Source organism: Homalodisca vitripennis, chromosome X (assembly GCF_021130785.1).
Source record: "Homalodisca vitripennis isolate AUS2020 chromosome X, UT_GWSS_2.1, whole genome shotgun sequence".
Taxonomy (NCBI): Eukaryota; Metazoa; Arthropoda; class Insecta; order Hemiptera; family Cicadellidae; genus Homalodisca; species Homalodisca vitripennis.
This window is the reverse complement of record NC_060215.1, coordinates 37841949-37914037: the sequence shown is the minus strand read 5'-3', so window position 1 is coordinate 37914037 and position 72089 is coordinate 37841949. Positions and strand designations below refer to the sequence as shown.

The following is a 72089-nucleotide window of genomic DNA, read 5'->3' as shown; positions in this document are numbered from 1 at the left end:
TTAGCATGACTAGCTTTAAGAAGAACCATAAATAAAGCGGCGATTCCGTAATATTTTACAGAGAGTAATTTGCGTTTATGCGCTTTGCCAGTATGGTAGATACACGATAGAGCTTCCAACTTCCTAAAGAATACCCTATATACATAGTGGTCCTGGAGGAAAGGGAAACATTTTAACAAGTGATTTTAATCCTAAAAAAGACAAAAAGTACATATAAACATATATCTGGAAATGCTTCATTAGCTAGATAAGGCTAGCAAAAGATTTCGTCAAGGTTTCCACTTCAAGAATTGAATGCAACCGGACTGAAATCATTAGAACGGAATAAAAAAATTGATCGATCATATAGACTTTGACCTGAAAAATTGTACAAACTAGGTCCGAGAACCGCAAGATCCTTAGTTTGTAAAACATTTGCTTACGAAACAATAATTTTATGTCAAAACATGTTTTTTACGTATGAGGCGGTATAATTCCATTAAATGGCAAAAAATGCATAAAATACATGAAAACAAATTTTAGAGAATTTAATTCTGAGAAAATGTATGTGCGCTTATTCAGATTATAAAAAGAAGAATCCACTAAATTCTACACCTATTCAATATTTTGGATATTTCAGTTTTATAATTATTTGCATGTTCAGGCCCTAATAAGGCAACAATATCATTAAAACCTATCACTTTTATTCAAGTATTACATAAAGTATACAACACCAATTAACGAACAGTTACACATCAAAATTTCCAAGCAAAAAGAAGCACGTCCACGGTTGGAAAGGAAAAAAGTTGCAAGTTTTTCAAGGAGTTAATGGTACCAATTACTCTACTAAAATAAACATAAATCATTTAGCAGCAAACATATTTCGTATTTCCAGTTTCAACTGCATTATATTTATGACTAAATGTGCAATGCTTGCAAACATAAGCTTCTTAGAGATCCAGTTTTTCACTCTATTTCTTAACAGGCAGTTAATTGGTTTACCGCGATGTTTAAAAAAGAAAAGTTTATAGTCAGTACATTACATTTGATGATAAGTAAAGTGGTAACTACTTTGTGATCAGAGAAATAATACTTTTTGTTTGATTTGTAAAGAAAAAATATCCGTGTTTAAATGGAATAATATTTGTTGAGATTATGAAACAAAACATTGAAAAAGCAAACGTGCTAGAACTATGCAGTTTTTTCGAGCAGATAAGGTGTAATCACCTCAAAGTGAGATTTTTACTGAAAGTAAACATCAGAACGAGCAAATTTCTTAATATGTTACGCATCAGTTAATACTGTCAAGCCTTTTTTGACGGCGAGTTAGTAAAATCTTGCAAGAGATTTTAATGCCATAAATGCAAACATTTCATTCATTCCGTTTGTTTCCAAATATAGCTGCTCACAGAACAGTAGATATGGGCCCTGACTGAAAGTAGTCTCCAGTTTGAAGACGCGTACAGGTATTAAAGTGGTATTTCGTTGCTTTGGAATAATTAAAACATTTAGATGATGTTTATTCCAAGGAAGGGATCGTTACTTAAACAGAGATTATGTTGAAATAAATGAAACTATTTTAAAATTCAAACTTTATCTCAAATACGTAGGGAAATTGAGGTAATAGTACGAGGTGGTTCTAAAACAGGTTTAGTAGGATACTTTAGGAATACAGATCAACATTCTGGAGGTGGGAAACCCATCGAACTTCACTTTATGTTTCACCAACAAGCCTTTTTCGGTAAAAAATGTGGTTTTAGAGGTAATGCAGACTGTTGATGAAGACATTGAGTTATATTAGGTACTCTGTACGTAACTCTGGTACTGTTGGTACGCTCTGACGCACCACCAATTTAAGCCCTTTCTTTCGGAAAATCTATGGTTAAAAATCTGAACGTATCCATTTTGATTTACATTGGCTAAGCACAAAAAAACTGCTGCAAAAATTATTTTAACTTCGTCAAGCTATTAATCTATATATATAAAAATGAAACTGTTCGTGTGTAACAGCATCACTCACAAACGGCTGGACGGATTCGCCTAATTTTTTTTTTAATTTGTTCGTCTTGATCTGTAGAAGGTTATAGGATACTTTTTATCCCTTTCCCGATTCAGGATTCCGCCCCACTGGTTACAGAAAATACCCGTAAGAAATGCATTGCAGCAAACATATGTTATTAAGTAAAGAGTCTTTTCAAATTTTTAATCAGCTGTTCTTTGTAAACATATATAATGCGACAAAAAATTGTTGTTATTTTTGACAGTAACTAAGTAAACATAAATATTTTTGACGTTTCTATGTAAACAAACATTTTTTGACATTTACAACGTGTCACAAATGTCAAATTTTTGATAAACGTGATTTGATATCTTTTTTACAATTTCCAAGAACAGTGTTATTTTCCATCAGTAAAAGGTTTAAAAAAATAGGCAAGTATTTTTGTTTTCTCATGTAAATATTCTTTGAAGAATGTTTTTCTCAACATTTTTTTTACAGAATTCCTTTGAGCAGTTTTTTGACGAATTTTATTGGAAAATAACATAATGCCGCCAAGAAAAAAAAAGTGCTTTAAGCCGTCACAGCGCACGTGCGATAGCAACAAAACGAATTCGTAATAATCAAAGCAACGACCAGCGCGCAAAGGTAAACGAATTGAATCGAATACGAACATCAGCATCAAGAATGATGCTGTCGCAAGAAGAAAGAGAAACATCAAATTTGAATGATAGATTGAGAATGCAAAGTAATCGAGCGGTTGCAAACAGATCAGGCGATGCACGACTTCAACATGACATGTATAAACAAGCTTTTAATTACGATCCTTCAGCAGACTACAATCAACACCCAAATAATACAACTAATAACGTTGTTTACCAAAACGCATTAAAATAAACAAAAAACTTTTATAATAGATTTTATGATATGCTACGATGTATTAGTAGAGCAATAAATTAATTGGAAAAACGTATAATAAAATTAGTATTTCTTTTCGATGCTTGATTGATGTAGCCCTCTCTACTGCCACGCGAGCGGAGCCGCGGGTTTAGGCTAGTATGTTCATAATGCAACTAAAGTCTTAAAAGTTATGAAAAAATACTTATACATGCATATTAAAAATCCCAGTGCTAAACAGATGCAGATCCTTGTTGCAGGTACATTATCAAATTCACGTTACAGGCAAGGATTGTTCATTATTTTCATTTATTGATAATCTATAAGCAGTTAATCAGCAAATTGATACACATCCACGGTGAACGTTTTCGTTGCATGTGTTTAAGCGATAGTTGCATGAGATAAATGATAACTCTCGGGACCAGGGACTATATGGAAGGAGAATGCTCGTCGGTATAAGTCCATGAGTGTCTCACATAGGCCAAAAGACTGTTAATGAATGCTGTACGTCACGTGAAAACAGACAGACATTGCACTTTATTGTGTGTGAAGAACAGCCGAATATCCATAAGAAAAAAATCAAGAGGTCCGTTATGTCATAATGAACTGTAAGGCCAACCTGGAAAAAGTAATCTGACAATCCTAACCTACAAACACTATTTGTTACATGTTTGCAGTCGAGTTGTATATGATGAAATTATTTTTTTTATCAATACAAGCTAATTGCTACACGGTCTAGACGAATGTAAAAGATTTTGTGTGTACAATTATCATAGGATGTATCTTCTCATTGTGATGAAAGTGTCTAAGTGTTAATTATGGCAATAAATAATATTATAGTTCGTAGAAGTTGGAGCCCGTTAAGGAAACTGAAAGATAAATATTTTGAGTCCAAAAATCTGAAATCTATCATATGTAAATATTGAAAATTCAAGAGTACACAGAGAAGTCTTCCTTTGAATGCTTAGCGATGATATCTTCGACATAATAGTAGTAACAAATCTTTTTGGACCCAGCTTTACAATCTACTCTACATCATTGATGGTTATTGTATGATAAGGCAGAAAATGAGGGGGGGGGTTATAGCTGTGTAGTTTAGAAATAGTCCACATTGTAAATTAATAATATCATCCAATCCTAGATATATTAAGAGAATTGGACACATAATATACAAGAAACGCGTGTATGGAAACTGTTATTGTGTAGGCTATCGACCCCCTCGGTGGATGAGCTTGTAGAGTTGTTTGATGTTTTAGAAAATTTATTACCTATGAATGATAACTTTGTATTATTAGATGATCTCAATACGTAGTTATAATATAAATTTCGGTGATAAACTTACATTATTAAATTCTGTTAAAACTCTAAACGTAAACATTTTACCATGGGATACAACTTACCATTTACCAAATAGTGATACTTTGTTGGGCCTAATTATTGTGAATTATCTAAACTAAGTGAAGTGGCATGGACAATATCCAATCTCTGGTATTTCATACCACGATTTAATAAATTTCAAATTAAATTTTAGAATTAACTTAAATGTAAATAAAAATTGAACAGTGATTACGGATTGTTTTAAAGATAAAAAGTAATTAATTACAAAATGAATGCTTAAATATGGACTCGAATAATGTATTTAATAATAATTCAGCAAATGATATTATTGTTATGCTGGAGGAGAGATTGTTATTTTTATTTAATAAGTTTGTACCTGAAAGATACATGTAGACACTATGTAAGGACAAAAAATAACGTAGTCTAGGAGTATACACATTTGAGAAATACAAACAAATTTATGGAAAATGTTGAATAATCAAAGCGTTGGTAAAGAAAAAGGAATATATCAGATCACGCTTTAGATATAAATGTATTGAACAATTATTTTTGTTGTATTAGTTATGGCTTAGACAATAACTTTATTGAATATTACAAGAGTAAGAATGGACTAGGAGAGATTCAGAACTCCTTTGGTTTAACAAATGTTAATGCAGACCTAACTTGTAAGGAAATAAACTATATCTCCTTTAATACAGCAGCCAATGATGGAAATTCCATTAAAATTTTTTTAAATTAGCTTATAACGATAGTGCATGTTTTTGTTATATTTTTAATTTTTCACTAAACATTGGTATATATTCGAGTTGGGGGAAGAGAGCATTGATTTTATGTCAAAGATTCATAAATCCGTCAGAATTTAAATACTAAAGTGTGTTTTGGCAACAATATTTTATAATATAGTTTATAAGCAGGTTAGTGCATGTTGATGCAAATAATATTTTATATAAATTTCAATGTTGTTTAATTTTCGTTAGATACAGTATAACTTCTTTATTACAATTGTACCATAAAGATAATTGATCAATCGTATTGCTAATACCCTTACCAATACCAGTCAATGCGGGGCAAGCGGAACAAAAGACCTTTAACGTAATTGCGTCAGCCTCCTCCCCAGCCCAATCGGCTGGTGAGTCTCCTCGTAGGCTCTGTAAGTAAATTGTATACTTTTGACAATAAACGGATTTACATTAAAGTTCGAATAGTTTAGATTTTTCTGTTGAAATAATTTATTTCAGAAGAATAAATGCTTCAAAATATGACAAGCAATCTAAAATAATAGTACACTAATTACTCTATGTGTATTACTCTAATTATAAGCTATGATCTTTGAAAAGATGTTCCAAATAAAGTAGTACGTTTCAAGGATTAGAACCTACCCTCATTTTTATGTGTCGAAACGCATGCATAGGTTAAGTACACACTAAAATAAAATATAAACTCAATCAATATATGCAGGCGAACACTTTCAAGTCATTTTTAATAACATACCTAATTGTTAAAACTCATATATCTGGAGGTCTTGGGTGATTACCATAAATTCCAGCCATGTCATCCACCCCGGGAGGTTTCACTTCTCTATAGCTTATACCTTCCAGTTGAAACAGTGGGAACAGCAAAACATGAGTATCACAGCTGGGGAACCCCATGGATGTCCTGCACCGGGACTTCACCAACAGTAAATGTTGAGATATTTGGGTAAAATGGTGGATATAAACATGAGAGTACCTTCTCCTACCCTCTTTGACTGACTGGAAGAGGCTAGAACAGAACTAGCCTCCCCTTCTTCCAAGGTGACCTGATTGATTTATAGACGCTCTTCAGTCTTTGTTATTGAGGTTACTCAATCGGGCTCCTCATGAATCTCCTCGTCGATCTAGAGTGGAGACTGCCCTTACCACCAAATGTACCCATCCTTAAAATCGTATCAAGCAGAAGAAAGCTAGAAGGTTCTTTTAGAACTAAGTGTAATGAGACGTGTCTTCACATTCTTGTCCTAAGTGAACAAGAGAACTACATGCCAACGGTTTGAAGCTTCACAAATTGCACTGAAAAATCACACCCGAACCTAACACAGACAGTGAAATAATATAAGCACTTACTGTGGCAACGGAGCACGTCATCCTAATCATGATGGGAATAAGATGGTAATGGTTTGGAAGAAAGGATAAAAAGGCTTCGTTAATCCATCGTCAGTAATAAACTAAACAAAGGAATGAAATCATTGTAGTAACTAGACGTACAAATATATGTGGTTGATATATGTAACTTATAAGTACCGTAATGTAGTGTGTTGTAAGTAGTAGTGTAGTGCCCTTCAAGTACTTGTATCAGTCTGTAAGCAATTCCCTTTATCTTCTTCTTGTATCGCGGTTGCTTCAAGTGTTTTGTTGTGAACGTTTCGTATTGATTTGACCACTTTCGGAAAAATTCCATTTGGAGAACTGTTTTGACGACTTATAGTGTCGAGGCAAACTAAAATATGTAGAGTGTTTACTGAAGTAATTTTAAAGAATGGAATTGAATGTTTCAATAATATTATATAAAATAAATTATTCATAAATCATTCTGGACAAAATCCAATTTTTAATTATGGATTCCAAGGGTTTTATAGGAACAACTCTTTAAATATGTTTGCGATATTTCCATTTTCATACTCTTGTTATTGACCCGCCATCCCCATTTTGCGGCGTTGTGGCCATTCTGTCATTTCGGTAAATCTTTTTTGACAAAAATACTATTCAAGTATGAAGTTTCCAAATTTGAGTTAATTGGCGATTTTTTATTCGAGTCTGTTTATTTATAAATAATCATCCCTCAGAGTATAAACATATTTAATTTGAGAAGTTTGTTTGTTACATGCAATTTTAATGACGACGCGGATTCTGTTAACCGATTGAATATAATAGTCTAATTAGCAATAATTATTATTTTTATACTAATGTATTATTGTAATTAACTATCATATCATATTAGCCTGGTAAAATAATCAATCGTTGAGTGGAAAACCCTATTTAATCAAATTTAATTTCGGCTTTGGTCCTTACTTTTTTTGTGTTTAAACAATAAATAATAAAATGGCTCGAGTTTTTCTAAAATATTATTTCGCTGACAGAAGTATCTGAAAATACCATGTTTAAAAACTAACTAAAAACTGCAAAATTTACTACGTAAAACACGTCTTTTCCATATGCTTATGTCAAAAACCACTAAGAGGCCCAATCTTTGTAATATTTAATACGTAGTTTTTATTTATAAAATATGCATTTGACGTCCGTAAAGTTTATTGTACAGTAGCAAAATATCTGAAAAGCCAAATGCAACACATTTAAACGATATTCACACATTCCTAGATTCATACAACACAATCTCCGTTTTCCTCCGGTCTGAAACTTATTTTGCTTGAAAGCTTTTACTCGTATATTAAAACATACTTCTGCAAATTGCACTACCGGCGTGCACCAGATGTGATGGCGACTTTATTTCAAATATAACTGGACACAATTATTGTATACTTATCAGCGCACTAATGTAAACATGGCTGCTCTAAGTAGGTAATAGAGCGGTAGCTCTAAATATTGCTTATCGATACAAATAACTTTTCTCACCAGTTGAACATTAATTTAGTGGAGAAGAGAATCGTTAGAATATCGTACGCGGCTTTGAGTGGCATGTTTTGGAATATCTAAATATTGACGGTTCCCTACGGGACCCACACGGGAACACGTTGGGAGACAACGTAGAGACGTTGTCACTATTCCTAAATTTATCCAAAAATTTAAAGAGGTTTATCACAACAAGAATATATTTAAACGTAAACTTACAGATTTTTTTGAAAAAATGAACTTGTTTTTCAACTTTCTAGTGTTAATGTGGATAACAGTGCATTTGGTAGAGGCAACCATCGGGGGTATCCTCTGTTGTTTAAAGGTTTTGAAGCGTGTGGTCACAGAGCTCAAAAACCAAATTCAAAGAACTTGAACCTCCCAGTTTCAGACTTTCAATGATGCTGCTGCATTTAAATTACGTAGCCAAAGTAATTAGCTTTAATAACCCAGACAAATTTGTCTAGAGAACAGTTTGAAATGATAAAAAAGTGTATTCATGAACTTTGATACAAAATCGTTCCTTCTTATAAAAAAGTTCAGGAAGCAAAAAAGATGTAAAATCATAACTATGTAAAAATCACAACTCACAAAATGTAAATATTACTGAGACCTCAGCAGAGGAGCCACATCAAAGTGGGCTTGATCACATAACAAGCAGAATTTTTGAAACTGTGACATCAGATGAAAACATCTAAGTAATATTTGGAGACATCAATCTCCATACTTAGTTGGCCTGCGAAGGAGCGTCTGGTCAAGCTCAATATAAACATCGATTTTGTGAGAAAGTGGATAGCAATTCCGATGCAAACTTGTTCATTACATCAATGATTCCATTACAGATAACTTCAGGAGTAAACCTTGAAATTTGCATAGGAAAATATCCTCGTCCATTATCAACAAATTACTGCAGGTGCTCACAATTTCAGTTAAAACCGGAGACGCCAGAACAAAATAACAGCATAAAGGTAGCGGGTTGATGATGAAATAAAGCACATCAACACTACATATATAACTCTGGGGGAAAATCTCCCTAATCATAAATTGCACTCTACAATGATTGAAGGTAAGGTGGCCAAGATGGTAATTGACACGTCCTCCGCTAGTAACCATATATCATTTGTGGTGTAAAAACCTTCAGAGTTTATGATTTAACTAAATTTAGATAAAACCAGCCAACGACAAATTTCTAAGACTTGGTATATCCCCTTTATATGCACGCATACGGTATATGGAATTTGTATTTAAAAACAGCTACCATATTGAATTTAAAGCATGTAGATCTTCTATTTTAAGCAGTCAAGGGATGAAACTAAGAAGACAGTTCATGATGAATTTATGGAAAAACTTGGTTTAAGAGAAGATGAAGTAAAGCAAGGAACAGGAACCATGAACGATGGAAGCACCTCGCGTACATTTTTTAATGATCCTATTGTTACTGCTGTTACTGTAAATAATCAAAGTAGAAGAAGTTAATTTGATCACACGACTAGCAACAAAACTGCAAGTGATCAATTGCCAATTTCAAGTCAGTTCATCCGAATTCCGAAGTTAGACTGAAGATACCGCCAAACTAACTATTTCTTTGTACCACTAGTAAAAACTGCCTGCACCTGTCCTACAAGATTGGCATTTATCTTTTTTCTACAAGATACATGATAAAGTGAAGATTGGCACACTCACTCCCCAATCTCCTCGACCAAGAAATGTTCGCATGAGCAAAGGTTCAATACCATGCTATTTCACGGTGCGAAGATAATAGATAGTGCACCTTTTCTTGAACGGCAAATAATCAGGCATTTTCAACAAGATGATGGCGATTTCAGATCCAGTCATAGCACACCTTAAGCCCATGACAAAAAAGGCACATTTAGATCTGAGTGAAGAGGCACAAAAATTGCCATTATGTTTTTTATTAGGCTGGGTGAATCTGCGACTTTTGACTTTTGAGAAGTTGCAAAAAGTTTATGGGCAATATTCATTATCAAGTACACAAGTTTTTCGGTGGTATAAGGCATTTTTAGGGGGCCGAGAGTAATGAGTATAGAGTTCAGTATTGTTTCACTCTTCATCAGATTCTGACACAAAATTGGGCATGAGAAAGGTATGTGCTAATATGGAACCAAAAACCTGACTTTTGAACAAAAAGACAATCGCAACAAATTTGTGCCTTGATTTTGTGGACCGTATTGGAAATTACCCTCATATTTTCGGTTATGTGATTACTGGTGACGATTCATGGGTTTCGAGTACGATCCCGAGACAAAATTACAAAGTGAAGATTGGCACACTCACTCCCCAATCTCCTCGACCAAGAAATACTCGCATGAGCAAAGGTTCAAGACCATGCTTTTTTGTTTGTTTGTTTGATAGCAGGGGGATCGATCACAGATAATTTTTACCTCAAGGCCATCCTGTTAATCAAGACTTTTATAAAAAAAGTCCTTGAACGGCTCAGAAAAAAGGTATTACGCGTCAGAACGGACATTTCAGACCATTGGATGCTCCATTATAACAATGCCACCTGTCGTACGGCAGTTTCTATCAACCAGTTTTTGACCGATAAAAAGATATTCCTGTGACTCCCCAGCCCCCATATTCATCTGGTCTCAGTCACTGTGACTTTAAATGAAATGAAACTAAAAATGTCTTTATTCAATACAACGTTAAAACATACTCAATTGGCGAGGTTTGAACTATTAAGTCCTCTCTTAACCCTAACCATAAATTAATAAACGATACTATTACTGTAAAACAAGAGGCAGAATACAGTTTACATTACTATTTTACATTCAACAAATTTAATATATATTTATATAAAGTAATAAAATCAAATGAAGGTTCTCTATGAAACTAAAAATAAATAAATAGAATAAAACTTACAAGGAAATTAACAGAATTCACCCATCACCCATACCCTATGCCACGATATCGTCAACCCGACTTGTGTCTGTTTCTTAAGACAATAAACACTTGAAAGAGCGTCATCTTGGTAGTATTGAAACATCCAACAGAGTCGTAACCGAGGAACTTTAGTTATCGCCTTTAGGCTCTTAGGACCTTACGGTCGGCTTTTAGGGCTTTAGGAGTGTGATGCCTTCCAGCTCTGCTATGAAAGATGGAAAGTCCAGTGAAACTACTTTCAAAAGTGATCAAACCAATGTGTACAAATAAAGTTAAATAGTTCAAATAACAAATCAGTCTCATTACTTTTCTGCCACACCTCGTATATCCTGTGTTTCTTTTCTCGAAGAAATATTATGGTATATTTAAAACAAGTAATTAATGGAAATATTTTTCCTAAATTATATTGTAATGTGTTTTAATATTTATTGTAATGGAACGTATAAAATTATTAAAATTCTTTATTCTTGTAACTACCTTGTCTTCAGTAACCATTAGGCCTTTCATGTTTAGCAGTTAGTGTTATAGCCCAGAAATTATTGATTATGAACAATTTCATTGAATTTAGGAAGACATTTCAATGTAGAATAAACTTTTAAATGAAACACTATTGCACTTTTCCCCACTGAGGACCGTAGCATTGAGAAGTAACTGCATGAATAATGATGTTTTTGACTCATTTAAAACCGGCGTGGCAAGTCTAGGTTAATCTTTCAATAAATTTTATATTTTACGTTGCTGATTGCTTGTCATTCAACATTGTTATTTATTGCAAACTGGTTGAATAATGTGTTATTATTACATCTAGTACCATTTTCATTCATTCAAAACAGAGCCGACCACAAAAAACTGAAATATAATGAGCTAAATAGCGTCGAACTGTTAAAATAATATGACTTTCATCCTCTAGTTTCCAATGAGAAAATGCCACGTGTTTAAGAATTGCTGAAAGGCAGGCGGTACTCTGACCACTGTGTAGGGCATACTGCCAATTGCGTTTATACTTTACATAATCCGTCAAGGCAGTCCAGGTTCGTGGTCTCAATACAGTAATAAACAGGAAAATCGAATAGAAATTGTGTTTTACTCGTACTATTAGCCAATGGAGATTAGGGGACAAATTACACGTAAAATCGTTTCATTTAAACACCAACACGTGCAGTAGGAAAAAACTACACATTATTGTGACTGATTTGTTTCTTTTGAATAGTTATTCATTTCAATTGTAACTGAAACATCAAGGAAGTTGTATATTATTGGAATAATTCAAATTTTCATGTTCCATTGACATTTTAAATTCAATGTATACAGTATTACTGAATGGGAAAACTCATGTTAGTAGGCAATATGTTGATGTAATGTTAGAAGTACATTACAATCGGGGTATGATAAGCAAATTAGCAAAGAAACTGAACTAAAAGTGAATCAGGAGTTCGTGACGTTGCTCGTTGATACTGTCCATTCGTTTGATAAAGGAAGTAACCTCTTTTTAGAATACTCTTTAAACACATGCTTATTCAAGAGTTTTATTACCTTGATTTCATTAATATAATTATCTCGTAATATATTTCATAAAAATTTCTTTAATAACTTTTATGAAACCAACCGCTCTATGTGGTTTACACCACTAGCTTCTTTAATTTGTGACTTTGGCAAAGGGCATGCAGATTTATTCCTGAGGAGTTATGGGAGTTAAGGGACTGTATGCAGTTAAGGGAGATGTATAGAATAAACAGGCAATTAGCCAGAATTTACTCCTCAGATATTTTCCAGCATATGTGGTTATCAAGGTACTCTGATAACAGGCCAAATACGGAGGCACATTTTGTCCATTAAGGTGATTGTGTGTTTTGATGGAAGAGAGGTGGCTCCGATTTTAGAGGCAGATTACTAAGGAGTATGAAGGAATATTTCAATATAAAATATGTCTGGAGAACAATATCTAATGTTGTATTGATCTTCACCATCGTTATAAATAATTAATAACCATTATATTACAAATCTGGTTCGATTTGGTATGAAACGATAATATTTCTATGAATACGATTGATGTTATTTTAAATTCTGCACGCAAACATTCTCTATAAAGCTCTTTTTTATATAAATGAGTATATAATATTAGACAGCTCTCTCAGGCACTTTGTTCATGCCTTTTTGAATTTTATTCTCTACGTGGTTTAACCCTAAATCAACGGGTGTACTAATTCGTTGCTCTTACGTACTGCCTCGCACTGATGGCCAGAGGCATTAGTGTCAGACCTTCTGTAAACTATAAATACTGTCTAATCTCATCTAAATTAGAAAGATACGGCTATACACTGTAATAGTCATACAGATATCGCTTTCCTTGCGTTATATTACTATTTCACTACATAAATATTCAAAAGTTTTACAGTTAGCTAAATCTCACGTTCTAGCTGAATTAAACGTTTATGAGATTAATTATGTCGCTGACATCGATTACAACATTGAACACTCGTGAATTATTGTGTTTATTGCAATGTACTGTACAACATGTGTACCATCCACAATTACAAGATCAAATCGTATTCAATTTTAAAATATCAACGAATATACATTACTTTTGTGGTTATTGTGTTAAAGTGGACCATAACATTTATATCAAGTTTATGAAATAAATACACGTAAGAATATATATGAAATATCATTATATATTGGTGCATGAATAACACGTTTATATTACATATAATTTATATGAATACATCGAGTCATTCCTAAGTATTTTGGATTGCAAATTGTTTGTATGTTGTAATGTATACAGCCTTGAGCATGTATAAGATTAATTAGTAATATTTTATTTAGACAAAGATTGTTATTGAACTTTTCCACTGCCCTGATGGGTTAGGAACGTTTTATTTTTAGGATGTGGTGTTCAGTGGACCTGTTTTAAGAACTGCTATGGTTGGTGTTTAATATAGTCGCCTAAGAGCCACAATGTGTATTTTTTAAGTACAACTTTTTACTTGTTATCTCTGAGTGTATTATCTTATAAATAAGTTTCTCACTAAACTTATTTTTAAATTTTTATAATGCTTATTCTTATTCTTTAAAGTTTTTGACACCTAATGTAGCAAACTGATTGCAGCCCACAAAACGCGGTTTTCTGTTTCTGAGGAATATAATTACGGCGAAATGTCAGAAATCATATTATCCTCTCAATAAGTTTTAATACTACACCATTGCTCCGCTGTTAATATGTGTAATTGGTTTTCAGTTTCGCTTACTAATTAGTACCTGAATCATCGAGTTCTACGAGGCCAATGGATGAACAATTGGAGACCGGCTTTTGTACTGGAAACAAGGAGAGGAGTGGGAAGTCACCAGAATTACTGCTTAGGAAGATCAGGCAAAGTAAACAAATCCTGCAGAAGAACTTTCATTTTGGAGAAAAGTTGAAAAAGAAAAAGAGGAATAAAAAGAACTAGTAAGGACATTCTTAAATATGTCTACCATTGGTATTACTTGTACTATCACGTCAATTTATTATATTTAAATCTGAGGCATTATAATTATTTCCGTTTTAATATTAAGTGTTATATTCTGAAGTAATCTCATATTCAGTTGCAAGTGGTGCATCTCTGTGTTGCTTACCCTTATGTCAAAAACATCCCAATGATGTTTACCTTAGTCTGGAAGAAAATCCGTAAGTAATTTTGCTGTGGTAGTGCCATTTAGAGATTGTGGATTACTATATTGTAACATTTATTTTGCACATCATGGTTATCTTCATTGCATTTTTTAATATTATCGTTGCAAGTAGTCCGTTGAAGCAGAATCTTAAGATAAAAGTGGAGTCGCCAAGTTTCTTATACAGGTTCAATTTATAATCTAGGTTGCCATTTATTGAGTTTAGTAAACAATTGTTATTCTCATAATTTAAAGTAGCAACATCTTGTCCTAAATTTAGTTCTTCGACTTTCCTAATAATTCTACTATTAAAATCACAACTAAACCTTCAGGATTAAGATGGAAGCCTTACCTGGTGGCCCTCGTATTCCTCTACGCTTTATTACATTTTTTATGCCATCCGAACTTGTCAACACAATAGTTTTGACAAGTTTTATATCACTCTAAAATATTAAGAGTGATGTTTATACTGTTTATATTTTTACTGTATTTTACAAACTCTTTAATGTAGGCCAAGGTAATGTTTACGGATTAAAAATTGAATTATTATACAAGGCAATCAGTAGTTAGCGTAATTTCATGTTTAATAAATCAATATGTAATCGTTATTTATTCAAATTACACCACGGATACACTGAATACATTAAAAATACGGTCAGATGAGTTGTTTCCAGTACTGCAATGAGAGACGATGTAGTTTTCCAGGTGATCCTGCCTTCAAGTAAATTCCGCAGAGAATAATAAATCTTTTTGGTAGAGCTACTTTAGTCGAGACCTTAGTTGAGTTTGGTTCTCGATGAAGGTGTCTATCTCCTTAATAAAATGGATGATGTAATGCTTGCCTTCTTTAAATTAGCGACATTTTATTTTAATAATTGAATTACTTTTAGAATGTTTGCTGAACAAATATATTATCTCTTGAAGTTGTTGGCTATTCATTACGGATCTATGTATGTATATAGTGGCTAGAGATTGGTTCTAGGAGTATTCATGGTGAATAACTGGGTGTTACAACCGTACCTATAAATACTCTCTCTGCGCCATTACTTTTTGGAGTATTGGGACCAAGGTACTAGCGCGTAGCCAAACTGTATTAATGAATATTGCAATGTATTACGTTTGCAATTATGTATTTTGAAATACATTAATGATATTTTCATGTATTAAAGAATAAAATTTTATTTGGCGAAAAACATATAAAATATATTTCTAGTATCTATCATGTATCTACTAATATTTCCATTCATAATATACACAAACTCCTTAAACCTTTGAGTGCCGCAGCGTCTACATAGTAAACACAACTTGACTTCGTTATTATTTTTTTTTGTTCGGCAGTTAAATTTTTCAATGTAATGGTATTTCTAAATTTCCTTAAAGAACCACTGAAAATCCATATTTTAAGTAGTCTTGAAGAGCCCGTACTCAAAGTGTAAGCTTGCTTAAGTAATTTGCACCCTAAGAAACTTTGAGACATAACAGAGCTACCCACAACTCTCACGAAACCAGTTTTGTCTTCCCCGATAGTTTGAATACATCGGTATTACAGATATCTAGTACTTCATTAAGCAATATTCCGTTTCTTTGGAAACAATAAGTTAAATTACTGGTTTTTATAGAGGCGAGAAATCCAAGGTCGTTTCGTCTATAAGTCTATGGAGAGAGGAGTGTCATCCGCAAACTGAGAGACTTTGACATTGATACTGTACAATTAATGCAAGTTAGCAGTTCTTTAATAATTTGGAGAACATTTAGAGAACCCATAACTGACCCTTGAGGAACCCCGTACTAGGGTGAAGCGAGGACGTTCTCTAAATTCAATATTATTTTGAAGACTGAAGTCTATACTAGTATTAAAATTGTTGAACGCCTTCAAGATTATCTATGATAAAAGTCTTGGTTGCATATGTTTCCTTTGTGCAAGTACCTAAAACTAAATATACGTCATATATCTTGTAATATAATTTATTTCATTAAGTTTTAAAACAATGCACCGTATACAAAATTGTCATGATTTTTGGCAATCGATACGCCCCTTAAGAAGTAACCATTAATTGATTCTATTGTCTCTTGGGTGTTATAAAATGTTAGTTTTGTAAGTCTCATATTTTATTTCAAACCATTTTACACCTAAATGTACAGTATTGGCCGCTGATATATCACATTCGATATACGTTTTCATATATTTTCAACCGAAACGTCCTTTATGAAATTCTATCGTTACCTGATCGTCTGTGCGATAACTCTTAATCGAAAGGCCTTAGTCTAGAAACTTAGTTCATTCGTCCGAGGAAAGTCGTCTTGGTTCTATTGATTTTGGGGCCAAAAAGTCAAGGGACAGAAAATCAATTATCAGTTTGTATAGAATTTCATTGCATTCTGTGGGGTGCTTCGATGATCTGTTTGTGAGCTTTCAATTTACTTTAATTAGCTGTAGTTAATTTTCAAGTAATGCATATTTTATACGTACCTTTATATCAGTTTGCGGGACTAGTTGATTATATATTATATATTGCAGTTATTTTAATAACAATTTCTGTATTTGCATTGCCTTAAAATAATAATTTTTCTTTAATTTTTACTTAAAACTGTAGTTTAACTCTGCAGAACATTAAAACTAACCAGTATTAATATTTACTTATTTTTCGTATTCCATTTTTTCTACTAAATCAAATCAAATAAAATCAAATTACTCTTTATTTTCAAATATACAATAATTACAATTACATGATTATTATTATGAAAATACCGCCACATGGGCCGAGGCCTGTGCGTGACGGCGAGCTCTTATTTACAACAGTTTTAATAGAACAGACCTTTTTATAAATCCATAAAATAAGCAAAATTCAGCTCACACAATCAGTCCCACAAAATAAAATAAAAGTTACGAAAAAAAATATCTAAGCAAGTATTACGAATAAAAAATATTAAGTTTTATGAAAACTTTATACAGTAAATATTTATTCAAATTTATATTTTTCAGTGTTTATAAGTTCTTTGTTGGACAGTATTGTCTTAAACTAAGTAAATAAAAAATTATTATGTTAGATGATTGCTTTTAAAATGTAATTTTAATCATAGTTTTAAAGTTATTTAATATTAACCGTTTCTCAGCAGGACTTAATAACTAAAGGCAAGCAATTCAGAACTGCGAGTATTCCAGTCATGGTTATATCATTTTGTCGGAAACCACTTCAAAATGCTAAATCTTTTTAACCCCCACTACTTACATGCACACATATACAATAGTCTCTATTGCTGTGGTTTTATTTGGCAGCGTAAGGCCAACTCAAAAACAGTGTCATCCATCCATAAACCTAACTTTCAGTCATCTGGGTCAAAGGAGCACTGTACTATTAAACAGGGTATTTCAAAAGAGAACAGCGAAACACTTTGAATAAATATTTTCCTCAAATACAGATGTGAAGAAAGTTTATGATTACACGGGTCGTAACATGGACATAAGCTATTCGAGTATGTATTTTACGAAGTATACCCGGATATGTATTGTTTGTTGCTTGTTATTAAATTAATTGATTTATTTAGTAACAACATTTGTTACTCAAGTAACAACAACAACATAACAACATTATACATAAAAATATTATACACATCAGATTTAAAGTGGCCTAGGAAATGAGCCTACATGGGCGGAAAAGCCTGTGCGTAGGCTCGAGTTGCTTCCCTGGAGATTTTGGACGAATTTAATCTGGTGATTAATTATCATATTATAACATCAATACACGCATACACACAAACGCGCGCGCACGCGCGTATCTACATAATACGGCATTGAAATTTATCAGCGTAAGTACTACAAATAGTTTAAAGGAAATATTTAAAGAGAAGAAAAACAAAATTAAGGAGTGGTGTATTTTAAAGATCAAAAAGTCTACCTGCAGAACAAGTAATTATGTTGTAACTTTTGATATAGATTTTAATAACTTTCGTGCGCATTTTGGGTATTTCATTGTGGCAATATGTCAGACAGCACTATACTTTTTGATCGTGCGTGTTGTACCGTTAATTAGTTAATTAATTTTAATATAATGTAAATTTCGCAACCTAGTCAGCCAGTATAATTTAATATTATTTTTATCCAATGTTCCGGAACTAAATTATTGGGCGGAGTAACTACCTAATTGGCACGCGTATGAATATTTTCTTCTAACCTTTGGTAGCAGCCCAACTACGTGACCGATCAGACCTCGCGCGCTTTGTCCGCGAGTTCACGTAAGTTCACGTAGCTCACGTACCTGATGTATCTCACGTGTTGTTTGAGTAGATGGCTACCAGTTTCCCAACTTCTACTCCTCTTCTAGAAATAACCGATCTTAGACTACAGCTTCAATGTCTCGTGCCATGACGCCGACACTCGGGTTGTGAGTCTACATATTGCGAAGGGAAGTGAAATCTTATTGTTTTATAAAGTAGAACATCGTAGACATAATTCCAGAGAAAATTGGATATTTTAGGCCCACTTAGAAGATATTCGTTTTTAGTTCTTGTGTTCTATTTGGCAGCAACGTGGCCTTACATACTTTTCCTTTACCATCTAAAAGTGGTGCTTGTAAGTTTTCGTAATTAAACTGAACTTATAAGTAAACTTTGCATTTCTAGTATTTATTACTACGACCTCAGAAGTTACCACCCTCATGTGTTATCGTCCAACGGTACAGTGTAGCTTAGCGAGACGAGGAATAGTGGCAAGTGGAGATCACGTTGATCATTTCATATAGTATATACGTGCCATCTGTCGAACCAGACGTACTTTTTAGATGTTTCTACATGAATAAATCTTACCGTAGAATTTTTATACACCCCGTGTAACTCTACATTAAAAGTGTAGCCATACAAGTTAAAATTAATTAAGTATTTCAATAATCAATAAATTGTCGGCATTAAAAAGAAAAATTTGAATGAGCTTTATAATCATGTGCGTAGTACAGTGAAATATAGAGGGGAGCCATAATTGAGGCTAAAGGAGGTCACATTGATCACTTTCTCTAATACATGCATTCCGACTACTGCACCAGACGTACAGTGGTGTCTATAGTACTTATTTCAAACCTGGAATAACTCTGAAAATGCATTTAGACCAATCAAATTACCTTTTTACTCTTCTCTATATGAAGAATTCATTCCTGAAATTTTGCTATTATGTGCAACCACATGTAACTCTAACCTATAATTAAACTCATACAACCTTAATTGTTACAATTAAATATTTCCATAACCAATATTTTTATTTGTTTTATTAGCCTAACGGATCCCATAATTATATTTCAGAAAGCAGAGTTTCTGCCTAGTAATCTTAATAGACTTAATTAAAAAAAGAAATTAAATTTGAACAGAAAATAATAAATGATCTTTTTAATTAAACTTTCTTCATTCGTTACCGCATATGTACTTGAAAAGTTTGCCAATCCATATGTATAAACATATAAAGAATATTTTTATTCAACGTCACATTATTGTTTACATGGGAAATGTAGGAATAATTGTCGTTTAACTTGCGAAATCTTTTCAAAAACTATTTTCTTAATGTTTTCATATTCTTTAATTAATAATTGCAATTCATTATATTTTCATAAACTGTAGTACATTACTTCTGAAAACTTTTATTTAATTTTAAACTATAATTAACTTCAACAACATTTTAGATCAATTGGAATTTGTTATCACAGAGCCAGTCAATTTGAAGTGTGGGGGGTTATTAAAAAAGTTTTAAATTAAGTTTAACTTTTTATTGTGTTATTAAACAAAATTACAAAAACTTACTAGCTATATTATGTATATAGAGTTATAAAAGTGCGATCTCAAGTATACAAAGTTAATGTGACTCTCAAACCATTTAAAACTTAACTTATAACATAAATTGAACACAAAACTCTCTTAAGCTAACATTTTTGGACTAAATATTTCAACTCATGTAGGTTAAACTGTATGACTGCCCTTTGTTATTCAAACTCTTATATTAAAAGTTATCATTAATTGTATTCAGGAAATACTAGTATAATACCAATTTTTGTGGAAAAATATTAAACCTTAGCTTGTTCACTTTTTGTGTTTGAATACTAAAGGAATATACATGGAAAATTGTTCTCTTTATGGAATTTTTTTTATGCTAAATTATTAAATACCAGCATTTTCCTTGGTAACTTTTTCAATAAAAAAATTTTCTTGATTTTCAAAAAACCCTAATTAGTTATATTATATATTTGGACTTCTAACACATCTAATTAAGATGAAAGAGGCAGTTAAAACTGTAATATCCATTAAAAGAACTAAGATACGTTATATTAAATTATGAAACAAATAAAATCGTTATTTGTAATAAATTAATTCATGTATATTAGTTCCCATTGCATACATTAAGGAACGAGGACACAAATACAGGTTTTCACTATCTATTTTTAGTTAGTTAATACATCAATCATAGCTGTGAATCTTAAATTTCACAGGTATTAATATTATTTTTGTAAAATAAATATTAATGAAATTCTAAGAATACTGCAAAATACTTTTAAACCTGTTATCTTGAATACAATCTATAAGATACATGAATTACAAAAACTTAAACAAATTCTATTAACTTCCCAACTTCAGTACGGCTTCAGAGTAAGAACTAAAAGTATATTTAAATATCCTACACACTACGTTGTGATAAATATCTGGCATTCCACCTTCGCTGTTGAAAATAAAATGTAAATTGTGCTAGATCACTTTAACGACTCAATAAACACTCTTTTTTCTGCTAATATTGGCACTCAATGACTCGAGTTCAATGTATACTAATCATATGTGATCTGATTGAAATGTTAATCAGTAATCAGTTTTATCCTACCAAATTGAACGTTTATATGTTTGCATAGTTACACTGTTTTAATCTAAAAATGGGTTACATTGTAAATGATAGATATGCTTACCAATCAATAACCGTTTATAAATTGAAGCATGACAAGAAAACAATGAAGCTAAAAAAGTGATCTATTAGAACGTAAACTTCAATTAGGGATGCTTTAAATTTTATTACAATATTTGAATATTGGTTATTCTTTATATTGATTTATGACTATCAACTCTAAATATTTTCGACTAGCATATCTTATTTAGTTTTACTGAATGGTTTCAACCGATATTTCCCACATTCCATACCTATCAAACATATAGTTCCAGGAAGAAAGTTAGTTATTTTTAAATACTGGATATGACTGTCATTGAAAATTACGCTCTTAAAATCAGACTAACAATTAGCTGTAGAATATTTTGCTAAATAATTATGATTATAAATCAACAGTTTCAACAACTTTTACATAACGAAAGTAAATCATAATCCAAAAATTATTGGGTTAGATAAAAGCAATATTTAACACAATGAGTTATAACATGCTGTACTAATTTAACATTGGTTATGTAGAACTTAAAAAGTGAAGTTGTATCAGATCTTGCATTACATTTTATAACAGTTATTAGGTTAATCATTTCCTATAATACTATAAATCCACTCTGAATATTGTTATTATCAAGTTAATATTGTTCAAAAACCCTAAAGTATTGTTCAAAATTGTGAAAGTTAAAATACAACTTAATAAAACTGTAAAACTAATTATTACTAAAATATATCCGAAATTTTATGAACATGTTTGAGAGTGTTCTTCATAGTTCTTTTTAATCTTCGTTTTCTTTTTTAAGTTACCTTCAAAATGGAAGTTCTTTTTCGGATTTGTTTACATTGCCTGATCTTCCTATATAGCAATCCAAATCTTTATATACAAATTTAAGTGTCCTTCTTAGTTCTTGTTATTCCTCGTTTTCTTTTTCAAATTTTCTCCAAAATGGAAGTATTTCTGCAAGATTTGTTTAATTTGCCTGATCTTCCTAAGCAGCAATTCTGGTGACTTCCCACTCCTTTCCTTGTTTCTTGTACAAAAGACGGTCTCCAATCGTTAATCCATTGGCCTCGTAGAACTCGATGCCTTCAGGTACTAACTTGTAAGCGACACTGAAACCCAATTACATATATGAGCAATGGTGTAGTATTACTATTTATTGAAAGGATAGTAGGATTTCGGACATTTCACCATTATTATGTTCTACAAAAATATAATACCACGTTTTGTGGGTTTTAATCTATCCGCTACATCAGTTGTCAAACAACTTAAAGCATAAAAATAAGCGTTCTCAAAAATTAAAGTATGGTGATGAACTCATCGAAGTCATAGATAATAACTGTAACAGTTGTGAGTTCTAGGAGATAAGAGCAAACACCAACCATTGCAACGCTTAGAACAGGTTCACTCCTAGAACACCATATCCTAATATAACACGTTTGTGACCCATCATAGTCAGTGGAATACGTTAATAATAGACTTTAACAATCCATTTGAGCACTTTCCTAAAGTATATCCAAATGCACAGTAATATTTCTGAATGGTTAATTACACAAAATTGATTAACTGCTCTTTCTTTTTGACGTTTGAGTAAGCAGCATTTAATAATAGTCGAACGTTGATTTCTTTAAGGGATATGAAACTAGCATCGTCATTATAAACAGAGATATTGTATTATTGTGATTATTAAGTTATAATTTGTTAAGTTTATACATGTGATTAAATCCCTAAAAGCATCCAATGAATGTATCTGAATATTTTTTTTTACTGATGGTGATTACGCCACACATGTACCGTAACTGTGTGGAACACTAACAATTTAAAAACAAAATTATTCGCAAATCTGATATGAGAAGCGGCTCTTGTACGTTGTGAACTATTGCCTCTGGAGAGCTACGTGTATTTCTTCCACCTATCTGTTTCCTACAGTTGTATTGCATGTCTAAATCCATATTACAGCCGGTATTGCAGGATGGTGAGCTACCACGATGTTATAACACTCGAATTATATTATCAACCTGTTCCTTTGAAATCGGAAAAGTTGTCTTTATAAATTCATTCTACGAATTATAACCTTTTAATAAATGCTATTTCTACGAAATAATCGTAAAATTTAATAATTCTTACGTTTATCCACTACTTTAAAGAACAATAGTGGATATAGAAAGGAGAATTATAAACCAGCGGGCTTTACAGATGGCTGAATAGAGTAGTAAAACATAAAACTCATGCGAGACGATTCGAAAGCCAAAATAACACAAAATTAAAAAGTTAAGCAAATCCATGTATAAACAAATTTAAACGCACACCAGACTTAGAGTCAGCGTGGGAGGCTTCACTATAGGACATCCTGGCCCAGAGAGCGACTCGTAGTAAACAGTGTAGTTGGAGTTCTCACGAAATTTCAGCTCCTGAAGTTAATTCAAAAGCTATCATGTACATATACAGATTTGCACAAATACTGCTTTCACAAAATGTATTGACATTTAAATGACTCAATTAATGTGGCTGTAGCAGGTTATCTTTCATAACGACTGAAAATCTATTGTAGACTTTACATCTTAAAGCATTTATGTTATAAGATTCAGTTATGATAAAAATCATGTACTATAACAACCTCACACATGCCAGTGTCCTCTGAGGTTGATTAGAATGCAGCTAAAAATTTGACCAATCTCTACTTATTAAAATAAAATTAGTTGAAAAATGTGTATATTTAATATTAGGTATGTAGGAAACAAAGAAAATAATTTGTTTGAACAAAAATACGTAGGAAAAGTATTGTCTCTACAAATCGATATACTATTTTAAAATTTGCATGCTTAAATTCTTACAACATATAAATTTTATTACTGAATTAATCCGAAAGCAATTATATGGTAAATTTTAGATTTTAATACGACAGCCACACAAGCAGTACATTCTCTTAAATAAGTAAAAATGAAATGTTACATTATTTTTGTTTATTATTTATATTTTTTCTATCAGGATTGATTTAATCCCTTTTGAAATTTCCTTCCTTTACATCACGTTACGGGGTTTGCGAATGCCCTACTATATAAAGCCGAAGATCATTAATCAAAGAATGTAATCAAAGGCTGCTAATGGTCCGAGAATCTACCACATTAACAACTTTACAAACTTGGTAGTATAAAATAGACAGTATGGATCTGTATTTATCATGTTGGCAGCTCCCAGCTCACTGAATCAACATACATTATTCTTAAGAGTCGTTTACAATGTTAGTATTCATGATTATGATCTTGTAAATAACTTTGCTGCGGGAAACGACTTCCTGTGATTCTAACCAACATCTCAGTTCATTCTTAAACAAATAAATTAACAGTAATTAAAAATACTCCACTATACTGTTTAAATTGAAGAAATTAAGTGAGATTCTCAAAAAGAAAGTGCTAACAAATACAAATATTATCGTCTAACGACCGGAATTGATAAATAACATGTGTTTTTACTCATTTTTAGTAATCTTTTCTCCTTCACTTCTGATGTGAACTCATAACTATCCTTCGCTAATTGAAGCAGTAAATTAAGATTTACGTAGCATTTAAGGCACTCTGAAAGATTTAAGATCTATATTAAGATTTCAATCATGCAAAAGTACTAAATTTATTTTTAAGCACAAAATACCTCAAGGATCTCTATTTTGTTTTGGAATAAAAATCAGGAGTTTAAGACTGAGAAATGACTTATCAAGAAATTACAATCATTACGAGGCTTTTCGTCCTAAACATTTCCAATGTAAATGCACTTCAGAAACACAAAGAAGGGGTACGTTTGACCGTCATATAGATCAGATATTGTCATATCACTTTTTGCAGATTAATATTAAATTAAAATATGAGGATAGTTCGTTTCCTCTTTTTGTCAATTAAAAATTCTTCCAGTGGATGATTATTTTATAACAGAAGTGATGTCTTATTTTATAGTAATAAAATACATTCTCAAATATCAAATTTAAATAGCTCATTCTTGACACATTCTTTTAAATATTTGCACCCAAGTATTTTAATAAATCTATGTTACAATTAAAATTACGTTTACTTAAAAATAAGTTTACTTCTTTCCCCAATAACTGATTAATCGATATTAAGGGTAAATCTTGTTTAACGATGTTTTAATTTAATTCAATTTTTTCTCATTGTCTTGGATATAATACGAAATAATATTAAAACGTATTGGATAGTACAGAAAACAGTTTTTGGACAATGTTTTTTTTTATTTATTCAAAGCGGATTTATTTATTTTTCTTATTATTAAAAAGAACGCCTTATTTTGCTACGGGAAGTTTGGGCAAAAACGCCTTACAACACTAGTTGCTCTTTGAATTGCAATAACTTTTTCGTAAGAGAATTATTTCATGCATATTACAACTCTCGATTTGGAAGCAATGATAAAAAACTAATTTAAACATAGGTAGATTAAATAAATACAAATAATCCAATTTCTTTATCTGATCGCTATTTAACTACTTATAATGTAAGTAATAGGAACCTCCTATTAGTCAAAGTGGCTTTGAGGCCCTACATTTTCTTATTTACTTTTCTGCTTAAGAATACAAGTACACATTTTCTTTGATTTGTATGTAACTAATTATATACTTTTGTAATAATAAAAGCATTAAATTGTTAAGCAATTTATTATTTGTTGTTATCCTGTGTATTTAAGATTAATTTTTAGTTTGCAATATATTTGGGATTTTGCTTTTACTTTTTGGTTAGACTTGGCAAGGACATTTATTTATCTAATTCTTTGTGTTAAAAGTTCTAATTTATGTATGTATAAATTTATTTCAGAAATTGCAAAGTATTGAAGTATTTTCCAAATTAAAAAAATAAATAATGTATTTATTTATAATTTATAGATTAAAAACAAGGTTCAAACAACAATGACATAACACAAAATCAATTAACACAGAGAAAGAAAATAAACAATAAAAAACCGCAGAAAGATATTGAGTATTGTTGGATTACAGAAATACTTTATTTCATATCTTTAATTCCCTATTATTATTTCAGTCTCAATAGTTGTTACTGTTTACTCACATTTATTAAATACAGACTGTGTTTCCTGCAAAGTTTGTACTCTGCAGAGAAAAATACTTAGTATACGCCAAATCACTGTATACTCTTTTAGAAAAAGTAAGAATTACTATTTCCATGTAGATACAATAAATTAATTAGAATCCTTTCTGCATGGGTTTTTTTAAATATACATATAGTTTGCCATGTGATTTGTTTGTAACAATTGATATTCAGTTAATTTTTAAACCAACATTGGATTTATTAGATTTTTATTATAAATAATTAAAAGAAAGAAAATACTTAACTAGTTTAAGAATTAAGATCGTCTATCCTTGTTTCAATATGTCCTTACTTATCCTTGAATATCCGTGTAGGGGAAGTTCCTAAATTTAGAGCCTGCTCTTCGGAATACATATTACATATAACTGTAATATATACACATATTATATTCGGATTCATAAATATAACTTTCAAAACCTAATACCACTCATTATTGTGTATTAAAATATTTAATTTTGTACTAAAATATTTACTTATCTAATTCAGTGTTATTCCACTTAATTTCAGTGAAATCTATTTCATTTCATACCTCACATGTCTGTGTTTTCTAATTATAAAAATAGATATTGAAATAATATTGAAATATCCTAATCATATATGATTTGTAAATAAATTTAAATGACATCATACGTTTCTCAGACCTACAAATGTGAATATACTATATGTATTAATAATACTATAAGTGGGTTTTTTCCAGGATGCGATTGGGAGAGTTCAGGTACGAGAAATGAACTGTACTTCTTTTTAACCATTAATTCCTTAACTAGGCCAAATAAAGATGATATACATACACGTGGTCGGGTCTATCTAAATTGTATTGGCCTTCCTCCCAAAGTCGATGCACTTTGTCATGGTTTTCTTTATGCTGCTGCCAGTCTACTGGTCGACCTTGGTGGCAGATGTGGGCTCTGATTTTGCAAAACAGCGGCTCCACCTCATATAGCTCTTCCATGTCCTTTGGTGTCAATTGATTCACGGGACCTTCAGCGCGTACCTGTACATCAAAATATGAAATCAGTTGAGGGTGCCATTGAATATTTCAACTGCGTAATAATCTGGTCAGTGCCGGCAAGTAGTTTCCTTTGGACCCCACATAGAGGAATAGGCTTTAACAGGGAAAACATTAAATAAACGCAACAAATAGCTATTATAAAAGTAATTTACGTTATTTAACTATTTTAAACTAATTCATAAAACACTTTCATCATAAACTGTAAGATTGATGAGCAACATTATTATTAACTTTAGCCATAATTAGTATTAGCACTTCCTTCACCTAAATCAAATTAAGTGCAAATATTGGTACATATTTTGAACAAATATGCCAAATCCAACGAAGCGCATTGATTGTTGGTAGAATAAACATTTGTTGAAAACAAAAGATATAAATTCGAACATTTACAGAGGGAATAAAATAAATATAGTGTTCTTTTGGAATATATTGAGGACAACATTAAGGATGTATAGTTAGATTATGGTTTCTTCAACAACGAAACCCATAACATCTCTGAAACTTCTATCTGAGTTGCAAACAACACAATTGCTCATTTAATCTCAATAAACGGAAATTTTAAATTCCAACGTAGATTTATCTTTTTATCCTAGTCTGTAAACAAACACATTTTAGTTGAAGGATGGAGACGTACGATATAGTCAGCGAAATATGGGCCGATTGGATGTTGTATATTAATTAGTCTTAATAATTAATTAGTAATACAATCTTCACTTGGTTGCAAAAGTTGAGATTAACTTAATTACGGTATCCTATTATAACTAGATATATTATAAAGAGGTAACACTAAACGTAAAAGTAAACTAAAGTTGTCCAGTTTTCCCAGATGATGTTAGGTGTAGGAGCTATCTCTAACACTAAATTAGTGTATTTTTAAATATTTTTCTAAGATTTTATTTTATTTTTTATTGTAATGGATTTCTTGTATTTCTTGTCCTGTGTTTTACAATTTCATTCTTACGTTGTGACGTAATTCGTTCATTAATCCCTTTGCTCAGGTTTTATGTACAATTTTAAATGTGCATAATGAAATGCTATTTGTTTTGACCATAAGTTGAAAGCATCTTGAAATAAATACGTTATTTAAAGCTATAAATAATATAAGCAAAATTCTACATACATTCTATATAGCACATAAATGGACAAGTCTTAAAGTGTGGCAGACCAAAAGGGTTTAAGTAAAGGGTTTAAAACTGTAGTAACCTTTACAACTTGTCCTTCTTGTCTAAACACCCAAGCAATAAGCATCTCCTTTTGTTGCTCTTTCATCAAATCAAATCTTTTATTGCTAAACATGTTGACATGTATTAAAATTAAAATTAAAATTAATAGTTTTGTCATTTTTACCACAGTACCAATTCAGACATGCAGATTTTCATGACAACCAAAATACACATTTAGGATGCACTTACCAATAAAATAAAGTTTTTTATTCAGTAAATAAGCATTCCTGCATTTCAAACTTCTGTTGAATTACCAACCATCATATGGTATTTTAATTAAAACTGAAACTAAACTTTTTTACAAAATTTTACTACCGAAGATTTAATTAGTTTCAATTCAAAAAGGTTAATTTTATGAGACTATACAAATTATGTGACGTCTGGAGTAGGATGGAGTTTAGAGTGGTGTTTGTGGACGTTAAAGGAGTGACAATTTCCATGATATTGCACGTTGATCATGCAAACATTGATTTTCCCGGTCTACCAGCTGGTAGATTAAAATGTGTAAAATAATTTTTACTTGAATTTTGATCCTAGATTGTAAGTAATTAGGCATTTTTTCCATCCATTGAACGCTATTGAATACCGATTCATCAGAAAACTATCAATATGGAGAAACTGACTTAGGCAACACTGGCATGTACAATCTATAGTAGACAAGAAATGGCGGAGGTCTTAATTTTTATTTTAAGGATTAATCATTAAGACATTCCTAATATTATAATTGCTATTTATTTAAATAAAATAAGTAGTAGTTTTCTAACGAATTTATGATTATTTTTATTTTAGAACTAAGATATATCTCCTCGATAACCATTTGATAGCCAGGTTAAGTGTTAGAGAGGGCTTCTTAGCCCTAACTTCGCCTGGTAAAATAAGACATTCTTTACTTTTTTTTTAATATCAAACCAAATTAAATGAAATAGTTATATGACATCTTCAACTTCGCTTAAAACTAGTACTGTTGTGTGCCTCTCAATATTTTTGAAGTAGATAATCATTTCGTACTTATTTTCTTTACACTTATAAGTAGAAACTAGATCATTAACTTAGTAAAATTAATTCATTATATCATTAATCAATAATAAAATGTATTATTCAACTCCTAGCATCCCAGACATGATTGTTCTGCACCTGCCACCAACGTACGTTTAAGCTAGAACCAACTAATTAGTTAACAATTGGGAAAGTGTTTTAGCAAAGTTTTATTTTCATTGGCAACGATGAAAAAGATAATTTGGGTTATAAAAAAGTGTATACAAATTTTTGTCATCATTAGGGCAGAAACATCCGTATGAAGTACTTTCAGTCCAAATCAATTTTCTGACCTTATCCGTTTATATGTACATCAATATCATTAACTTTTTTGTATTTTACTCATATACTATTTATAATTTTAAACATCTTACAACGCATATACATACTTACATTATATATACATTAACATACTTACTAATATGCATTTTGCTTCATATGGTAAACTCAGGGTTATCAGTGTATATTTTTTATTTCAGAGATACAGCCCTTAAAGGTAAAATTTATAGAAACCTTAAAGAATAAACGTGTACAAGTAACTTACATATAACCCATCACTGCAGATCATATTTAAAAATTATATATGCAGTAAATTCATAATTTTGGATACTTTTGTAATTAGGTGTAGTGATAATGGCTATGATTTTTTCTGAAATATGTACTGTATATAAACTAAACTTTTAAACAGGTTTTTTTATATGAATAAACATGTTTTAAAAATGTTTTTAAATTTATCTTTCATATACATATACTATGTAAATTTCATATATATATATATATATATATACATATAAATTCATGTTTTCCCAATGGCCTTGATTTCAAAATGGCTCCAATCGCAAACATTAATGTACACATTTTAACATGGATAGTTAAAATACTTCTTGTTTTCCCTGTTTTCACTGTATCAGGACAGTGACCATAAAATTATAAGTATTACAAAAGTTATTGATTGCATCATTGTAAAATTAAGACAGAACACAACCGGTGATACTAGTAGATACATAATGCTAATTCAATGCTAGAATGTTGCAGAAGTAAATATCTGGTGTAAGCTATATATCTCTTTGCAAGTTGAACAGCAGGCACTCGCCTCGGACATTCAGGCTATTACTCATTCATTAGAACCGGACAACCGGTAAAAACCAGTACACGTCCAATGCCACAGCTTAGCAATACTGTCGGCAATATTTCATATTTTATCTCGAGGCTGATAATTCCGCTTCAACGCAATAGCCAATAAAATAAAAAACCTCTCGACAAATCTGATGTATTTCAACTGCCTTAAGTAAAGATCGTAACGAAAATTAAATCCGGTTTGACAGAAACAGAACTTCCTGATTATTTATTTTATGATTTAAAAACACTACAGTAACTGTAACAGTAACGTAAAGTAAAAAATGATTATTTTAATTAAAAACATCGCATTCAATTATAAATAATAATTTTAACACTTTTAAAATAAAAATCATACTTATATACTGGAATATTTGGTTAACACTCAAACTATGCACTCACTTTAAAATACCTATATAGATTTAGGAATAAACATAGTTTGATTTATTTGCATTACAGTTATACACAGATGTGCGCTACAATGCTTAATTCTCCCTTGTGACCAATAGCGTTCGCAGTGTGCCGCTACAGCAACTGTCCATTTTGCCTGTATTTACATTATTTAATGAAGGATAAATCTATCTCATCATCCACCACCAGCATAGGATAAACTCTGAATTTTATATCAGTGTAAAACCTTAAAAAATGTGTTTGTTTTTTTCTGTTATAACCACGGTAAGTACATGCCTATATGTGCCTCGTTTCTATCTCACTTGTATAAAGTTAAAACTTCTTTATATTCTCATTGACACAACAAACTTTGGAGGATATCAAGAGAGTACTGAACCATAAACCAACGCTTAATTCCCTGAACTTTGTAGAGAAACACCTTGCACTCATATAGATGTTTGCAGGGATCTCTAAGCATTAACCGATGAAACAGAGAGAATACCTATACAATTTTATATGAACAGATTTGATGATTTGAATGTGCATCAGTTGTGCAAAGGTTGTTGTTGCCATAGGATGAGCCACAGGAAAAAAGCTATGATCTTACCTCTACTGGTTTTCGTCATCTGACTTGATACTTTCCAAGCTGCAATGGTTGTTTAAGTCATTACCCACTTTTCTTATGATAGTGTCCCTATCCGAGTGGATCGAGAAGAAAATTTATTGGGCTAACAGTGTCTTAACTCGTGACAGTGGAGAAGATCTGTTTAAAATGTAGCAATAAGTGAAGAAGTGTTCAAAAGCATTTTACAGTTCGACGGATAATTTTGAATTCCGAATGGTCAATAGAAAGTCTAAATGTGAATGAGTCATAAGCTTGGGTGAATATTTCATCGCTTCATGTCCACGGTATAGAGTATGTTAAGTTTGCTCACATTAAAATTAACTATATATATATATATATATATATATATATATATATATATTTGTGTGTGTGTGTGTGTGTGTGTGTGTGTGTGTGTGTGTGTGTGTGTGTGTGTGTGTGTGTGTGTGTGTGTTTCAGAACTCTGGTTGCAGTATTTTATAATAATCAATGACGAGCAATTTCGTTGAAAGTCAAGGCATTTTTTACAATCCTGCGTTTACGAGGATTTAAAATGAACTTTTGTTTCCTGTTGTAATATGAATACTGCCACTAGCCTAATATTGAATGTTAATAAATGTCTTACGTAAATAATTTTAATTAGCGAGACACCTGGCTATGGTGCGCACATACTAAATTTACTTATTGTTGCTTAATGTTCAGTTGTTATTCATTGTTCGCGAATAATTTTACATTTTCACGTTAATTTTACATTGATTTACTTGTGGCCCCAAAATTGCGCCAACCCCATATACATAATTACTTATAATTATATATATATATAATTATGTATTATGTATATATATATATATATATATACATAATACATACATATATGTTCATATATAAACATATGGATATGTATGTATATACATACATATATATATATACATATACATATATATTTAAATATTTATAGAAACAATTTCAATAAACATTGAATCACAAAAAGTACTTGCTCCGTCGGGACGCAAACCTCGATCTCTTACTTGTCGGATGAGTGTGCTACCACAATGAATTAACTTCACTATATTATAGAATTTTACATTAACTCCTACAAATTTTGTAGAAGTTAAGCAATTTTGTTATTCTTTATTTAACGTTCATTTGTTAGTATACATTTATTAAACTATCGTACATTTACTGTAAATGACATGAGGTTTTGTGGTAGAGAGGCCTTAACCGTAACTCCGCTACTTTAATAAAGACATTTCATGCTCTTGGACGACATATGCTTCATTATACTTTACGATTTGTAAGAATTAGGAAGAGCTGCTGGAAAAATATCGTAGATGGCTGCAGCATGATTAAGCATAATAAGTCTGCCTGGAAGTTATTTTTCTCATTGCATTGCGGAACAAATTATGTTGGTTTATTAGTCCTATCTACGCTTGTTTTATTGAAATAATAGAACGAAAAAGACATTTAATTATATATGAAAACTGGAATTTGTAAATAGGACCTAAACTCAAAGCTTACTGCAAATTAAATATGTACATTAAGATAAACTAGCATTCGTTGATGTTTAAAATGCATTACAGCGCCAGAACCATTATTTTGCTATCAAGGAAGTGTTGAGTCATTTAATTAAAGATGTAAGATCTCTTGATATAATGTTATGGTATAAAGACCTTGTATCCACGTGTGCCTTATATGATGCTGAAGGTTATGTACTGGTTACTACGTGTAAACAAATAGATCCCTAGAGGCTATATCGAAGACAAACAGGATTAATTCTTAGGGTATCTCTTGTATATTCAAGTATATACTACAGTTCTCTCGCCATATGGTGAATGGAATGCCGTTATTTATTTATGAATGCAATTCAGTAAGGATGGTCACGGTCCTTCTCGCACGCACCTTATTCCTAGGAAATTTATTTATTTATTCCGTTACAGACCATTTTCCACAATAATGTACAATTTAGATTACAAAGTATACATAATACTTATACATGAGTAGTTAACAGTAAGCACGTAAAAGATAAGTAAATACATAAGTAACAAGCCACAACAAAATACGATATCAAACTGCAATAACAGTAGCAAACAATAGAAGTAAGAAAGATAAGAATTGTAAATAGTTTCAGGAACATAAAATATTATTAATAGTAATTTAATAACTGTACAATACTGTAAGAAAAGGTTAAAAACAACAGGAAATCAAAATTACCTTGCAGAGTATACAATCAACAATATAAGTGCAATGCGTGGCATGACTGAATAGACAGTTCATAACCGATTGACTAGCTGCATAACACTCCTCTTAAAACTATAACCATTAATAACTATTTTACCATCTATATACACTTCAAAACCACGATTTCAACCCCATCCGGTCCTATATTTTACGAGTACGAACATGCACTGTTTTAAAAGGAAAACAATATTGTATAACGCTGTTAAAATTATTGAGATAAAACATTCGAGAAAATGCAAGAATAAAAGAAGCGCTCCTTCTCAAGAACTGGCATCCGCTTTCATCTTACACATTTTTCATACATAGGTAATGTTTTCTAACTTGAAACCTGACGAGCAGGGCAGATACCATTCCTCTAAACGTCGTTTTTTATTCTTACACATCGATAGGTAATGTCGGTAGTCATATTATTCCTCCGAGATACACTTGACTTTAAAATGCAGTTGGCCATATTTAAAGACGTCGTTCGTGCACTTATTAAATTTAATTCATCATCTAATGGTTTTAGAAATGAAAATTACGATACAGGACCAGATCGTCTCAATTCTAATTTTTTCATACTCTTATTGTGTTGCCTAGTAATATTAAAATTTAACAATTCAATCGACAATCAGCCTTGTGGAACGGAGGATAGGTTCCAGCTCCCAACTTATGGAACCAACCGAAGTTTTTCGACTGTCAACAGGCGACACAGACAACGACGTCACTGCTGTGCCGCCGCAGTCAGTAAGAGAGTAAACAGTAATTAATTAGCCATCCGTTCTACATAGAACAGCAATTTGAAAAGCAATTTGACTTTTCTTCTGACTTGCAGCTGCCAATAAATTGTTTTTTACTGTTTTATGTAAAGTATAATAGTAAATGTAGGCGGTTTTTCATTCTAATCAAGGTTGTAATACATATTTTATTTTTTAAAGTTCTCCTTACTAATCTAACTGTTTTGGACTATTAGAACAATTTAACTAATTAATTTTTTTAGTTAATTGTATATAATGAGGATTAAGATGCGTTATGTCGAGATTTTCAGATGGTAAAATAGCGTGTTGATAGAGTGTGTATCGGTTGTCGATATGAGAGAACTCAAAGCTCATTTTCATAAAGGAAAAAGGAATACGCTGACTATAAATTTAGATTAGTACACCATAACATCAGAAGCTATTATCAAATCATTGCAATTTTTAATATTGTTACAACCTATGGAACGTAAGATACCACGATTGTGTGGTCCTCACTGAGGCCTGGTTGAATGATTTAGCTGATATGGACCATACAATTGTCTGAACCAGTACGATGTTGCTATTTATATTGAAACAATATCATTCTACCTGTAATAGTTGCTCCTGGGCGGGATAGCCACAGGAATGGCTTTAACCTTCAATTGGAACTCGCCGTTTACCGCAGCCTTAATTCCAGTTTGATACAATTCATAGATGGGTTTAATTAGTTTTGTTCTAATATGCAGAATAACTTTCTTTGTATTTTGGCAAATGATATGAATGGGGGCATTTTTAATCCGACTTCAGGTTCTCTAGATGAACGGTATCAGGACGTTTTAGATGAAGCAGGGTTCTTGAATTGCATCAATGTGGTTACGCGTCCTCTTAACGAATCTTGTTTAGATCACTGATATATAAAACACCAGAACCATATCTCAATTAGTCCATATGTCTTAAAATCACCCGTTACTGATCACTTTACTGTGTGTATCGTTATCTCATCTTTTAAACATATCAAATATAAAAGTAATTAATTACTACTTTTTAAACCTGTAAGGTTTAATTCGTATAGAACACATAGCAACTTATGGAAACAAAATTGTGAGGAAGTTGTAAATTCACAATATACAAACTTTTTGCAAATACATTAAAAGGATGAATACAATAAATCATATTATTTAGCTCAAAGAGCTTTAAAATATCATTAAAAATTTAAAATTCAAGATCAAGACTACTTTTATATTTATGAAATAAGTTCAAAATCGAAAGAGTACCAGAAAAAATCTATTTTTTACAATAGCAAAACATTTTGCGTTTCCTAATAAAAAGAATACAATTTAATTGTAATAAATTGTTATTTAAAACAAATCTAATGACGTGGTAGGTGACGCCAGGACATTTTGGAATATAGTAAACGAGGTAGCGGGACGACCTAGAATTAAGGAGCGGTTCCAGGTCGAGGAGTTTGGTAGTAGCGATATTATATATGGTGAACCCACACAAATCAAAATAATCAGACAATTTCAACAGTATTTTGCTTCTGTAGGGGGACAGCTGGCTGGTTTCATGCGACCGCGTGGTGACGATGATAACCACGCCATGGAATCTATTTTCACAAAAAGGAATGTTAATATCGTAAGATCTTTGAGGGGAACATCTGCGCCGGCTGGGGGGATGATATCCCAATAAGAATCACTCCAGGATATTATCTATATATTATCTATCTTATATTATTATCTTATATATTATCTATTAGAGCCTCTGACACATCTAATAAGTGTTGCGTTGCAAATACCTACTGTCGTACGATAGAGAATATCTTGTCTAGAATCAGCCCGTCGGGATCTCATATTATTGTAGAATACATTACACTTCGACAAACAAAAATACAATTTATGGCAAAATGTGGAATTAATGAAAATTAATGAAAAGTATTTAGGTGGGTCTGTTAGAACAACGCTGGGTTTACTGCATTAACATACTACCTACATATTGATTGGAATGGATTCAATTCCTTTAGTTTCTAAGCTTGTTTAGTAATGTTATATTAAGGCTCTTTGTGGAATCTTGACCACACTCCCCGCTGGAGCTAGTGGGAAGTGAGTCTTATCATCTATCGAGATTACTTCCCAAGCTCCCATTTAATTCATCTCGAAATTAAATGTTTCATGCGTTTTCATTCCTCTTATTGTATACTGATTGCAAGGGATTATGTGGTTATCGTATGCAAAGGTGTGATTTAGTAGCTTGGAACAGTCATTATGTTTAGAACAGGTTTTGACATTGAAAACTTGTTCATGCATACTTTAGTAGGGATATTCTGATTGACATCAAGGTTAGGAAAAATGTATTATCATTTACCTGTCTGGAAAGAAGAACACCGTCTGTCATGTTCAACCATAAAAACACCATTGACGCATACGGATTTTCTTCCTGAAAAAATAAACCATGTCGTTACAATAGTGTTTAATGACACACGCGTAGTGTTTGTTTTAATAGCTGCAATGCAATTTATGGTTTTCCTCAATTTGTTGTAACCGCAAAATGCCAAGTCTCTGAAGACGTGATCAGGCCATTAGCAGACCAGACCCGAGGCCACTTCGACCAACAGTCTGTCCCACTCCCAACCAAGCAATCATAATACTGAAATAACTTCTTGAGTGTGGTATTTTAATTTCAATTTCAATTTAAATCGCCAAATCAATTATCGGAAACTGCCTTTGCATCTGTTATAATACAGTTCTTTTAAAATCATTTTACTGTATTTTTATAGTTTCAAAGATAACCATTTGGTTTTCAGTAATTCGTTAAAATAAAAAATTACTTAACTACAACAAACAGGTGAATAAAACTATACCCATTCTTTGGTATAAAAATGCTAGTTGACTGCAATTTACAATAAAAGATTTATTGTAAATTATTTCCAACACGTTACATACCTTTATAAATTAACAATTAAAGATTCAAGCATATAACAAATGCGACATATTTTAGACGACTAATACTATGAAACCCTATCCTTCAATTATAACAGCGGTTCATACATTTTTACTTTAAACGTTTTTGTGCTTAGGAAAGAATGGCAGTTAAAAGTATCCTTTCGTGGTGCAAAAGACAGTAAACGTTTAAAGCATGGTTCATCTGATTTAGTTACATTTAATAGAATTATCGGTGTGGTACGGTTAGGTGAGTTGTCTAAATATATAATATATTTATTTAGATATGTGAAAAAATGTATGCTAACCAAATCTTTGCACTTCCTGCTCCTTCCGTCTGTCATGATGACGAAGCCATCTTCGTCCAGCCGTCTCAAGATGAGAGTTCTGGAGCTCAGTTTGCCGGATCTGTTAAGGAAACATAAATAATGAAATACCTATTAGAGGAAATTGATATAACTCTAAACTGTAAAGAAAATCTTAAACGTGTTTATTATTTACAAGTAGTAATATAAATCTGAAAATCGCCATGTCCTTAACACAAACTATAACGAACCCGTCCTTAAAAAATGCTGTAAAATAGATTGACATAAGTGTTTAATTATACCGTAGAAAACGCAATTCAGGAATTAAAAACACTCTTGTAGAATTTTAATATTGGAAGCCGTGGGAAAACAATAGGTCGTTAGCAACAAAGTTGGTCTTCGGCCTTGACCTATACAATAAATACATACAGTTTACCCTAACTCGATACTGGTTTTTGGTGAGTTCTGCTAAAAATAAAAGTAATTATAGATTAATTCATATTTGCCCAATTCTTATCACTTTATATCCTCTAACGATGCAAAATGTGATTTAAAGTTCTTTTCACCAATAATACGGTGTACTGTATACTTTCCAGGGGCGTTTCTGAAATGCTACTAAAGTACTCTAGAGCAGCAAGAATATTTCAGTCCTAACCAGAGAGAACAGCCCCAAGGTCAAGGAAATAACACACTCATAAACAACTACTGAATACCCTATTTTCCTCAACCACTAACTGCAATACTTTAACATATAGATAACTTAGTAATTAACTATTCACTAAACTAGTTCCACTGCAAAAAATATCGTCTCACTCAACTATTGAAAGTTCTTCAACAAGTGCATTAAAACAAGAGTTTTTCATTCTCTTAATAAGTGGGTTAAAATATAAATTATTTATAATATTACGGTGCACTTAATAAAGTATAAAATTAAAACTGTATGTAATTTTTTCACAATAAATTTATTTTAAAAATTTTAAATAGAATACAAATATGTACAAATATGCAATAAACAAAACTCTTCATCTATTGAAACACTAAAAAGAATATAAGGCAATATTAGTATCATTAAAAGTAAAATTACTTATATGGAAGCTAAAACGTTTCTTTGTAAAGGGAAATAAAATATTCATATTATGTAACCTCATATATGTACCCTTATCATATATGTAACCTCTAAAGTTTAAAAGTTAGAGAATGCATGTAAAAAATAAACATTTGTATGATGATATAACAATACAAATTAATTGAGACCCAATATAGTCAAAATTGACAATACCGATTTTTTTATTGTACCTCTATCCATAATGTCTTTTGAGCTACATTTCCTCAGCAAATTCATCAAGAAGTGACTATCATCCAGAACAAAATGAATGAATCCTACACAGAAAGTAAACCTCGGAACGAAGTGTATGGTAGAAAATAATATTTTCATGAACCCATAAATGTACTTCGGTGTAACATTGTTCTAAATGGATGCTGCTATTTAGCTTATTAAGTTTGGGATACATATCTTGAATATTTCCTTAGTTCTCATTAAAGTTAGTTTAGCTTTCGGAAAGTATTGTTAAGTATATCTAGGTGTAATTAAATCTAAGCTTTCTAAAGCTAAAATTAAGGCTATGAGTCTATAATTTTACCTGTTGGAAGTAGAGAACGTCAAAGCATTAGAGACAACTTTGTTGGGTACTTTGTTATCCTGATACCACTCCTTGAACAGACTAAAGGGATTCGTGTATTTTGTTTGGATTTTATGCAGACCCGTCGTCTCCTTCTCTGCTTCATTAGTCTGCAACCCAGAAATATTTGTTGGCAGTTTTCCTTATTATAAATCTCGTCAACGTAATTGCTTGTTTTTTTATTCCCTGAGCAATGGTTTTCCTGAAAGGAATGTATTACCAGCCTCATTGCTATGCAGGCTGGCCTCACTATAATACTTAATAGCCACCACCATAAAGGTCTTAAAATATTCTAAGGTAATATAAAACACATATAAGGTCATAAACTATAATAAACACACTCTGCTGTAATAAAGCATCTCGTTTCCTATCTAAATGGGTTGTATTTACAGTTAGATCGTACTCGAATGAAGAATTTAAGTTACATAACCCATTTTTTAAGAAACTGAACAGAACTGTTTATTTATATTTATGTATAACTTCTATTAAAGGGCGAATAATTGGTAAATACCAATATTTTCATGTTAACCGTATCATCAGTGGTGGACAGTAAAGGGTCTATTTAACGAGATCAGGAACCCGAGTTTTGGCCCGGCAAGAGAATCGAACTGGCGACCCTTCTAGTACTAATACCACACGAGAATCAATAAGCCAACCTAACATTCAAATGATTTCGCGCAATGAACACTGGCTTTAACAAATATTCCAAAATAGCATGATAATGATTTGGATTGATTATTTAATAATATGCCTCATTAAGGTACCTGAATTGTGCAAAATTTGGAACGTTACCTAAAATAAAAAATGCCAGAGGCTTGTTTTAACACACATGGTCTACGTGATAACCATCATTAAACTTTGTCGAGGTGCATACTAAGGAATTTTTTATCACTTGCCGGACGTATGCCCAATCCAAACTCTACGTTGTTTATATTTTGCCTTAGTAAATAGTAGATTAGAATACGCTATAATTTCTTGGGGTGGAACGTATAGATCCACAATAAAACCTGTGGAAAACATTCAAAAATGGTATGTTAAATTAATTCTAAAAAGAAGATGAAGAGAACCATCTCATCCATGTTTTGTTTGTATTAATATTTTGCCGTTACGTTGTATTTATATATTTAAGGTTTTAAAAGCTTTTTGTTTAATTATTGGAAATTTACCATCAAATGTTAACTTTTTTAGGTAAGGTCTTAGAAATGCTAGTAATTTTAGAGTTCCTAAACCTAATGTAACTTTTAAGCCGCAAAATATAAAAAATATTACAAATTTAAATAAATTCATTAGAAGTGTTAAAACTTGGCTTTTAAGTATGGACAGAAGCGACGTTGAGTATCTGTTAACTATTATTAATTAAATTCACTAAGTAATTTGTTTTTCTCTTATAGTGTATGTTACTGTGGTACGTAAAATATGATAGTGTACTAAGTTTCTGTAAAATAGGCGTGCTTCAGTATATGAAATAAAACCTTTATTATTTGTTATTTTGGTTTGGCGAATTGTGGCAATGTTTAAACATATATTTTCTTTAAAATAAGTATATTCTGTTTATTTTTAAATTCACGAAGGGTGAGTTTAAGTTTCGTTAATTCTGTTTGCTAAGCCATAAAGTGTAACAATAAATTAATTTATGGGATTAGAAGATATAGATAGTTATAGTGTCTGCAACCGCAAATGAACTCTTTATCTAAATAAATTTATCTGATGGAATCCCTCATCAGGCTTTGCCTTTGGGACCCTATTTTCCTAATAAAATTATATTTGATTTGTCATAATAGAATTTTATATTATGTTAGTATAAATTTGTAATACTCATATGATTTTGTATTGCTACTTATATTTGTGTTTTTTTTTAGGAAATAAATGATTTATTCATTATTCATTATTCATTTATTAATTTAGTCGTGTCGACTTATTCAGTTTCCTTATCGCCTAACAAGACTGTTGGAATGATATCTAAATTTTTTTTCTGTTTGAAACTTTAATGAAAGTTGATTTTGTTAAGATTTTTTTAGCCTCAGCTCAATGAAGTGTTGGATTACACAGTTGAGCTCAGTGAATGTCGCGATTTTCAATTCAGTCTGTGAAGATGCCTTGAGGCAGAGACGTGTCTCTGCATACTGACAGGCTGTCCGCCATGTATCGATGAGCCAATAAGCCATCGATGGTTCATTTACATAGACCAAAAAATTCAGGGGACTAAGTATGAATCCGTGAGGAACACCATATCTCAGCGACTATTCTACGGATTTTGGGTATGATATTTTTACATAATGTGTCCCATTACAAAGATACTATTCAATCCACTTTACTGGAACTCATCCAGCTGAATTTTGTGTTTAAATTTTAGAAAATCTACTATAACCCCACACGAGAAAGAAGATTAATTATTGTAAATATCTTATCATATAACTTGCGATGTTCTATCATTATGAGTTGGTTAAGTACTTTATACAATACTTAAAAATGATATTAACTAACCAAAATCACCTGGAAATTTTCAAGTTACACGTAATCAACATGCAAAGAAAGCTGACAAACATGCATACCTGGAGGTTCTGTTGGAAAACATGTTAGGTTTTGATTTTATTTACTAGTATACTCTAGTGGACAACTTGTTACATGAAACATAACATGTTCTTTTTATATTTTAATGAATCATTACAGTGATTATTAAATTACCACCCAATTAGATCATTTCCCTTCATGGTTAGCAAGGGAAATCATCTGTTAAGTTGTAAATAGGATAATCGTAAAGTTATAATTATAACATAATACGTGTAATGAATATAATTATAACAAATTCTGTTATACAAGCAGCGTCAGACTTACTTGAGGGGAAGGGCTGGTGGCGGTAGATTGACAGCGAACCCTTATGCTGACGGCCGAAACCAACCGGCAAATTCTGGATTCCAACTGCAAAACAAACAGAAACGTCAGAACCTTTGCTGGGGCAAAATATTGTTACATAAAACAATTGTGTAGAAAATAGATAACCAATAATACCCAAAAGTCCTGATGAACAAAAAAGAACGTTATGAACCATTAAGTAAATTAAGCAAAAAAGTATGGATGTAATCCCTGGAACATCACATAATAGACTGTATTAAAAGCATTACAAGTACAATGTATATTTTATTTTATATGCACGTAGGATAACTTAATAATAAACTAAGTAAATTGAGTTATAAATGCAATATTTGTAGTAGTATGAGTTGTATTGACAAATAAGATATATATTTTTTAATCGCATTATAACGACTTGGAGTGCGATGCTTTTTGGATATTTATTTTTTGTTAAACTTGATCCTTTTCTTTATATTTAGTTTTTTCAGTTACAATAATACTTTGCAATAATTAGTTTAAGGAACTATATGTTATTTTAATTAGTTAATTTTAGTTGAATATTTTAAAATATTTAAACGTTTATTGCAAATAATTATTTTTATATTTCTGGATAGTTTTGGCACAGTTTTCTTTAGATTTCAACGAAGTGAATTTTGATATAAAAGCTTCGCGCATTTCAACGCTAATCTGTTTAAAAATTGTTTATGTAGTTATTTGTGAATCAATAAGTTTGCATTAGCTTAGGATAGTTTCAGGGAATTTTATGTTTGCCAGGTATTTATTAATGTAATAACAAAGGCCAGCAAAATAGATGGTCGTTGCTTAAATTTAGGCTATGTGATTTTAAAGCAATGTAAGTAAGGATTATTTAATGAAGCCTTTTGGCTTAAAAAACTACCTGTTGTACAACCTTCTTTCGCTTTCTTTATACTCTTTCTTGTGGCAAGTAACTACAAATGAAACCTAGGAACAATGCAACATTTCGCATTAGGACCAATTTCAACTAAATGTTTATTCATTATTATATAGAATAAATATTTGCTTCTCAAATTTCAAATTGTCCCTGAAATTTAGTTTTACTAAAGTTAAGATTGTGTTTGATAAAAGTTAAAAACGAGTGAAGGTTACTTGGATTGGCTCTACGACTTTACTCAGGATTACATTATTTTTCAATATTGCAAATGTGTTGTCCTTTTATTTTCATTCTTTGTTTAAAATTGCTAAACTGATGATGCCACTGTGACAGGGAAACATGCAAGCAGCACCAAATTTGGATGGTCAAATGGTCAGAATGTATCAAAGATGTTAGTAGTCTTAATCTTATTAGTTTGCTTAAATAATATTGTTAGTAAACTATTACTACGTCAAAACTATTACTGTATTTATTTTTTAACTATGTAAAATTATATCATTTGAAAATGACGTAGGTAAAAATATTTTAAAGTACCAAAAATACTATTAAAATATATGCTATACCCTGTGTCTCAGACCATTTAAACAGTTCCTTTACTGCCACAAATGGAATAATTGTTACTTAAATTGTGTAGCCATACATAAACGTGTAATACTCAGCTTAAAACATTTCATTGTTTGTGTTCATAAAAACAAGTTTCAGATTTAAACATTCCATATCACACTGTACATTATTTAAAGGTATTAGATTATGGCAGATTTTACAAAACAAACATAATTTTTTGGGTCACTTTCAATGTAGTGGAAGTAAATGTCGAGAAATCTTGATTTTATGTATCGAATAAATGTTAAAACGTGCTTTAGGGAGTACATCATAATAAAAAAGCGATATGTCACGAAAAATGTATTTATGATTTATGTTCAAGGAGGAAAACATATGTTTAATGATAAGAACCAGATTTCTTACAACTTTAAATGTGGGTTGTACATCATATAAAAAAGTATGGTTTAAATTACATTTTATTACGAGCTATAAAATATCCTACCATGAATCATAGCACTGTATTATAAATTAAAATTATTTGCTTGACTCTTTAAAGCAATCTATGTTGTTGTGGGTGGCTAAATATAGCAAAGTATTTAAAATCGGTTTTATACGGTTAAATATTAGGTTTAACCAATAATGAGCCACATTCTCTCCAGACCTTTTTATGAATATACAGCTTCCATATGGAAGAAACGATAATAATTCAATTGTAATTTGAAAAAATCGTTTGATCGTCATTGTTGAATATTTCATAATTCTAAAAATAATATTTATTTATAAAAATATAATTTTTTTTTATGACATAATCATATCGTAATCTCATACATAAGATGCTCATAGTGGTCAATCTTTTAGAGAGCGTAAATTAATTAAGTATAGACACAAGCAGTAAAACATGCTCGCATTTATACTATAAACTTGCAACTAAAATGAAGCATAGATCCACATAAAATATTTATAGCATATAAATGTTCCGTTGCCGAAAAGTATATAGAGATTAGATTTACAAATTATTGACTTTTGGATCGACGAAAGCAATATTTCTTACTTGATCTTACTCGTACACCAGGACTCGTGCACCCCTTTGGCAACTCCGTGTTAATCATATTAACCCCCTTTAAAATAATTCGGCTTTATCAAACGGTAAAGTGTAAAATGCGCTAAATAACAGTTTATCGTGACTGAACATTTATGTATCTTGATAGTATATACTGACAGTTTATAGTTGGCAAAGGGTAAAGTTTGTTTCCTCGTTAAGTTAGCCATCAAGAAGTTTACGTTGTATTCATCAAGTGGTTGGATTGGTCAGTAGGTCAAGTTTCAACGATGTTATGGTTTATCTTAAGGTTACCAGGTATTTAGGGTTAGAAGCCAATGAGATCAGGAAGCTTTCCAAGTGAGTAGTACAGAAAAATTTCGCTTAGTGACTCATGGTTTGCAATATATTAACACACCATATCCTCATATTATCTCTGTACACATGTTTACCTAGCTATTTTAGGAATCAAATTTGTCACAGTTAATATATTTTCAGATAACTATCGCGAATTGTAATTTCTCGATCATAATAACAAAAATGTGACAATAAGTTGCGTAAGGCTATGGAAAATTAGCCATCTTAATAAACAACATACATGTAGCATCGAAATATTATTCACTAATGTAAAGGTACTATTTCCTAATGAAGCAATGATTATTCCCAAGATTTATAATTTTCGTACAAAAAAGGAGAGCATTGATAATTTTCACCTTTATATTGTAAATAGATCGATTTATTGTTTATTGACTATATTTAACATCATACTACTATATAAACTCATAAAGGTCTTATAGATGAAATACTAAGCCAAATTTATTTTTTGAGGAAGCAAAATATCTAGTCTGGCAGTTTTCACTGTAAACCTTGTTCATTTTCCCTTCAAATTTTGAGGAATGACTTATGTGTTCCTCAAAACACAAAAAACATTTTTTGAATCGGTACTGAACGGAAAACGTCAACAGTAACAAATTTAAATTATATTGCAAGAATTTTCCTTTGACAGTTTTAGAATGTCTGCAAATTTGATCCCCCCAATAAATCAGGGAGGGGAGATATTGTTCTATAAACCACGTGACATTGAACCTGGGCCACTCTCAATTTCAAACAGCCAAAAGTGTTAAAAGCTAAAACTCAAATATTTTGAGGTGAGAAAACTTATATAAGACAACCGAGTTAATAAGCCAAGAAGCGTTAAAACCACATAGGGTATATCAATAACAAACTGTATAAATATCTGTAGAATATGAAACCGAAATGTATATAGACATCGTTTCATTACATATCACATGTTACGGAATTACCACAATCGTTTATTCAGATAGTTGATTAGGAATGTATGCTTGTTCTTTGTTCCGCCATTTGCTCTTACTTCCTTTGGCTACTTTCTCGACATTTCATGACGTTTATTTAATAAGATAAAGAACCAATCGGTTTCATTACCTATATACTAATTCAATTTTATTATACTATCAAATTTCTAGTCTATGAACAATGTATGTTTATGTTTTATATATTATTATTTTTCTTTTTGTCAATAAATTGAAGTTAACAGTTTCAGGTTTAACACCATTAAATCACCATGATTTGTTACATAAATTTTAGTGAATATTTCATTGAATGACGTAACACAGTAGATTCCATGAAACGAGTACCGTTTATTCGTAAGTCTTAGTAACACAATGCAGTAACTAATTGAAGATCCTGTCGTATGTAATCTGTTAATATCAGTAATTCTAAATAAAAGATTAAATACAATTTGTAAATACTTTTGAAATTCATGTCTCTGGTAGGGGTTTTGCTAACTGTTTTGACAAAATTGCCATCGATACGTAGGCATAGATATGTAGCAGTACTGATATGTAACGAATACTGGTGGGACCATTACAATTCTGCAACGGACTAGCGGGCACAACTGGTCAGAGAAGGACAAGAGGTCGAAGGCAACGGACAACGCGCACCGTAACGCACCGCCGCGCTGCGCCGCGTTACAGCCAGTCTGTGTTAGTCAATGTAGGAGTCAAAATCCTTTTTTTTAACTAATTTTTTTCTCCCCTTTAAACTCCTCGTACAAATTTTGTGATGTGATTGAAATTCATTGAATTGCTCTTTGAAGATATAAAAACACTATCGTTTTTAAGACAAATGTGTCGATATTTAGAAACTAAATCATTCCTCTACACTCAACAGAATACCCATTTAAAATATTGCTACGGATCGCTTCTAACATCGCAATTCAACGTTTATTTAATATAATGTGAATTTAAGTAAAAACGAAACCACTCGTTTACTGACAACGATACAATAGTTTCTTTTTCACAAAATAACTGGTTCTGTTATGTTTTTCTCAACAGTGCGGTTTAAAATTTCCTTTCCAGACTACTTCAATTAAATTCAAAAGTATGGTTGACTCCAAGTAATAACTTTCTGAGCCGGTTCACGAATTTGGATTAAACTTTGACCCTGTTAAAATAAACAAGTTGGCTAGCCTCCCTTGCTTTCCTTTATAGTAATTTAAGTTTTAGTATGGGTGTCAATAGTAAAATTACAATTATTACAATATAAAGAATGATATAATATTGATAACAAACATTCTATATAAAAATAACGTGCGATTACAAAGCAATTGCTTATAAAGAAATATATATTATATCGTTTAAAATTGATATACTCATATATATGAGTATATCAATTTTAAACGATATCATAATTTTTTTTACAGACAAAATCTTGCTCATTACATTTTAACACTGGTAAAATTGATTGTTTTACGCAAATGCTTTAAATTAACAACATTTTACGACATTGGTAAAAAATCATCTGAACAAGGTTTGCAACAAGAGGAAATAGGAAATTTAGTACCATAAACCGAAAAGCATTTAGTAAATATTCTATCAATTTACTTTTTTAATTAGAGTAAAAACTTAAATTGTCCGTGTTAATCACTGAAACCAATATACTCACAGAGACAAAAAGGTTCACTGGTATCGTTAAAGAAAACAAATTCACATGCTAAATGACTTGAAGCAAAAACAACATCATGCATGCTACAGAAGTACTAAAGTCTTTTTATTAATTGTTGAACCAAAAAACCCGTGAATTTTATTTCCATCAATTGAGGAAACAGTGAAATGTAAACAACCAAGCAGAGTAAACATCCTCTGTTACAAAATTTGAAATAAACCAATAAATGGAAAAAACAAATACAGATAAAGAAAAATCCACGTGTTTCACGTAACGTCAAATACTCATACTGTAGAAAAAATACTGAAAAAAAACATTGTATAATACTTCAATGTAAATACTGTGTCCAGTAGAACAGGATAAAGACCGAACCAGGTTTTTTACAGGAACCAGTTCAAGAGACACAACAGTTTCTTCCTAAAAAAACACGCAGGTAAAAACAACGTTCATTTCTCAATTTAGTATATACTCCAGCCCCTCTTTGGAATAGAGTTAACTTTGGAAAATATAATAATAATAATAAATAACAAATCAGAATTTATTAGGTTTTATGCAGGAAAACCACTTTTTCTAGCAATGGCTGTAAGACCGTCTCCTGAGTGGCCAATAAGTAGTATTTAGTGGCTTAAACTGTCTACACGGCATTCGAAATACTAACACAAGTTGGTAAATCAATACTTTGCAAATAAATTTTCTATTCAATAAAAAACTTATCACAATTTAAGGATAGTTTGTTTATTATAATTGTAATTTCCTCATTACTTCAATAAAGGCCTGTAATGAGCATATTTACATAGAATATACAACAGAGTATTGAAGGACTCCCATAACTTAACGGAAGAGTTATCTAACAGCTATACAGACAAATGGACATGCTGCCCTTTGATCTTTTCCCGCGAAAAATAGCAGGATTGTTCTTTGTAACTAAAGGGACCTATGTTCCATGTTTCAAGTCTCTAAGACGTTTCCATCAAGAGTTTTAGCCCGGATGGACGTACACATGGACGCACGAACACCTAATTTAAAGAAGATCCTTAATTTACGTGATTTTAATTACGTAAATGAGTAAATAAAATAAAAGCGTAAAAATATTTTAACACAATAAGAGAGTTTTGTGCATATTTCGTGCAGTAAACAACCACATCATGTGTATTATCCAGTCAAAGCTATTCTTACAAGTATATCCAAGAATTCCTTTTAATACATGTGTTGTCACATTTTAGGTAATTTATAGTAATTATATTTCAATATTTCACAAACTGAACAAGCCAACCAACAACTGCATTAATTTTTATTAATACACAACTAATTTCTTTCACGAAAATGGAAAAATGCATTCATTACAAACACGAGTTTTAGTTATTGTATAAAGTAATGAAGTAACTTGCGGGGCAAATAACGTCTAATTCAATCTATTTATTTCTCATTCAATCTGTCTGATCAATCAGTTCAGTTTCGTGGTTATTACACTGTATAGCCTCTTCAGTCTGGCACTCAGGCATCTGTTGGAAGCACTATGTGGTCGTAAATGTTTTTTTTATAAAATTTCTAGTGATTTGATTGAAGTTAATATGTTATTAGTTGAAATATGTTTTAACATCTGGGGTTAGGTTATATACAGGATGTCCATCCTAACTGTGTGATTGGTATCTTAAAAATTATTAAATGTACAGAAGTGTTGATGGAAACTTCTTAGTGACCATTACAAATATGACTTTACACTTTAAAAATGTTGTCACCATTTTGTGATATGGCGCCAACATAAAAGTTTGTCAATATAATAACTTTGAGTGTAAAATAATGTTTTAAAATGTTTTTAGACTTAGCAATTTTTAATTACTTTTTCGTTAGAAGCAAAAGATTACTAAAGTTTTTAATGACATATCTTTCCATATCTAAACTCCATTATATAGGAGTTTCCAATATAATAAAACAAATGTTATGTTGTTAGTAATTGAACTATTATATTAGTATGATATCAAAAATTAATAAATCGCCGACGTGAATATAGAAAACAAATACTGCAAATAGAATGCTTGGCCTTTTTAGCCGATTGTGGTTATCAATACATCCCAAGTATTATATTTTTATGTCAGCAATTTATCTATGACATTAAGGTTTAATTACTGATCTTGGGCACCATACTAACTTTTTACCCAACAATAAATTCTTTCAACTTATTTACATGGGGATATTTAAAAACGTCAACACGTACTCGTATAATCTTTTCTTTTTTATTTTGTATGCTGTAGCTCCTAAACGAGTAAGTTTAAAAGAAAAGTTATTAGTATAGAAAGTGTTTAAATGCTTTTTTATATGCAGCATCAAAAGAAAAAAAATGGGTAAAACATCTTGCAGTTGCAGTCCGCATTTAAATAAATATGTGAAATATTTTATAATTCGGTATAAGTACTTCTAACAATCACTGAAAAGTTTGCAGTCACCCGTTTAATTTGTACTGAAAACTTAAAGGATTAGTCGTTTTCGGGATTAGTATAGTGACACAGTTAATATGGACACTCTTTATATTGTGTTATGCGTACCGCAAAATATAATAGCACCGGTATTTAGGGAAACCTATAATAGTTTTATAGATCTATTTCAATAGCAGCTTAGCGCCTTCGAATTTAGTTATACATCTAGTGGAATTCCTTACGATTCCCTTAAAAACATGGCCCTACTTATTTGAAATTCTAAAATAAATGTTTAAGATTCATTCAATATCAGTATTAGTAATTGGAGATTCTGAATGACTTGTTCAGTTGGACGTATATTAAGAGTATATTACTTTTGTTATATTGTGGGCTGGTTATGTTCCAATTACAAACAATACCATTCCAATTTACAATCCATTCCGAGGCAGCAAAATGTAGTACATTTCCAGGTAATTTCTTTCAAGAAGTGCAAATGAACAACAGATTATACATCCTTTTTTCCGAGAATAATCTCTCTTCCTATTATCGTATCATGTCATTTACGAAATAATCAAGATGATAATGAGCTTGCAGACAGAAACGGCTACGAAGGCCGAAGCGAGCAATAGTAATGCTACATGGACAATAGCTCTAGTGTCGAGCGACGGTCGGGTCACCAGGGACGCGGAAGTCACGTCTATGCTGGGTAGAACACCCTACGGTGCCCTTGGCCCTCCCATTTGTAGTCCTGGCAACACGTGTCTTCCTATTCACAAGATGTAGGATCTTTATAATGATTCAGCATACAACAATAAACAATATATAGATATGCATCTTATATTATACCTTAGTACTCAAAATAAATTTTAGTTTGGTTGGTCAAAGAAATTCTACACAAATTAAATTATTATATCTTTGATATAATTTTAGAGCTTATAAATCAGTAATATAAAAGTAATTGATCGGATGTTTAGTTGTAATCTAAAATAAATAAAATAATATTAAATGAGTTGTTGTTTTTTCGGGAGATTATTTAAAGATCAAATCAACATGCATAGATAATGTCTGAAAGTGAAAAACGTCATAGAGTTTCAGAGTAAAGAGAGAACAGATGTAATTTGAAATGAGCAAGAACTTAATATTTTATCCCTTTTCAGATAGTAATGGGTTCGGATGGGTCGACGTTCAAAATTTGAAACATATGAAACCTACATTCCAAAGATCATGCAATAGTGTTATAATTGTATCACCAACATTATTTTACGTTTCATCCGTGAATATGCTGGAAACCAATTTTCTAGGATTGGGAATTTGAATTTAAAATACGAACCCAATTTGGTTATTTAAAAAAGGTAAATGTTGGAACTAACAAATAAACTTGAATAAAAATAATAAGGAAATATTAGTATTGTTATTCTCTAGTTATATTAGGTATTTAATTCTCCCGAAATTCAATAATTGTGCAAACCGAATTTCACTTCAGGGCAAATGTCTTACCGTTACCCTCATTGATATAACCTCTTGTAAATTTCACGTTACTTACCCCATAAAATAAAAAATAAAACACAAAATTCACATTCTACACAAGCTATAATCATAGGATGGAATTATTGTTGTCAAACACTAGTATGTGTGTGTGTTTATTTTGTTTAAATAATTCAAATACTGGAATTAAAAATCTTATCCAGTTACCCATATATCCCAGAATTATTTAATTTCAACCTATGCCTTATAAAATTCGTAAAATTACAAAACAAAATTAAAAATGGACCTCTAATTTGCGCACATATAATATTTTATCTATGTAAAATATGTACAATTTTATTATTTATCTTAATATTCTCCGTATAATGAATTATAGTCTAGTATGTTAAATATTTGACGAATGAACTTGGATGTATTCGGTAACTAATACAAACAAAGAATTCAACAGCACACGTAAGGATGGCAAGTTTCAGTTTTCATAATAGCGACAGATGAGAGTCACAAATTGTGATGATTACTTGTCTGGAAACCTGCAACTGCGTCATCTTCGCGATGACACGGGCCGACACAAGGAGCGGTTCCCCCTCTTAAGCTTGTTAATGGTAGGTGCGCAATAACACCAACACATACATTCACTATCGTACTGTTGTCAGTTCACCTACACTTGGCAGGTACACTTGCGCCTGCTGTCTTCCGGGCTTCGAACAAGTGGGATTATGGGCACACTTATTTTCTATTCACTTGATGGGCACACAAGTGTTAAACGTCAATACATAGTATAAATTAAAGTCGCTTTTTGTGTGGATCTGTGCATCAATATAAGCTACTCAACGAATCTTGTTACGGTTTTTACTGTCGGCTTCGTTATGAAATAAAACAGGCTCCTAGGTATGATACATCAACATTTTAATCATATAAAGTAGAGAAACCTTTTATAGTGCAAAAGTTGATATTTTCGAGCGCTTTTATTGTTAATACTGACTAAACTTTACGACTTATAATACGATAATATTCTACGGAATTGTGTATTTCAAAAATACCTTCAACAAGTCTGTGGTGGCATATCTATCTCCAAAGAATAACCCAAAATAACCAATTTTCTCTTTTAAAGTTTAATTTTTTATTCACATTTCCTTAGTAAAAATCAATACTACTTATAGCACCAGAAACATCATAGACCACAAATAAATGCTTTTAAATCTAAGCTGGATTCCAAAACCCACAAATGTCTTTATTTTCATGGTCAGTGCAACATAAACTCAATTGTGGAACCGTAAATCAATTAGAGAGTAAGTGAATTTAATCGGTCGTATCTGACTCTTTTGGACCGCAGTAACACTTCAGTCGTATGGTAGTTATATACTTTCTATTTCTCTGAACTATCACTATTGAATTTGAACAATATTAGACAGAAAGTAAATTAGAAGAGCCGAAGTAGACGCTTTTTAATCGATGTTGGTTTTTTGATTATATATATCTTCTTCATCGGGCACAAGTCAAACTCAACTATGGCAATTGAAATGCCTAAACATAAATAAACATAGACATAATCTAAATATTTCACACTTTTTGATCAAATTAGGTCGTCGATAATTATTTGTATATATTTATTCATAGAACAAAAAATAGAATAGAAACAGTCAAATTTCTATTTATATTATGAATCTCTCAACCATGGATATTGAAATAATGTGTACCTGATGTATCTACTTATGATTAGAAATTATAAGACATCATTATATTACATCATAATCGCATTTACTAAAACTTAAATTTTGAAAATTTCCTGAAGTTGGTGTTACAGATAATGTAAAAATTAAGCACTTTAATAAGGATCATGTTTATTCCTCAAATATTAATCATACATCATATCACGTGAAAGGACGAATTTACTAAGAAAATAAAGTTACAAGAGAATGTAAATTTTTATTTAGTTATTATAACTATCTGAAACATGTTATATGTTCAAATTTCAAATTTCACCCCAGATTAGTGAAAGATATTATAATTAGAACAACCTCGAGAATATCCAATTTTCACATTGAAGTGCTTATAACAGTTATTTCTTGTCTTTTACTTACATATTTGCATACGTTACTGCTTAGATTTAATTTTTATACCAGTGTACCATTCTGGACATAGTTCGTGGTCCAACTTGAAAATATTCTAATCTTACAATTGGGTTTTGTCAGATCGCCGAGTGAAATTTGTCCTCCGTCAAAGTTTTAAGAGAAGCATGTTTGTTTATAAAACTATATTGTTCTAACATATTTTAATGTACCCTGAAAATTTCCACTTTCAATTATATAGATTACGTAAATTATAATTCATTTCATCTCTCAGTAGACAACATTAAAATTCAACATTCAACTATTATTATAAGTATTAGAGCACAGACAATCTCTACTACAATATTAACATGAATGTATTCAAGGTAATGCCTACTCAAAAGATTTGAAATTGTAGTAACCTTACTCTGAATGAACGAGAAGAATAAAATTCTATAGGGATAAATTAATATTATCTTTAGAAAAGTTGGAGACGATAAAATTACCATAGACAGCCTCATCATCTGCGTACCCTTTTTTAACTCCAAATACAGTGTACGAGTGGTGTTGGACATTTGATTACTCATGTATCCTCCCTCCTCACTCCGCAACGTTGCATAACGGCACGGTAAGCCATTTAAAGTATTACTTGTAACCGAAGTCTGCCCTTCCCCTGTAACTCTATCACGATAAGATCTTGTCTAGGTTACATCAGTATTATCTGGTATACACACATGTGCGCCCGTCGCGTCGGTACGAACACAAGTAATGCTGTCTGCTAAGTATGAAAACGAAATTTATCAATGGAGAAACACGTTTAACATCAAATTTTCTATCCAGTACACGAATGTTAATTCTATGAAACATTTTTTTGTTATAAATGGACCATGTGCCAGCTAAACACCTTTATTACGTTGTTTACCTAAGATTTTCCCTCTGAAATTTCACAAATATATATATAAGAAATAATAATATAATATATACAACATAATAATATATAATATTTATTACATACAATATATATATATATATATATATATATATATATAATAAATTGTAATAGTAATGGTAGCACATTCACCTGGAAAGTGAGAGATCCGAGTTCGAGTCCCGGCGGAGCAAGTACTTTTTGTGATTCAATGTTTATTGAAATTAAATTAGGCTATTGCCATTTATACAAATTCAATTGATATATATATATATATATATATATATATATATATATATATATACTTAAATAAGTAGATTGTTAAATATATAATACATATACATAAAAGGTGACACAAACTTGTGTGGGTGATGTTATAGTTTATAGTAGTACTTTTATACATATAGTAGATAGTATACACAATTTCTAACAAAACATTTTATATAAAAATAGGTCGATAAATGTCTCGTTTTGCCGCAAGCAGCCACTTTGTTCTTTAAAGAAAGTTAATATCTATAGAACTAGTAAACCTACAGTTATTAAACTTCACACATAGGTATACATAAGAGGAAAATGACAAAAAATAATAGTGTATTTTTATTTAAAATTAACAAAATGACGCTGATTGTAATTTTTTAAAATCAAATAACAAAATACTCAATATAGTTATAAAAGATGCACAAGATACCAACTATCTATTCATTTTTATGACAATTCTAATGGTACATTTTGCAACCAAATCGGTAAACGGATAAGTGAGCACGATCACTTTAATGGTACTCTTGCACAAGCCCGGAGCAACAAACATGTCAGTAGAGAGAGAGGTATCAGCTATTTGTTGCTCCGGGCTTGAGTAAAAGTACTTATAGAGTGGGAGTGGTCGTTCTCGCTCATGTGTAGACGGATTTCGTTGAGGAAAGTATCTTTGGAATTTTTATAAGTTATAAATATAATTAACATTTTTTAATTTCTTATAATTGTTGCAAAACAGCTATTACCTTTTAACTGATAACATCTTTGTTGCTCCCGGCTTGTGAAAGCATACCTATATAGTGATCGTGCTCGCAAATGCGTTGAAGTATTTCACTGGAAAGGGTATCGTTGGGATTGTTTTCGCTAAATAGTTGGTATCTTGTGCATTTTTATAGCTAAACTGGTTTTTTGTAGTTAAAACTTTCAACAGGTGCTATTTAGTTAATATAAAAGCAAATGACAATATTTTTTTAATTTTCTTCTTATGCATGATTACCTATGTGCGAAGTTTGGTATCTTTAGATTTACAAGTTTTAGAGACACAATTTTTAATAAAAAATGCAAAATGTCGGCTTGCGCCTAAACGAGACATTTCCCAACCTATGCTTATAAGACATTTTTTGTTTAAAACTATGTATAATATCACTCATAGCCATTTGGAGTCATAACCACAACCATATTAGTCATTCAAAATTCAGCTATAAACATTGTCTAAAAACCACGAAAAAATATATAAAAGTATATAGTAAATGTCTCTACGACTTTTAGAAGTCATCAAAATATGAATAAAAAATCCATATATAATGTACCATAAAATTAGTTTTAATAATCTAACAGAATTTTAATTAAGTCAAAAAATAAAACAAGAAAATTATCACTAAATACCAATCAAATTTCAAAAGCTTTAAATCAGTCTTCAAAAACTCATTCGAATTCAACAAAATTGTTTCAAAGCGCTTAAGAAACTTGAAATATTTATAAAAATTGTATAAAAACTATTCTTAATTGATTTTACTAAATATTTAAATTCTTCATACTGAAATGAAATATGTGAAATCTCTACAGATTCTTATGATTAAAAAACTTATAAAAAAAACATTATAACACACGTAATAAACTTCAGGCACATAATGAACCCATTTTATTAACTCTTCGTTATCTGATTTATATTTTTTTAAGAACTCTTTGATTTTTAAAAAACCTAAATGACATAGTACACAAATTGTAGAGCACGTGTATGAATTTTATTTCAAAGATATTGTAAGCAAATTAAAACATTACTTCCGGCTCAGTGAAAAAAGATAGATTTCACATTTCAACGTCGTCTATAAATGACAAATTAGAGATGCAGTTCAGATGTTTAATTTAAATAACTCTGATGGACAATAAATTTAACTATTAATGTTAATTTTATCATAAAAAAATCAAAATTTTAAAAATTACTAAATCTTGAAAGTTTACAAGGATTAAGCATACACATTTCTTTTATAAAAACTGAGGACTGTTGCAATTAATTCAAAATTATGTTCAAACATATTTTATCAAAACCGTTCAGTTGCATGATTATATAACTTTAAACGGTCCCCATCTTGCTACTTAGGAATTTTTTGAATCTATTAAGAACTGCGGTAATTATAGTTTACACAATTATTCTCACAATGTAGTATATCACTTAAAATTGTATACTATCGCTATCTAGAAATCTTGCAAGATATAAAAAATGCGTAAGAACAATGATTATTGTAAATTATATGAGAGCCCTAAAATATGTTTCTCGTTTTAATGTATACTAATCGATATATAAAACATTATTTTTAAAATGTTTGAATGGCCACCATCTTTAAATGGTTTATTGGTTAAGAAGTAGTTACTTATCGCGTTACAATTATTTCAACAATGTTATACAGAACCTACACCCACTACCTAGAAATGTTATGAGATATCAAATAAATCTCTAATGGTGGCCATCTTAAAAACGTTTTTCTTTAAATATTTTCTGATTGTTGCTTTTTTAAATTTACTTACAATATTGTTCAAATAAAAATTATATGTCTCCTTCAATTTGAGTGCTACAGTCATTTTATAATTTTAAAAATTCAAAAAAAAAACTTTTATTTAAAGCGGATAGCGAAAAGTGTATAAAAATTTCCTGGAAGTTTATTACATTCATTATAATTTTGCAGAGTTATATAGGAAAAGTTTAACTGTTTAGTAAAGTAATGTTTTATTTAATAATTACTTTTGAAACAAATTTCTGATATATATTTCAATGATTGTAAGCTTTTTAAAATAATTTTGCAGGATTTTGATTGTTTTGTATAAACTTTTTGAAAACTTTCCGTTTAAGGTTTCTTGAAAATGTATTACTATTACGAGATTTTTCTTTTAAGTATTATATATGTTTGAATGGTTTGGTAACTTTTAGTATATCGATTAATTTACTTATTAATGTTTTAATGACTCATAAAAAAGTAACTACTAAAGTAAACACTAAATCTACTGTAGAGACAGTATAGGTTGTGATTGTATGCAAAGTTTGCATTCTACAAGAAAATTAGACTGTGCCAAAGTACAGTGTACAGTCTTACAAATATATTTCAAATTACGTCATAAACGGTGGATAGTAAAATTACTGAATCCCCCATTATTTTGTAACTAAAGCTATGTGATAATCCTGTCAATTAAATTGTAAACCAAATTTCCAGATAATAAGTTGTTTTAAATCAGTATACTCAAATAAATATAGTGGAACAAAACTGTGTTTATTTAAGAGTTGTGAAGTTATAAACTTGAGAAATATTAAATTTGTACAAAATATTATTACATAATAATCTAGCATAAAAAATTATTAGAAATACAACCAACTAATATTTTGTTCCGTAGGAGCTTTGCTGCATTATCCATAATTATAGTCCTTAGTTTTTTCATGGAAGTAACATTTTATAAGAGTTTATTAATTATTATCATGTTTATTTGTTTCAAACTAACTATCTTATAAAGCCATTCGAAAGCTGAAGAAAGAAAGGTACAAAATGTATTAGATAATTCGATAACAACAGCAATTAATAGTGATCATAATAACAAAGTCGATATGACATCAGGGAGACCAAAAATGCTACTAATGACAGTACCCGGCCCGAGAACTAGCTTAGGACAATAATTCAATATCTATTTGCACGAATTAGCCTCTATTGATCATTTGGATTGCAAAAGGAGCAACAGTGGCCAACTAGAAGAAGTTGTATACCTGTATAAGCATAAACAGCAAGAGTAGGACCAATGTCAAGGTCAGTCATCAGAACCGGCTGAGGACTATGATGCAATATGTATGCAACTTCAAAAATTGCAAATAGTGACGTTTCATACTGAGAAAGTGGCAAGACCGGTAATTATAATAGCGTTTTATAGGCTACTAGCCGAGATGTTGGAAGGAGACCAATGCAAAAGCCGGGTCGATAACCGGTCGTGGGCGACGACCGGATGCCTACTGCATAGCGGACAGCCAATATTGACCATATACGATGTAAGAACGACTAGACGGTTGATCATAACAAACGTGACATACTAGCCAAGATAGCGATAGTGGGAGCAATGCCAATGTCAGGCCATGCCGGTGTAGAATTGTGGGGATCATTGTTTGTCCATACATACTATTTCCATTCATTGAGTAAAGTTTGTTAGTGATGATGCATGTATCTCCCTTGTAGTTGAGAGTCAGAGAGTACCAAGTATTACAACCCATGTTGTTTATTATAACGTATGATTAAGTGTGATATAAGCACTTTGGTATGTGTCGTGTAGCAATAAAACGAGAGATTTATTATAAAAATATAAAGCAAACATATTTAATTGGTTTCGTACGAAATATTGGCAATTTTGGAATTTGCAGTAATTGGAGGAGGCACAGGAAAAGCTCAAATCCTGCCTTTATTCTACTAGTTATTGTTTTATTGTATGCGAATAAAATCACACCACTATTATATCTGGGTTGAAAAGTATATGGAGGTAAATAATTATCACATATCACTAAAATACGCCTTTTTCGGCTATGCATTAATCTTAATACAGGCAAAATGTCTTTGTCAATATATGCGTATAAATACAATGGTAGAAACTCTAGATTTTATTTTCTATAAAAGAAAACTCCCAATTGTCCAATAATTTTAATTTTCTCACACGAAGCCTTTCTACATCTAAGATGCCATCGTCCGGTGTAAATCAACTACTTAAAATAGCATAAAGATTTTACAATTTAAAACAATTATAAGCTGGATAAAGCTTAATACAAGATTTGTATAGTTAAAAGTAAAATAAAATACATATTAATATATGTATAAAAGTTTGGGTCAAAAAGATTTTGTTATATTTTAAAGGAAGGGTACATTTTGAATCGGTCCAAAATCATTAATATTTTATTATCTTTATCTTTTTTATTCGTAATTTTTCATAAGCGACGAGTTCTTCTTGTTCATGGGCTTGATTTAATGATTTGAAATTTTAATGCTTGTTTGTTCCTAATGCATGTTTAGCAATGGCTGATTTTTTAGTTTGTCCGTATTTATAATATCTTTTTATGTTCTTTAAATTTTTTTTAATGGTTCTTTCCAATAAGAAGAGCTCCTCTTTCAATAAAATCTATTATTTCTTAGTAATGAAATTGAAGGAGTAGCAGCACTACTTAACTCACCAAAGCTATTACTTAATTTTAAGTGAACATAATCGTGTTTTACGAAGTACTATTTTTTTTTTCAACGACAAACAATTATCAAGCTACTTAAGGAAGACTAAATTCTGAACTTTGGGTTATGACGATTTTAAATATTAAACACAACTACATACATTCATACCAGTTTAATTCCAAATATCAAATTTGTTCAAAAAAATCAAGTTCTTATGTATCAAAACATGTCTTCTATAGTAAAACATCGTATAGTCTCATCTTTAACGGAACATAAAAAAGTGGCTTGAAATTACTTGAGTGTAAAATAGTGCAAATATAAAGAAAATTTGTATTTTTACTAAACTGAGCATAGCTTTTTTATTACGTAAGCCAAAAATACTCTTGAAAATAAAATGAACTCCAATTTTCCTATGTAAAGCTATAATTCAAAATATATGGAAGATATTAATCGAAGTTTGTTTTAATAATCATCGCGAACCGTCATCATACCCATGTCTATTACATAATCTAATGGCGTGTCCAAAAATAACAAAAAGCCAACAGATCCATGGAATACAGTATGTTTAGCACTACATATGAAATATTAGTGCATACTAATAATGCAAAGTACTTGAATGTAATTATATAAAAAAGTATTGCCACAAATTGTATTTCTTTTGGCTGGGCATAATTGCGTTATTATGTAATTTCAATGTTTCTATTAAAATTTAGGCATGGTGCCTACATATTATGGTTAGATAATGTATTAATATGTGGTTGAATATTTGCAGTTTGTTGAATTTTCACTAACTGTTTTTGGAATGGTCGTAAAGAGTGCTCAGCTACATGTAAGGATACGACTCTGTTCGGTTGACTACGTGGTCTGCATACAGACCCCGGGCTGTTGGCAGTTGGGTCGAGCCGCTAGACCAAATCTTGAGTACAATCTCGTTGATGAGCGAGTCGAACACAGAAAGTGTACAAGCATTACAGTTCCAAATCAACATCACAAAAATATGATAGTGAATGTAGTCAGCATATTACGATTTTGGGCGAGGGGGAGAAATTTCTATTCAGTATCGGCTGTAAACCACTAAACTTACAGTCGTAAATCCTTTTTAATAAGTTTTTTTTAATAAAATAACTATACTATATTTAAGAAACCTTTCAAGAAAATAACCAAAATATATGCAACGACAAAAACATATCATTGAACTGTTTATGTGATAAGTATCGATAGATACCCAGATAGAATTTATAATTTTTTTAAACTTGTATCGCTGTGTTGGTTGAAAAATACACTTCAATTATCTTAGCTTCAATTTCAAATTAAGACAGAGTTTAAACATTTGTGTCAAAAATTAATTTTAAACACATTCATAAAACTTTATAATTTCTTTCTTGGTGTTATTTTTTAAATTCAATTTTATTGCAGTTATATTATTCTAATAATTTTACAAACCACAATATTTTTTTAATTTTTACAGAGTTAGAGTAAGAATAAGTGGACCACTGCCTCAAGTTCAGTAGGAGTACAAAATTAATTTTTACTACATTCATAAAACTTTATGATTTCCTTCTTAATGTAATTATTTAAATTCAATTTTACTTCAGTACTATTATTTCACTATTTGTACAAGCTATAATATTTTTTATGTTTACTGGATAACAGTAAGAACAGATGGAGCACTGTTGAGCACTCAAGGCTCAGTAGGGGTAGGATTGCCAGTAGAACTTACCATGTTGTCAGTGTGGAGGTCCTGCTATCACTGAAGTGCGGGTCACAATCCGATCGCCTACCACCAGTTCGAGGTTATATAATCCTACTGTCTTATGTAACGACTAATATTCACCAGCGATTAAGTTTAGAGAAATAATCTACAACTTTATTACTTCTGGACGGATCCATTTAACAATGGAGCAAATTAGGGCATTGCTGATAAGTTTGTTTCACATTCTTAAAATATTAATTGATAATTGGATCATATTTCCCTTTTCATATCATATTACGGTAATGTCTTTTTATTTTAACAGACGAAGTTAGGGCTACGAAGCCCTCTCTAACACTTAACCTGGGGACCAACGGCTTAAAGATGACTTCCGAGCTACTACCAATGGTCGGACAGGCGGACTGCTTGCAAGGACAGGATCGCCCATCCAAGCAGCAGCCACGCTCGACGTTGCTTTATTTTGTTTTCTCGTGCACCGCACCCGCTACACTGTGCCATTGAAAAAATTCAACAGACAAAATTTATTTGATAGGCTATTATGACAAGGTAAAAATATGCCACACCACTTGCCGTAACAGGCTTTGCTGATATTGAATATAAAATTTTCATTTCATTTCATTCATAGCTCATTTTATTCTAGAGATGTCCTGCGAAGAGATAGACAGACATACAAATGTAAAAAAAGAAATTAACAGGAAAATAATGCATGATGTAACTCATTATTAGTTTCAGTTGAGCTTCATGTGTTAACATGTCACATGTACAAACCTCTCATGAGTGTATTGAGTTTGTTCAGTAATTTATTTATTCAGCTTTTTTATCGTTACTATCACCTACACACCTATCGCCTACTACCTATAAGATCAATTTTAAATTATTCGCTAACGCTCAGCCAAATACCATGGAGCCATCACCGGACTCAGTGTTTTTCATATACAAATGAAGCTTCGAGTACATAGGTAAGTTCGTTTTCGAGATATCGTGTGGACATATAGACAAACAGAAATGTAAATTTCCAGCCCCACGTAGGCTTCACTAAAGCTCAGGCAAAATAGGATTAGTTATATTACGTATTTCATTTTCTATCAATGTAAATGCTTATACTTCTTAAAAATTAAATAAACACTCCAATGAATAATTGTATATATTAATATAATTTTACGGAATGCTAGCAGCGTGCGGGAACAATAAGAATATTGACTTCAAATATTTTAGTAAGACATAAACACGGAACATTGTCTACTATACTGTGTGAAATGTAATACCCTAAAATTGTAATAACTACTAATCTAAGTAATTAGTCTGTCCTAGCATTATTATACAGCACATAGATATTACTGATAATCATTGTTATATCACAGAATCGTAATAACATATTCGAGACGGTGTAATTTTGGTTGTAACCGTGACAATAAAGTTAAACTATGGAAATAGAATATTAAAAGCAGGAATCAGTCCTAGAGCAGGTAGCAACAGACTGCTGCTACCCACGTGTGAGTGTCTGGCTCGTACTATAATGAAGCGCCCAGTGGTTTTGAACTCGTATTACAATTACAGTGAATGAATTTATATGGAAGATTTGGTATTTTGTTTTTTGTTTTTCAAACCATACATTTCAATGTTTACCAACCATTTTTTGTGCTCTTCTTTTTTCATTCTGTAAGTAAATTACTATAAAAATTAATTTTATAGCATATAGTTTTGCTTAAATAGAATTTTTTTATGTATATTATCTGAAATTATACCTAAAAAGATATAGAGAAATATCTATTTAAGATACCAGTGTATATTTATGGTCGAAGGGCCCTTGAAAATGTAGTGGAGATACAAAGTACAGTGAAATATTTCGGCTAGTTTAGTTATAAAACGTGCTCTGTATGTGTTTTGTACATACTCGTGTAACAGTGAAAGAACTATGTTTTGACGAATAATTCTTGTATATTTTGAACATAAAATGTATTAAAAACGATATTTTTTCTATTAAACTTTTACAAAACATTTTGTATTCCTTTGTTTTTGTATTTTAGTTTTTAATATGATTTAAACTGCAGTTCATTGTTGGGTGATTAAATTGTAAATAATAGATCAATCGATGAACAAACCAATTCAAAACATCAAGAATTTATGAATTTATTATTATTTTATTAATTTTTTATTGCTTCTCGAACAATAGATAAACTAACGATCAGCATCATGACTCATGAGCATGGCTGCATTATATTTAAGCACCTGGGTTCATCTTGTGAAACAAATTCATGTTTTATTAAATAATAATAAATTGTATTAAAAAGGATTAAGCTCTTGAATAGCTGCTTCAAGCGAATGATAATGAATTGGTACCCCATTTACAAATTAAATTTGTTTATAAAACTATTTTATTTTTGTTTTACTTACAAGTTGAAGGTAAAAGCTGATAAGGTTAATTGCAAACTTATGAGCAAGATATGAAATAATTACAATATAAATTTGATCCTACTGAGTTAAATTTATGGAAGGATATTTCACATATAGAAGTTTGGATAATATTTTTTCTGGCATTGCAAATGTTTAGACTAGTGAGCAAACCTTGATGAAAGGAATGAGTGTTGAAGGAGATCCTTTTAAACGTGATGCCACTGAAACTGTAGTATATAAATGGTTATATATAGCCAGATATTATGGAAGTCATACAAACTTATGTTACACATCTTTCAATAACAGTAATCAACATACTGATTCGAGAGGTGAAAATATTGGTGGACTTCTTCAATCAACATAACCCTTGCCCTAATACAGATGCTATTATGTATATTGCTACTGGAATAACTGGACACAAATGGATGAATTGTTACGTTAATTTTACGCTAAGAAGGTTTGATAGCAATCATGAAAACAGAGGGATAAAATCTACGTGAATTGAAATTGTAGAGGGAAAATCAAATAAATTATCTAACGGAGAAAAAATTACTAAATTTAAATTCATGCAGATGTTATTCTTGTTAACCCATTGTTGTTGTTTCACCGTATTTGCGCTTTAAAAACATCTGGTACGAAATCTGCTTGCTCTACATATTTCAAGGTAGGAACTTGTGAAAGACAAAAATACATTCTTTACCAATTATTTCCGAAAATTTCTAATTTAAAAAACTTAGAAAATACTCATTATATTATTGATGGGGGCATATAGTAATATCGTTTTAAATGGGAAATGAGTGAAATGATTACAATCATATATGAGCACTATGTAAGACATTTAAAGAATAATTACAATAGTACGAATTACTCATGTGATTGGCATAAAAAGGCAGTATTAAATATGCCAAAAGGAATCGTCACTCATTAAAAATTAAATGTGCAGATATCGAATTAGAAGAAAGTAAAATCTATTGAAAATCACTCAAGAGAAATCTTTTTCAAATTGTGAAATGTAATTCACTTGATAAGAATTTTAAAATGTAAATTAGCTAACAACTATACTTTTACATAATAAGCGTATGACAATGCCGAAAAATTAATTGTTGATTCAATTATTAACTTTGAATAAAAACGTGTTATAGTTTCTGAATGTATCGTTCATTTTTGTGTTTTTAACGAGATTTGTGGATATACATTTTAAATATATCTTCTAAAATCATCCCGAGGCATAGTTCAATAGAAAATATGTTCATCTAAAAGTTTAAAAAATCCCTAACAGAATTTAAAGAACGTATTCTTTACTAGATGATTTCTCGGGTTGTGATATTTTAAGGAAAAATAAAATAAAAGGAAAAATTAAGTTTGACAGAAAATTTAAGAAATGAAAGGATTTCGAAATATCTATGAAAACTCCAATAAAAAATGTCAAGCGTGATTAGCATGTACGAGTATTTTGGGTTTATGTGCATCTTCAACAAACACTAAATATTTGGATACGTTCAGGTTTAATTCTTTCATAAAAACAACTACCAAAAATACAAGTGTTCTTTTGTCATCTGATTCATTTTAACACTTAAAAAGAGAGTACCTATAAATTCAGATATGGTTAGGAAATGACACAGGTATTGAAAATTGGAGATGGAGGTATTCCAATAACATGTAAATCCCAATAACAATGAATCAATTACCTGCTCCGGATAATCTGTTGCAAATGTCATTTAGTGACATTATAATTTTATAAAGGGATTTGAAGCTGCATGCGGATGCCGGAAAAGTGGCTTATGCTGCAGAATAGCATGTTTAAAGTGCAGCGAATACTTCACCTATTATAACGTAGAAAAAGTAAGTAATTCGAAGACAGTATTGGATGTATACGAAAATGTAAAATGTTTATATAAACAAATTATTAATTTTATTAATCCCCTTACTTTATTTAAATCCTCTTAATTTGCCTATTTTTATTAAAACAATCTCAGAGCTCGAACTAGCCGAGAGCAATCATTGCACATTGCAGCTGCCGCTCCGCTCTCCGCTCTTAGTTATATTATCTGTTAAAGAGCCCTACTGCCCTTTCTTGATACACACAGGTATCTTTAATTTACTCAGTTATAATTACCTTTCTCTTGTTATAATTATGTTTGGTTCTTTTATATATACAGGTATATTTGCGTGAAATTCCACAAAAATTTGAAACAAAGCTATATGGTCAAAACTTAACTTTTTAGAACTATTTGTATAAACTGTAAAAAGTTTTATACACACATTTTTTTAAACATTGCAATTTAAAGTTTCAAAACAAAATACCACATCGACCATATACGAGGTATGGCTATTAAATAACGGGACTAATATTGAAAAAAAATTATTTTCATTTTAATCATAATTACTTATTATCACCTTCAATCTACACCCCTTCTCTATCCCTGCAACGCTCCATGGGAATTTTCCATTGTTGGAAACAATGCTGAAAGTCATCTTCTGTCAACTCTTTCAGGAGTCTTGCCGCTTTTTCTTGAACAGCTTCTACGGATTCAAATCTCGTACCTTTCAATGCAGATTTCACCTTAGGGAAAAGATAAAAGTCGCATGGTGCTAGGTCTGGCGAGTAAGGTGGATGTTCTAACACTGGGATGCTGTACTTGGTCAGGAACCGCTTGACAGATAACGCGGAATGAGCTGGCGCATTGTCTTGGTGCAAAATCCATGATTTGTCCTTCCACATTTCGGGTCGTTTTTTTCTTACTCTTTCACGTAGTTTATTAAGTACCTCAAGATAGTAATGTTGATTAATTGTTTGACCTTCAGGAACCCAGTGAAGGTACACAATCCCACGAATGTCGAAAAAACAATCATCATTGCTTTAAATTTTGACTTGCTCATTCTTGCTTTTTTGGCTCTCGGTGAAGTTGAGGTCTTCCAATGCATGGATTGGCGCTTCGTTTCCGGATCATAAGTAAAAAACCACAATTCATCACATGTTATTATTCTTTCCAATAAATTTGGGTAATTTTCAATGGCATTCAAAGTGTCAGTACAAACATTTTTACGAGTTACTTGTTGATCAATCGTAAGAATTTTTGGTACTATTTTTGCACGCACTTTTCGCATGTTCAAATTGTCATGTAAAATTTGCCGTACACATTCTTTATCAATGCCTACAGATTCAGCAACTGCACGAATGCTTAATCGTCGGTCAGACCGAATCAAATTAGCAACTTTTTCGACATTGTCTTCCGTTTTTGATGTTGAAGGACGACCTGGCCGCGAATCATCTTCCACGTCTTGTCGGCCATCTTGAAAACGCTTAAACCATTCAAAAACACGAGTCCGCGATAAACATTCACTGACATACACTTCTTTTAGTAAATTATTGGTTTCGGAAGCGGTTTTTCCAAGTTTAACGTGAAATGTAATAACAATTCGTTGCTCTATTATTACGCAAACCATTTTTCCGGCAAAACAAAATAACAACACTTACATAAATGAAGGTTATGATACAACGATGTTGTTTACAGAAACGAGGCTAACTGCATTCTGAAGAGGAAGTCTCAAACTACACAGCTGTTGGTCATTGTTGGTTGGCGCATGCGCACTCGTTCCACTGCAGTGTCAGTCCCGTTATTTAATAGCCATACCTCGTACATTCATTCACTGTCAGTGTAATCTGTGGTTTTGACGTTTTTAACGCTCCAGGCACTCCATTACTAGTAACATGAATAATAATAAAATATTAGCCTAATCCTAACAAACTAGTGTTGTTTCTAATAGTTTTGAAAGTTTAATAAATAGAAAAAGTAACTTATAATTTTCTTATGCCCTAAACAAACATGGATTCATTTTAAACACGTATGCAGTTATTGATCAAGCTTACAACAATACACATAAAATACACAAACAGAAAATATTTACTCTTCTTAGAGGTCTTAATAAATGTCAAACGCCATTGGCCTATTCAATGTCATTTTCCATGCAATAACTAACTACCCAAGGACTAAATCAGCAATGCAAATTATCAATCTAATTCTGTGACAGCTAACTCGACCAAGCTGTGAGTAACCTATTTCGCACATTATAATAGTCTGTTAATAAAAAAAATCGTTTTAATCTATTAAATAGTGATCTCTTTATTCTTTTTAGTACTAATTTTTAATTTCCATATTTTAACTTCATTTTTTGTTATTTAAAGCATAACGTAATTTCAAGTTCTATTCATAATCAAATACAATGTAGGCATATAATCATGTATATATATTTTAATTAATAAATTGATATTTATTAGACACTTCTCAGACCAGTTGTTGATATTACTACACCGTATCGTTATAATTATAGTTAGTATAAATTTAAAAAGTGTAGCCTTACCCATATACTATACTGTCATGTAAAAACGTTTTTATAAAGTCTTCTTATTCTTTTTATCATTACACAATCAACAGTGGTAGGACAGCTGATAACTAATTCGCAAATGTTTTCTGTATAATCAGTAGGATAATTTTTCCCACTTCCATAGAAAATTATTGTCAGCCTTGCTACTTTTGATGGGGGTTGAAATGAGATGGTAGCAAAAGGGTTAAAATAGAATATTATTAATCTTTTCAGAAATCTTATTATTGTAGCTTGATACACTCAAGATCAACCATCAGACTTGTATTTGCTAGTATCATACAACGAGATAATGAGCTGAAAAGTAGAGACTTTTTTTCAATTCTTTTTGTGCTTTTATAAAATCTAATTTTGCTCTCGCCTATCGGATACACACTTAATTTAATCTTTACTATTATATAAATATCTTAATGTGTCTCTCTGTGTTTGTGTGTTTGTTAATCAATCACGTAAAAACTGCTGGACCGATTGAATTGAAATTTTACGTGGATAATCTAACGGTTCCTGTTTCAGATATAGGCCTATTGCTGTTTCAAAGAACCTTTGGGCTACGTTCCACTGGGCTCTAAATTTCCGAGAAATCCCATATTAATTGAAAGAGCCTAAATGTAATCAACTGTTTTTAAACACTATTTCAATGCAGCAAAACCATATGGCTAATTAACTTAACTATTTCTATAAGTTTGTTACATTTAAATTCTTGAAAGCAAAGAGTAAGCTTAATATTAATAAAACTTATTATTTCAATTTGTTCTGTAATCACTGTTGAACACAGGTTTTATTTAGATAAGTAAGTTATGCATATAATTTATTGTAATGCAGATATCAAAGCCAAAGTTAATGTCTAACTTTTACTATAAATTTAAAGAATGTTATAAAGCCCATCTTAGTTGTCGTCGCTCGAGTTATTCAATGATATATAATGGAGTGTTGGAGAAAAATTCGAGTTATTTCACGGGTACTTTTAAAAACTGTTTCACTCGCTAAATTCAGGTTCCCAAAACAATGTTTCTGAAACTTAAATTTAAAATATATCAGGAGATGAGTACATCTTCCTGTAACTTCTTCCTGGAATAATCAGAATGTCATTCAAAAAGAATACGCCCATGGTGTCCCTTTTATTCAACACGAAATTGCTTGCGATTCCGCGGGTAACTTCTGGTATTTAATATTTTATACATATAAAATACATTAATAGTGAAAATTATTACGTACATTCCAAAATTATAGCTCCTTATAGCTTACTATCCCTATAAACTTTTGACGTCATCTTTTCTAAAGCACGTCTTCATAAAAAATAATATTTTTTATTCTATTTATTCCCAAAGAAATCGTTTCTGTTTATTAACTTTTCAACTGATCTACTAATATTCAGGATACTTTTATAAGAGAAAATATAAAAGGTTCAATATTATTTTTTTTTAGTACAAAATCCTCTCAAAGTACTTATTCTTTACCATTTTTAATTTTAATAGGCTTGGGAAATGTAACAAAACCGTAAGAGATAAAAATATCAGATAAACCAACAGTAATAAAAAATCTGAAAAGGAAGTGATCTATTATTTTACTTTGTAGGTATGAATAAAGTAGCAAAACAAATATGACGATATTCAAATGATCCAGCAAACAATTCGTACAGTTAAATTCAAATGATTTACTCATAAGTGAATCTAGTTTAGTAGACCTCAGTGTTCAGAACCTCTTACTCTTTACAAAGCTCACATTATTCGAGTTGTATTGATATAATAAATATCTATGACTCACTCGATTACGAACTTATCTAAATCTCATAGACATCGCTTATTCTTATATTTCATTCAAACATATCTTATTCTACTGCTTCTCTCAGCCACCATTGATCCTCCTACTTCCCTCAGACATCAACAATTCCCTTACTTTACTTTTTCTTCTTATAGTATTAAAAGACTGTAGATTTTTCTTGAGTAGTAAATAATGAAACAAAAGCAGTTAGTTTTAACAATCGCTAACTAAACACGTAGATCTATGAAAATTCAAGGAATCATGTGTTACAGACATGGCCCTTACAGCAAACTATTTTCACCTGAGACATGTAAAAAATTAAATTAAATCATGTGAATGTTTGATTCTATGATTACATTTGGCCAATAAAAAAATGTAACCATAAACATCGCCATAAATCGTGAGAAACATCCACATATTACTTCACACGGTTTCAAGTAAGTATAGTTTAAACATATACATTTTTATTGGCCTTGCACTTTAATTTTCTTTTTTGGGGGGGGATATATGAAAACCACAAAAGACTGCATAGAAGGTAGATAAAAAACCTCACAACTCAAATTTGTTTATAAGTTATAAACAATGATAATTTAACATTTTAATCTCTTCCATAATGTCTCTATTATATTTATCTCAAATCTGTGTTATTCAAATTGAGTTGTAATTGATTGTTTATCCATTCATTAAATTTGTATAAATGGCAATGGCCTGACTAAATGTCAATAAACATTGAATCACAAAAAGTACTTGCTCTGCCGGGACTCGAACCAATTTAATGAATATGAATATGAATCCGATGATATGTTAGTTTGGTTACTTAAACGCATATGTGACAGATACGGCCAAGTACAAAATAATTGAATCGTAAAAAGTGAGGGCTCTGTTGTGTAGTATTAGCGCACTCACCCGGCAAGTGAGAGATCCGGGTTCGAGTTTGTGTAAACCTTCACCTATGTCTCAACTTTCATATAAGAATTATTTTTAAACCATGCATAGGCTCGTTAAGTAGAGAATATTTTTATGTCCAAATAATTATACTTTATTATTATACTGCAAGTTACAAAATGTATTACTATGGATTAGTTCTTCCTTTTATACCTCTTCCAATTCAATTATTGCAGTTGAAACTACTCGTTACCTTCGTTGTTATAATAACTTTCAATAATATTTGTCCAGGTGGAGTTAGGACTTTGGAGCACTTATTTTCAAAGAATTTGGTGACACAAGGTTCTTTAAAGACAATTCCGGAATTCTTTTCAACTAAGGAGTACCCAAAGAAATAATTTATTTAATATACATGAACAAAATTTTGGACCTATATGATTTTAAACATAACGTGTACCACTTAGTTAAGTTTAAAATATTCAAACAAATTAAAACTCTTGTATCAATATATATTGTTAAATTTTATAATAATTTCTCTTTGCCAAATATAATTAGTCTTCTGAGAATTGCTTGATTTTTAAGAATCAGAGGTCCTACTTTATTAGATTCTCGAGGTATGTATCATATAGTACGAGTATATTTGCGTAAGGTAATTTTTGAATGAACTTTTCAGACTGAGGCGTTTTATTTCACAGTGTATGAATGTTTTACTATTCTTTTTGT

The 72089-nt window shown here is 31.1% G+C and overlaps 1 protein-coding gene across 1 annotated transcript; it reads right to left on the bottom strand.

The window, feature by feature from the left end:
• Positions 1-20099: 20099 nt before the first annotated feature.
• LOC124368924 (pyridoxine/pyridoxamine 5'-phosphate oxidase-like) lies at positions 20100-62058 on the bottom strand. Its single transcript, XM_046826469.1, has 7 exons — positions 61953-62058; positions 42452-42535; positions 39578-39726; positions 37941-38040; positions 37058-37129; positions 27154-27356; positions 20100-22372 (listed from the first exon to the last, which is right to left on the bottom strand). The coding sequence occupies exons 1-7, from the start codon at positions 61953-61955 to the stop codon at positions 22249-22251; spliced, it is 735 nt and encodes a 244-aa protein (XP_046682425.1). The 5' UTR covers positions 61956-62058; the 3' UTR covers positions 20100-22248.
• Between the last annotated feature and the right edge of the window lie 10031 nt (positions 62059-72089).

What these genes read in the sequence shown, in the direction of transcription:
- LOC124368924 (XM_046826469.1), bottom strand. An exon ending in ACGTTCTCTACTTCCAACAG is followed by an intron (nt 38,041 to 39,577) that starts GTAAAATTATAG and finishes TTTCCTTAACAG; the next exon opens with ATCCGGCAAACTGAGCTCCA. An exon ending in GTGTTCTTCTTTCCAGACAG is followed by an intron (nt 27,357 to 37,057) that starts GTAAATGATAAT and finishes TTTGATGTACAG; the next exon opens with GTACGCGCTGAAGGTCCCGT.